Source organism: Cornus florida, unplaced genomic scaffold (assembly GCF_030987335.1).
Source record: "Cornus florida cultivar Cherokee Brave unplaced genomic scaffold, ASM3098733v1 CherokeeBrave_3.0.0_Hap2_Chr05, whole genome shotgun sequence".
Taxonomy (NCBI): Eukaryota; Viridiplantae; Streptophyta; class Magnoliopsida; order Cornales; family Cornaceae; genus Cornus; species Cornus florida.
The window spans coordinates 104,288,820-104,349,767 of NW_026775575.1; the positions used below are offsets into that span (position 1 = coordinate 104,288,820).

General features: G+C 35.4%; 4 protein-coding genes across 4 annotated transcripts; 3 read left to right on the top strand and 1 right to left on the bottom strand.

Moving 5' to 3' along the window:
• The first annotated feature begins 2,373 nt into the window (after positions 1-2,373).
• On the top strand, positions 2,374-8,699 carry LOC132308183 (protein KINESIN LIGHT CHAIN-RELATED 1). Its single transcript, XM_059806201.1, has 3 exons — positions 2,374-3,267; positions 6,762-7,670; positions 8,267-8,699. Exons 1-3 carry the CDS (start codon positions 2,594-2,596, stop codon positions 8,499-8,501), a joined length of 1,818 nt encoding a protein of 605 aa, XP_059662184.1. The 5' UTR covers positions 2,374-2,593; the 3' UTR covers positions 8,502-8,699.
• A 6,430-nt stretch (positions 8,700-15,129) lies between these two features.
• On the top strand, positions 15,130-16,769 carry LOC132310442 (bidirectional sugar transporter SWEET4). Its single transcript, XM_059808614.1, has 5 exons — positions 15,130-15,172; positions 15,302-15,338; positions 15,483-15,861; positions 16,263-16,382; positions 16,454-16,769. The coding sequence occupies exons 1-5, from the start codon at positions 15,130-15,132 to the stop codon at positions 16,631-16,633; spliced, it is 759 nt and encodes a 252-aa protein (XP_059664597.1). The 3' UTR covers positions 16,634-16,769.
• Positions 16,770-49,986: 33,217 nt separating this feature from the next.
• Positions 49,987-52,009, top strand: LOC132308185 (probable E3 ubiquitin-protein ligase RHA4A). The gene is made up of 3 exons (XM_059806204.1): positions 49,987-50,390; positions 50,653-50,735; positions 51,215-52,009. Exons 1-3 carry the CDS (start codon positions 50,166-50,168, stop codon positions 51,627-51,629), a joined length of 723 nt encoding a protein of 240 aa, XP_059662187.1. The 5' UTR covers positions 49,987-50,165; the 3' UTR covers positions 51,630-52,009.
• A 32-nt stretch (positions 52,010-52,041) lies between these two features.
• Positions 52,042-59,125, bottom strand: LOC132308184 (cellulose synthase-like protein G3). The gene is made up of 6 exons (XM_059806203.1): positions 58,545-59,125; positions 56,259-56,408; positions 54,073-54,198; positions 53,513-53,956; positions 53,049-53,396; positions 52,042-52,844 (listed from the first exon to the last, which is right to left on the bottom strand). The coding sequence occupies exons 1-6, from the start codon at positions 59,100-59,102 to the stop codon at positions 52,302-52,304; spliced, it is 2,169 nt and encodes a 722-aa protein (XP_059662186.1). The 5' UTR covers positions 59,103-59,125; the 3' UTR covers positions 52,042-52,301.
• Between the last annotated feature and the right edge of the window lie 1,823 nt (positions 59,126-60,948).

The window sequence follows — 60,948 nt, forward strand, 5'->3', positions numbered from 1 at the left end:
GAGTTTTTATCTATATTATTATTAAATGGGTGCAAAAAATTTCAGTGTTTATTTATTTATATATTTATTAATCGATATGAAAAAAGTTTATATATATATATATATATATATATATATATAACTTTATAAAACTCTAAAATTTACCTAATAAAATTCAAACTAATCTATTTATTTATTTATTTATTATTAAGAATTTTTTAAAGAAAATCTAATTAGATAAGAATTATTAATATAAAAATATTTATTAATCGATATAAAAAATTAAATAATTTTTCTAAAACTCTACTACAAATTACCTTTAATTATAACTTTTTTAATAAAAAAAAATCTAATTAGACAAGAATAATTAATATAAAAAATACTCTATAAAACTCTACCACAAATTAGCTATTTTATTTTATTTTAGTATTTAAGTATTTATTTATTAATATAAAAAATATTTTTTAATTGATATAAAATGAATTAAAGTAAAATGAGTTAAAATCATTATTAAAACAACTGAAAAATAGGAAAAATAAATAATTATTTAATAAAATAATTTATCAAATAATAAAATAAGTTACAAAACATTGATCACGTTCATCGTGTCTTTTCCTAATATATATATATATATATATATATATATATATATGTATTACTTAATGATAATGACTTTTAAAGTGTATGAGTTGATCATGATTTTAATATATGAATTAATATTGATAAATTGAATTATTATCTATATATATATTTTTTTCTGAGAATTATTATCTATTGAACCAAGGTTATCATTTGAGAATTTCAATTTGTAGATTCGATTTTCTTTCTCACGGGTTGGTAGTGAATTTAAATATTTTCAATTCGTTAGGATGGAATCGATCGATTTCATTATCTTAACTTTTTTGTTTTTGTTTGTTTTTTTTAAGCAACTGAATAAATTGAGAAAAATTACAAAAGGTGGGCCTTAGGCCAATCAGCCCAAAAGGGACACATAACAAGCCCAGAGGGCAGCAAGGGCTCAGCCCAAACACAACAAAGTAGGAATTAACTGAAATTAACGGATAAAATTCTGTTAATGGCTGTTAATCAGCAAGATCCATTCCGGTGAGAAGAGGAACTTTAGCCGGAACAATCCTGGCGAATATTAGTTTGGAGGTCTCGGCGGTGGACAACATGAAGAAGGAAACAGGTTCCAATCCTTCAGAATTCTCCTAGAAGTCGCACAATCACAAGAAGCCCTAATTTTATAATTGAGGTGATTGTGTTACAAATACGAGTAGGCACTGCCCTTTGGGGAAATTTCTTCCCTTTGAAGATTAGCTCATTTCTCTCTTCCCATGTACGATATACCATTAAAGATAGGCAAATATTGCGAAGCAGGTTGGTGGCAGAATTTACTTTCCATCTGTTGTTGGATCATAAGATTAAGTTCTCCCAATTTGAGATCGAGTTGCAAAAACTGCCTTTGTTTTTGATGAAGCTCCAAAATCACCTATGCCTTGGTGTGTTGCACAACACTCAAGTCTACCAACCACATCCTATGTGCCATTTTTGTCCCGCATTATATGCATAGTTCAACAATTTTACATTATGAATGCAATAACTTAGAATTGACAATACAAATAATTATATAAGTGTGTTAAAATTTTGATTTAATTGTGTTATTATGTTACATACAATGTAATATGTTACATGAATGATATAAATATAGTATATAAATTTTAATTTTTTAAAAAAGTATTATATTAATATCACATTTTGTGATATAATTATATCGTACCATTGCATAAGATTCTAATAAATTAGGTTCCAAGTCTTATTTACAATGCTAATGCACCTAAGTTTGTAAAAGTGTCCATTCAAGTTTTGACAAAAAAAGATGTCAAGTGTGGTATGATGATGGCATGAGAAAGGTAGAGGGTTTATAAATTTTCAATGTTATTAGTCAAGAAAATTTTTGATTAAGAAAGTTAAAATTCATTTGGGTTTCATCCTACCCCACTTTTGCTTAAATAGATTTGTGACTTGGTGTTCTTCTGGTCAGGAAAGTATAAAAATAAAAGCCAAAACCAGTCCACCATTGTTGGTCATTATCACTCAAACTTATTCCTTAATTAAGTAATTTGTAATTTAAAATCTAAACTCAGGCTCATTCTTAATAAATAAGTACAATTTCAATCTTAAATAAACCACAATACAATTGGACGGAGCACATAAAGTTTTGTATTATTATTATTATTATTTGGGGGATAAACTAGGATTTGGCGGAAAATATAAAAAAGCACAAATAAGTATAAATTATAAAAATAAACATTTTAATTTGTAGTTTTGCCAATTACTGCATAACACTTGTCCAATATCAAGAAGCTAACCTGCCATCAGATTGTCCCACCTCCCGTCAACCTGACGAACTGGAACAACTAGATATGCAATTATTAACAGTTGAAAATGGTGGCACGTTTTAATCCCTAATTAATCCCTTCTTGTATCTCTCATCTTCAATTGCGTCTTTCTTACTCTCTCTCATCTTATATACACATATAGCAATTTACAGTGACCCACATACATATCGATCAGTCACATCTGATCTTCTTCTCCACCTTCAACAGTCACAATGCCAGGTCTCGTCTCAGTCAAAACACCGCCGGAAACTCCGCCGCTCCGAATCACCGTTCCCGACGACAACACTCCCCAACAGATCCGACCCAGTTCCGCCCGATCCGAAGCGTTAAACCCCAAGACCACATCGCCGGTCCCGAGGCGACCTCCCTCGCCTTCCCCGTCGACATCACGGGCCAAGCCGTCTCCGGATCGGAGCTTCGTCAAGAAGAAGTCGCCGGAGAAGCCAGTCATCGACGAATCGTCTCTCGACAACCCCGATCTCGGCCCGTTCCTTCTCAAACTCGCGCGTGATACAATCGCCGCCGGTGATGGCCCCAGCAAGGCGTTGGACTACGCGCTCCGGGCGTCGAAGTCGTTTGAACGGTGCGCCGTCGACGGCGAGCCGAGCTTGGACTTGGCGATGAGCTTGCACGTAGTGGCAGCGATTTACTGTAGTTTGGGGAGGTTTGAGGAGGCGATTCCGGTGCTGGATAGGGCAATTAAGGTTCCGGATGTGCCGGGGGGAGCTGATCACGCTCTCGCTGCATTTTCGGGGTATATGCAACTCGGCGACACTCATTCGATGCTCGGACAGTTGGATCGGTCGATTGAGTGTTACAAGGAAGGGTTGAAGATACAGATGGAGGTGCTAGGTGAGACAGATCCAAGAGTTGCAGAGACTTGCAGGTGAACTTATTTAAGTCTTGAATTGTGTGGTTTTTGTTTACTGTAATGGGTTGATCTGTGCAACTATAACTATTCATGAAATTTGATACAAAGGTTGAATTTTTACAATTTTGAATGAGAATGGATTGGATCAAACTCATCAAATTAAAGCTTGGGTGAGGAATATCCTACTCTTACTTTACATGAATTTATTGGGTTGTTTCAAATTTGGTTTCTTATATTGATTAATTACTAGCTAACCCAAGTAATTGACGAAAAGTTTTGTAGAGTTGAGTTGAGTGTATTTGATTCATTATTGACGATATAACATTTGATGAGAAAAAGATTTGTGCTGGAACAATTAAGCATTTTCCAATGTACCTGACAATTTAATTGCTCCTTGTTGTTTTCTGAAGGCATTTGAATTTAGAAATTCATCATCTTGAATCAGTTTATCTATAAATTGGCAGCTCTCTCTTAAATGTTGGTAAAATCTTGAAATGTCATGTTTGAATAATGCCTAAAACTGACCCCCTTGGAACCAATTTCTTCAAATGTTGCAAAAGATGCAATAAAGACATAGGATGACAACTTTTGCCTCCACAAAATTCAGTGCAGTTGGACCAGCCCAACTAAGAGTTAGCAAATTTTGGCTCAGGTTCAGAACATCTTGATTCAAAATTAACTCAACCAGGCTGGGTCAAATTGGTACAATGTTTGCAAACTGAAAGATGAATACCATAGAGGTGATGGGGAATCGATTGAGACTATACAATAACAATTGATTCTTGTTGTGTACAGATATCGTCCTGATCACATTCATGTCAAACAGACCTAGAGGGGAGTGAATAGGCAATTTAAAAATCTAAAAATTGCTTGTTAAACAAATAAAGATATGCCAGCAGACATCAATAAAACAAATAAAAATATAAGCAATTTAAAGTACATTAAAAATATAAGCAATTTAATAAAGCAATTGCACACCAGATTTAATGTGGAAAAACGTCCTTTTGGTAAGTTAAAAAACCATGGGACATAGTCCGGCAAACTAATCCCCTATGAAGAGACGTACAACATAAGTCTGTTCAGTACCCTCGAACTCTTAGTTGATCCTTTGTCGTACCCTCGAATTCTTAGTTGATCCTTTGACATAGCAAGACACAAAATCTTCAGTCCTTCAAAGATCTTCAAGTTGTCCTTCTGATCAATCTACAATATTCAGTACGCTAGAACACTACCTCTTCACTGATTGATCTTTTGTCACTAGTCGTACAAACGAGAATCTGGTTGATTGCTCTATACGGTGTTGGTGTAGATGTTGACTTTGTACTATAACCGCAATAGTATCAATACTCAAAGATCATCACATCACCATATCTAACATATATGATGTATGATGGAAAATAAATAAAAACTGCACTCTTCTTTTTCTCCAAACTCACAAGAAAGCATTCATATGAATATGTATACGAAGAACATGATGTTTGATCTTGTGGAAAAAGAAATAAATCAATGAGCTTTAGGAAAAGTTGAAAACTATGATTTCATGAAAAACAAAAGCTATATATTGGTAATGTTTTTTTTTTTTTTTTTTTTTTTCTCTATTTATGTGTGTGTAATTGGAAAATACAGCTGTGCGTCTGTCAATCGAATTCTGGGCAAGGATCGACCGATCGATAATGCAGGGTGCTTCTATGCTTCAATAGAACTCCACTGGACCAATTCTTGATCCACGTTGAACAAAGTCTTGATTGATCGATACATTATAACACTTAGATTGACGGTTCACTTTGCAAGCTTCGATGGATCTACAAACATTCTCAATCGATCGATGAGTGCAATATCAGTTATTAATGTTGCAAACTGATTTTTGCCTTGGTTATAGATGAGCTCACCAGACACATCCAAGATGAGATTCCGTGGTGTATATGAGACTAGAGAAGGAGTTAATGTAAAATTGGAGGTTTAGAGAGAAGCTTTAGAACTAAAGGGTTAATAAATCAAAATAAAACTGAATGTATGGAGTCTAACTCTAACCTTAGTAAATATAGAAATCCAAATGAGGATGTAGTGAGGATTGAGAATCAAGAGCTACAAAAAAGTGAACATTTTTGTTATTTAGACTCAATTATTCATAATTAGGGATAAATTGGAGATGATGTTAATAGAATCAAGGCAGGATTGGTTAAATGGAGGGGTGCATTTAGTATATTGTGTATCCCCTTACGATTGTGTTCTATAGAACAACTATTAAGACCAGCCGTACTTTATGATACCGAATGTTGGGTAGTTAGGAGACAATCTTTGCATTAAGTGAGTGCGGCAGAAATGCGAATGTTGAGGTAGATGTGTGGTAAGACTAGAAAAGATGAATTAGAAATGATCACATTTGGGAGATGGGTTGGAGTAGCACCAATTGGAGATAAATGAGAGAAAATCAGTTAAGATGGCTTGGACATGTGCAAAGAAGACCTTTAAGCGTGCTGGTTAGGAAATGTGGTATAGTCCACATTGAGGGTAATAATAGTAGGGGAAGAGGAAGACCAAAGTTAATGTGGGTAGAGTTGGTCCACAATTTTTTTCCTAGATGAGTTAGTCCACATTGTTGTTGTTGTTGTTGTATACATATTTTGAAAAACGTGTATTAATGCTCAAGTAAGTTTATAGAACTTTGAAACTTGATCAAATAAACATGTATGCATGGTCATAATATGGTGAAGATGATTATTGGAGTGATTTTACCTTTTTATCCTTTGTTTTCATGAAGTTGACGAATTTGACCGTTATAGTTGCTTCACTTCATGCAACACTAGCTAATCATCTAACCATCATTCTAAACAGCTCACATGTGCGGAACATATTTTAAAATTACATTGCATGAGTTTTGTTCTACGAAATTTACCAACCTAGTTCTACAAACCTAACAGGCTGGAGATTGGAACAAGAAAAATTGAGCTACCAGTAGAATTGTATCTTTCATAAGTGCTTTCAAATGAAAGATGAGGGAAATTGCCTAACAGTAATGGTGCTCTAGAAAAGTTGAGTTACCTGTACAATACAGCTTTCATAAGTGCTTTCATATGAAAGATGAATGAAATTGGTACACAGTGATGAGCTCTAGATATAATTGTGATTCCCATAGTTCCACCACCTGCTGTATTGTAAAATATAAAGAAGTTATTGCAGGAATTAGGTACAGAAGTAAAGATATATTGATTTTTATTTTTCATCTTATATGTGTGTTTATTTGAAGGATTTTCTGTTGATTGTCCACTTGATATACCTTTTAGTCTTCAGCTTAACTTGTGACTTGCAATGTAAAGAGATGTTTGGAGTCATAAGTATGTTTCTATGTAACAATTAAAATTTCGATTCATTCAATTTCAAATTGTTTTGTTGTCTAAATAACTACTACTTCATCATATTTACATGGGGGATCATAATGTTTTTTAAAAATTGGCGCTCTATATTTTCTTGAACAAAATTAATTCTAGGCAACCGCATTGCAATGGCAGGTACTTAGCTGAGGCCCATGTTCAGGCAATGCAATTTGACGAGGCTGAAAATTTGTCCAAGAGAACCCTTGAAATCCACCGTGTGCACAGTTCACCGGCATCTCTTGAAGAAGCAGCTGACCGGCGGTTGATGGCCCTCATATGCGAGGCTAAAGGAGACTATGAATCAGCTCTTGAACACCTTGTGCTTGCCAGCATGGCAATGATTGCCAATGGACAAGACAATGAGGTTGCTGCTATTGATGTCAGCATTGGCAACATCTACTTGTCCCTATCTCGTTTTGATGAGGCCGTCTTCTCCTACCAGAAGGCACTCACTGTCTTCAAATCGTCAAAGGGTGACAACCACCCTTCAGTTGCTTCTGTGTTTGTACGCCTAGCTGATCTATACTACAAGACAGGAAAGTTGCGAGAGTCCAGATCATATTGTGAAAATGCCCTCAGAATATATGCAAAACCTGTGCCTGGAACGACTGCAGAAGAGATTGCAAGTGGGATGACAGAGATTTCAGCCATTTACGAATCTTTCAACGAACCTGAGGAGGCACTGAAGCTCTTGCAGAAGGCAATGAAATTGCTGGAGGATAAACCAGGGCAGCAAAGTACAATTGCAGGAATAGAGGCTCGAATGGGTGTTATGTTTTACATGGTTGGAAGGTATGAAGATGCCTACAGCTCTTTCAAGAGTTCTGTAGCAAAACTGAGAGCCAGCGGAGAGAGGAAATCAGCGTTCTTTGGGGTTGTCTTGAACCAGATGGGTTTGGCTTGTGTACAGTTGTTCAAAATAGATGAGGCTGCCGAGTTGTTTGAGGAAGCAAGAGAAATACTGGAACAGGAGTGCGGTCCATGTCATCAAGATACTCTTGGAGTGTATAGCAACCTTGCAGCGACTTATGATGCTATGGGAAGGTATTATCTCATTTCAAACTACTTTACTTGGATTTTTACTTGAGCTTTTACTGATTGGATATTGTATATTGTTTTTTTACATTTGAAGTTGTAGTTGATATTGCCCTAGTCTCTTAGGTTCCTCTCTTCGACCATTAGAAAATCTGCAACTGGGGCCACCGTTATAATGTGATTACTTCATGGTAAGGACTGTGCCACACAAAGTTTCATATTGCCAAAAGTGGCTGATATGAATTATCAAGTGCCGCTACATTTTGACATCGTGGCAGCAGCATGATCTGTAATGTGATGTTATCACCTCTGCATTTAAACATTGCAGACTTTCTGAATTCTGATTGCAATTAAGTAGAACTAAAGCATAAGACTGCAATTTCAACTTTCTTTGTGCTTCTTTTACTCTTCTGTTACCTAAAGCAAAGAACCAAAGGTGTCATTCGGGTAGTATTTTGGAAATGCTTATTTATTTATTTATTTTTATGCTTTTGAAGACAATGTTTTGGTATCTGCTCTCAGAAAATAGTAACCACAGTATGAAAGAAAATAGTCCTCTGGTTTTTAAACCAGCTTTGCTAAATGCTTTCTGTAAATGTTAACAGAGTGGAAGATGCAATTGAGATTTTGGAGTATGTACTAAAACTGAGAGAAGAAAAGCTTGGAACAGCCAATCCTGATTTTGATGATGAAAAGAAAAGGCTGGTTGAGCTCCTGAAAGAAGCGGGCAGGTCACGAAACAAAAAAGCAAAATCATTAGAGAACCTTATCGACCCCAACTCTAAGAGGACAAAGAAAGAGGCATCAAAGAAGTGGTCGCCCTTTGGTTTTAGAAATTGACGGCGCATTTCTGCATTTTCTCCTTGCTTTTCACACGTGCATATGCTGTAACATAGAAGATCGTGTATGGGGTTTGATTTATGACTTGGTGAGGCTTCCTGTTTCTTTCTCCACTGGTTTTTTCTCTGGTAAATTTTTTTTTTGATTGGATATCTATTTGTGATCTTGAAGATGTTAAATGAAAAGTAAATTGTATCTCGAGTCGTGTGATCAAATTTATATATATGCGGTTGTTCTTCAACGTGTATTGTGTCTTTCACTAAAATTTTCAACATATTTCTGATACCATCAAAGTCAAAGTCAAAGTCACTCTTAACCATCCCTCCAACCTTCTGTTAGATGCTTCCTTCTATTGTGATGTCATTTTTCTTTTCCTTTGCTTTCTCATCATAATTAAGGAAATATTTTGCTTTCTCGTCTTTCTTCTCAAAAGTAAGAAGAATGCCTACTTGAAAGATATAATGACAAATTTGTTTAGTTTTATTTTATTTTTTATTTTTTCTAAGGTTTTGTTTGTTTTGACATAGAATATTTATATTTTTCAGGCAAAATAAATTTTTTTATATATTTTTATTTATCTTCATGTGTTTTTGCAACCAAAACACCCCTACATAACAAGATTACATAAATCTTCCTTTGTTATTGCAAGGATATTAACATACAAATATTCAACAATTAGAGCATACATGAGGTCAATCCCTGAGGCTTTGATATTAGCCTGGCCAACAGAACTTGCTCGACAGCAAATAATTAGAAACAAAACAAGATGGAGCCAAGATATTACAGCAAGAGTGATGCTATCAGGAGCTCCAAATACATCCCCTTCTCCTCGAGCCAAGTTTTGCACTAGACCACCAATATCCACTTGACCATTCACCATACTCAGCCAAGGCGGTTGCTAAACTTGAGTCATTGCAAGCTGCGAAAATCTGCCAGCAATCTGAGCACATTAGAATTTAGCTTCGAGAGTAGTCCAATACCCCTTACATAAATTCAACTCCACTAGATGGTCCCCTAGTGTATCCTCACACATAAGGGTTCAATAAGGAACATAACCCACTCAATAAGGAACATAACCCACTAGAGAAGTGGGCTTAATAGAGTCAACCCAATTAGTCAGTGGGTTAACATTTGCACCTTGGTATACAATACGCCAGTCATGTAACGTATACAGTATCCCGAAGCATTTGTGTTCACGTGAACCGAATCCGGCGAGCATGCTCAGTCCGCTTGTCCGAGATACAAGGAGACTAAGAAAGGGTAGACTTTCGTATGGATAGCAAAATTGGAAAACAGACCGAGAATACAAACAGCACAACGGCATACGTAGAACATTAGATCTAAAAAAGAATCAAGAAAAACGGTAGAAATAACTGGACCAAACGGAAAACAAAAGACATCAACTGTGCCACCGTTCCAAATTGCCCATGGGATGAGCAAAATCACACAAAAACCCATCCATTTAGACAAATAATAGGAGCTTCTTCCGGGATTGTAGATGGCAACCATCCCCTAAAACACCCTTTTGAAAAGAATTCCAAACTCTGATGAATACAGAGATCCTCTACGTGGAGAGGAATAGACAACAACAGATCGATGATAGATTACTTGATCAAATTTTGAAGAAAGGTTGGAGGATCTGAGCGGAGTTTGAATTTCTCTCTTTAGATATTTCTCTCTCTAACCCGCTCTCTCCCGATATTTTTTCAGTCATTGAGAAAACTTTACAATGTTGAAAATTGTTGAGTAAATTATTTTTGTTAAGTTTTAATGTTTTATTTTTCTTCATAAATATTTTATGACAACTAAACATTAAAAAATAAAAAAATATTTTGCATCCAAACAAATGAAGGGTAATTGGCAAATATTTTGGTTTATGATGTACATTGAACTTGAAAAATGAAGTGTTTGTTGAGGATTTTTAGCTATTGACGCAATTTAGAGTACATCAACTCCTAATCTAAGCTCTGAATTAGAACTTCTTGATACGGAATTTCCCCTTGCAATTGGTTTTCTCCACTGCCTTTACAAATTTGCAAATAGGAAAACTGATCTGATTTATTTTTTCTTCTTTCTTTCGGATATTAAATTGATCTCACCGTTACAAATTTACAAGAAGCAAAGAACTCAAAAATCTTACTGCTTTGCCACCACCCTCATACGTAACATAACTGACCTAAAACACTTTCGTGGCATTGTATACTTGGCAAAGACATTGAACAAGCAAAGCAAAACTGCAAACGCTAATTGATGATTAATACCCAAAGTGCCCTATTGTATCATACGCTAACCTATTTATATTCATTTCATTTTTCATTCATATCTGATTTGAGATACCTTTAACATTCTCTTTTACCTGAATTTGCAATGTCTTCATTGCAGTCGAACTCTGCTAGTGCCGGATCCTTAGGCGACCCAGCCAATAGGAAGACCTCAATTTTTTTTTTTTTTTATTGTAACATTCGTAATTTTTTTTTTTATTTTTTATTATTAGATTATAGCCAATAAAAAGGCTCCAAATTTTGTTATTTCCTTATATTATACTAACTTTCAAATTTATTTATTTATTTATATTGTAACATTCCAAAAATTTTTATTTCCTTCCTATTATTAGACTGCACTCATTAAAAAGGCCCCAATTTTTTTTTATTTCTTTATATTATATAACCTCCCTAAATTTTTATTTCTATCTATTATTAGACCCTTCCCAATAGAAATTTAATAGTGGATCGAAAAGGATCCTCTCCATTTTTTTTTTTTTTTTTGTCTCTCCACCCATTCAACTTTTTTTTCTCTCCCGAATTTGTGAATCTTTCTATATTCTTCTTTTGACTTTTATCCTCCTATATATATATTTTTTCCCTACAATTTTTCCTTTTTCTATTTAACTCTAAGATCAATTATATCACAAAAAAAGATTAATTTGATTGACGATATAATAGATATTAAAAGACAATTTTTACATTCTCAAATTATATCGAGCAGTCCATTCACCCTACTTACCCAAGGTGACAACTCGGGCATCTTGTGCGAGACGTTTGTTGTGACACCGAATCAAGAATTAGATCTTGTTATTGTACCAACTATAATGAGTGGGCGTTAACCCGACAGTAAAAAAAATCTTAAACTATTATTATGCATAAGAGAAGTAAAATTACCCAAATTGCTAACTTGGCTCTGGTGAAAAAAATTGCACAAATCCTGCGTTTCCTAGATAATCCCTTCTAGCTATCAAACCATTCTCTCTCTTTCATTATCTTATCAAATTTAAAAGAGGGAAGTAACACATTTTTAGTACATGTACTGATATAATTCACAGAAGAGATCGAATAAGATGCATGCATCATAAATGAAAGCTCAAATTAAAGGAACTAGTGCAATGTATGATGTTCATGTACCTATCCATCATCTTTAGAGAGAAAAAGAGAGAGAGGATCAAAATGGTAGTCGTGATAGTGGTGGCCGGTGGTGGTCATGGTCTGAATTTTTGGATGGAAGTGCAATGATATGACTATTGACTAGCCATATGCATTGTTTGGATGGAACGTACTGCAATGATATGACAATTGACTAGCCATATGCATGTTGGTTTTGAGTCGTTTAACTTAGAATGTCTGTGAATGGAAGGTTGCCCAATATTTCGACTTTTTTGTTTGAGTTTGAACGATGAAACTTCTCTGTTGCACTCATGTCAATCCTAATCAGATTTGAGACCATGCCAAAAGCAACAAAGAAATTAAGAAGGTGAAACTCCTTTCATGCCATCTCTAGAAATATTCTAGTTCAGTAACCATTTTGTTCTACTCTAAAGTCCATTGCAATCGAGTTTAGATGAAGAGTACTGAGAGTGTGTGTCAGAATTGGATTCATCGTGGAACAACGCACCTATAAAGACATGAGTATATGCTTGTACTATGTGATTGCCTTTCGGCTAAGGCTCCCACACTATTTTACCATCTTCTTATCACTTTGCTCTCCAATTCAACTCACCCAATGGTCATGTTTTGTCTGTTCCCCGAGTTCTAATGCATGTTTTTTGTGCCTCAGTACCCAAATAAAATATATATTTTTTCTTCTCGAAGTTTAGATAAATGTGCACTCACCGTATATTTTGCTTATTTTACTACCATCCTAATACTCGAATAATCAATCTCCTTTTGTGGGGATGAGAGTTTATGCCGTCTAAGTTAAACCCTATTAATAAATACGTAAAAGTTTGGAGGATGAATTTCTACTAAATAAATTAATAATACTATATCGTGACAAAATGCAATAATTTTCAAGAGATGAAGTCATGAAAATCTTGAAAAAGAAGAGATATGCTTTTCAAAAATTTAAAAAACAGAAGAATTATAAAAGACTATTTTGTACCAATAGTTATATATATAAATTAATAATACTATATACATTTTTATAACTGAGTTTTCAAGAAATAATTTTTAAAAACTTGAATATTTTTGTACAATTTTTTATTTTGAGTTTTTCGAAAATTTTCATAATTACAAACCAAACAAGCCCCAATATTTTGAGTTAATTTTTAATTTTTCTAAAAGACCCTAGTTTATAAAAATGTGCAAAATCGCATTAAATATTTATTAAAAATTAACTTTCTGAAATTAGTTGAACACCACCAATTAATGCGTTCTGCATTTCATCTTTATCTATACCATTTTAAATTAAGATTAAAAGTGGTTTTCAAATGCCAATATTCCTATATATTCCACATTCTGAAAAATCATTTAAGGTAGGAGATAAAGCATACAAGTCAACAGATGAGGATCGTTTGACCTTGAAGGACCTGACCTGTCCTAAGTTGACCGTCACTTTAAATATTAACTCAAACATTATCTTCAACACCAGATTGTTGCTGGCTTCTGATCCTCTTAATTGGAATCAGTTACATCATCGTATCACATGTATTAAATACATGTAGATGAGCATTATCGTAAAGAGTGGGAGGTACTATATATCTATATATAACACCCTCTGATATAACGCACTAAAATAGATGCATTCCGTGATATCATGTCTTTACTGTATCTTCAACTTTAATTTTTTTTTTTCTTCTGCAAATGGCATTATTGTTTTCAATTTCACAAATAAGAGAATAGGTATTCCATTTTAGTCTATGAGAGACATTTTTGTCATTTATATAGTTTAAGAAATAAACAAATGATGTACATTTTTTCAAATACAAGAGTGGGAATCTGACTTCATTAAAGTAGAATATATTTTATGTATCTAGGCGAGCAAATTAATATACTTAGTCATGCATTGATGTATTGATTAATTTATTAATCTTAGCTCCTGATTTATTGGACGACGTGAGTTTATTGTGAGATTTGATAAAAACAGTCTAACTGTAGCTACATTAATAGTGTAATTAACAATAATGGAACACACACACACACACATATATATATATGCAGTTCATATACATTGTACTGAAACCATTTTACACACAGTTTCTATGCAATCTATGAATATTTTCTGTTTGGTGCATTTCAATTAATTCCCTATGTCAAAAGTCAAGTCACCAATCACCATGCAACACTAAATGCATGTGAACCTCACATCCTAATCATGATCAACCAACCACTCCAACAACCACTATGATCTTGATTGTGTGGAATGGACTGCTCAGATCAGTGGATAACCATTCAATACAAATACATAACAATATATAGAACACTGATAGGTGGCAAATTGGCAATAGTAAAATTTAGACTGTAATATTTGAATCACGAGCAACACAGCACATGTATGAAAATCGTAAACCCTCAAACACATTATATCGCAATTACCGTATTGCAAAGGATCATATCTGGTATTATCTGGTACAAACAATTAATGCACCATGTCATTTCAGACCTAATTAATTTTGTGGTTTTTATAACCTTTTTGGGGAAGACACAAAACTACTAATACTGCAAACTGGGGCAGCCCAACATGGCAAATCCCAAAGGCTGCCCTCTACAATAACCACTTTCAATGCATTTTTCTTTAGATTACTGACGCGCGCATATAGTGGTTTTTCTACTAAGGTACCCTAGTTATCAAATTAGGGTATCCTAATAATTACTACTTCAATTCTAAAAAGAATATCATACTTGAAAATCGTAACTTACAAATTGTAAGTCATGAATTCTCAAACAGAACATCTTTTAAGAAGTACTGTTCTGCTTGCATATATCCATTCCTTGTATGGGATAAGGTTGAAATTGCATGGGAATTAAATTCCGTGAAAATGAAGATGACTGTGAATTGGCTGTTTCCTCATAAAATACATATGCAGGGACAGGAGTCACCATCTGAGAATTGTGTCCTACCCTTGGGTTTAAGAACTTTGAAGAAAGTGCCATTTGGTCCAAAACCCTCTCTCTCTCTTCATTTACTCACTATTTTCCATGTGTTCTTCCATATGTAACCAACTAATACATATCACACACCCACTTAATTAAATAAAAATTGTGCTTGTGTGATAGGAGCAGGACAAACCCAACCTCTTCCCTCTTCCTCTATATATAAATACATTCTTATCCTCACTCTCTCTCCAATCTGCTTCAAACCTGCCTACTGATCGATCTTCTTCCTTTGACTCTCTTCCTTCTCTTTCAACTTTGCAACCATGGTTGATAAAGCCACTGCTCGAATGGTAGTTGGTATTCTAGGTATTTGATTATATATTTTCACAAAAAGAAAAAGAAAAAGAACTATTCTTCATTTGTATTTTTGATTGTTTATAATGTTATATATATATATATTCAAATCTTATATGGCTTTGCTTTGTTTATTTTCAGGGAACATCATTTCACTAATCTTGTTCACTTCACCAGTGTAAGCTTCAAATACATATATATAGGGGCAGTGAAATATTTCTTTATATATATGGAATGAGATGGTCCATATATGCATCTAAGATTATGAAATTGTTGTGTATAATAAATTAAGCTAATATTCAAGATATGTTTTCTATTTCAGGCCAACTTTTATCAGAATATGGAAGAAAGGGTCGGTGGAACAGTACTCACCAGCACCATACCTTGCGACTCTGGTGAACTGTGGGCTATGGACCTTGTACGGACTGCCATGGGTGCACCCACATAGCATCCTGGTGGTAACCATTAACGGTACGGGGTTCGTCATCGAGCTACTGTATCTGCTACTCTTTGTCATCTACTCTGACAAGAAGAAGAAGCTCAAAGTGCTGCTAATAATGCTTGCTGAGTTCATATTCCTAGGCGTTCTTGCACTTGTGGTTCTGACCATAGGTCACACCACCAAGCTCCGGTCGACCATCGTCGGAAGCCTTTGCATGTTGGGCAATGTTATGATGTATGCTTCACCGTTATCCGTCATGGTTAGTCTCTAACATGGAAGTTGCCTTTCCCTCATATTGTTGTTATACACATGATCTTCTCTTGTTTACAATTTGTTTCTTTTACAATATTTATGCACAAATTTTCTTTTGGAAAGAAAATTCAAAAGAAGAATTGCACAAGTTAATTAGTACTTTACACATGTATTATGTATAGAACATTGCTTGCTACTTCAGTGGTCTCATAAAAAAAAAAACATATCAAACATCAAATAACCCTTTTGGCTTATCTTTTAGGCATAAATTATGGGTTCAAATAACACAAATTAAATAATTAATATTATAGATATAAGTACACATATGTAAATTGTAAACAAGATAAGGTATAACAAATTGTACAGAAGTTTGTTGAATTAATGAAGAAAGATTTATTTTTGGTGCAGACGCTGGTGATTACGACAAAAAGTGTGGAGTACATGCCCTTTTTTCTCTCCTTGGCTTCCTTTGCTAACGGCATTTGCTGGACATCTTATGCCCTCATCCGTTTTGACCCCTTTATTGCTGTAATTCTCTCTCTCTCTCTATAATATATATATATTTTACAGCCCTTATAAACTGTAAATTTGTGTTTCAGGCACCTAATGGGTTGGGTACACTGTTTGGGATGGCCCAGCTGATACTATATGCCACGTACTATAAATCAACAAAGCAACAAATGGCAGCAAGGCAAAGCAAAGTGGAGATGGGCTTAGTAGACATGGGCGCAAATGGAGACTCCGAAAAGATGAACGGTCAGGTCCATAACCATAAATAAATGGTCGTAGGCTCAAAATAATTGAGAATCCATGTGCTTGGCCCATTCGGACAATGAGTTTGGACCCATTAGATGGCACCGAACTTTTTTGCTTTAATAAATGTTTCTTTTTACGTTCAATCAATGGAGTGAAAGGTTAAACAAGAAATTGCTCAGTGACATGCATGACTCATCATACCCATCCATCATTTTAGGTTCAATTTTATATGTTTTCCTATCAAGTCTTATGCAATTTCCAACCTTCTTGCACTTATTGGCAATTCGCAATATTTTTTATAATTATATTATTGTAATAAATGATAGGAGTTTGGTTTTTTAATTTAAAAAATCAATAAATCCTATAAAATTTCAATAGGACTATTAAATCTTACCTTTCAAGTATTTCCTACTTAGTTTTAATCTCTCCATGGCTATTTATACACTATCGCAAAGTTGAACTAAAATTTTGAAAAAATATATATTTATAAGACACAATTACTTATTATTTTTTAGCTGTATACACATGTTTGATATATTATATTTTACAATTGGAATTTATTTTTACATTTTATTCTTTTCTATAAATTTTTTAAAATTATCTTTTTCAATTAACAAAAATAAAACTATAGTGATTGTTTTCATGGTACTTTAATTTGTTGCGGCTAAATTTTACAAAGTCATTATTTCAATCAATTTAAAAAATGTATAAAAATAATAAATCTAAATTTTAATTCAAAACTAATAATAAACTAAAAAAAAAATTTATGAGGGGTAAAATTGAAAATTTGAGAGATTTAGGAATGATTGAAAACAATTATTAGTTAGTAGGAGTTAATATTCTTATTAAAAATAACCCGTAGGCCCTTGAACAGAAAAGGCCGGAGTGAATGATCAACAATTTTGAGTTAAAATGACTAAATATGCTTTAGTAGTGGGCCTTAAATACCCAACTCACATATGTGGGCCTAATCACAAGGCAATGCAGTTAAAATGACTGCAAAAATCACCCTAGTTACGACTGAGACCCCTATTCATATCTTAAAATTCGAATAAGATCAAATTAATGATAAAATATGTTATTAAAATAAGCATTGTTAAATTGTTTCCGGTGAATTTTGGATTATCACGTTTTGACTTGATCAATTTGTAATTCGAAAGATCTCAGGTGTTAAAAAGTGTATTTATTTACTTGTTTCACAAAATAACATGTTAGTTTGATCAAATTCATCAGCAGATGACCACAGGATACAAGTCTAGTACCTAATTACCTCATTAAATAAAAATAATAATTTAGTATTGAGGAAAAAGAGAGTGCTCAGATATATTGCAAAAAAGGATAAAAATTAAACATACAAATTGAAGAGAAAGTCGAGTACTTAAACATAGATGGATAATAAATTGGTCAGGTTGAAGGTGATATCCTGGTAATTGGTTCGATTAACATTTTGATTGCATTCTTGCCCGCACTCATACAATCCTGCAAGTGCTTGTCACAGGCTAGCCAAATCTGATCGCCCTCATCATCGGTATATTTGATCTTGTAAGCTTCATCATTTAACTCAAATATCTTGGACACTTCCTCCTTCAACTCCTCCATTCTTGATGAAAAAGGTAGTTCAAATTTTATTGTATCACCTCCATACTTTGCTTTTATGGTTTTGTTCCTTACTACTGGCGCGGGTGGAGCCATTTGAGAAGCAGCAGCATGCAATTCAGAACGTGGAGGGCCTCGTCTAGAGGGAGATCCATTGATCTTATTTCTCTTGCCCGATTTCCAGCGGGAGATTCATTTCTCTCTACATAAACGCTTAAACTTAGACCTGCCCACTGCAAAAATAAGAATTCAATAATAAAAACTCCTTTAGTATGTAAATGCAAAAGAATATAATCTACTAGTTCTACAGAACAAATAGATGTTGAAAATAATAAGAGCAAGATTACAAGCAACAATTTCAATAAGTTTGTAAGCTTACTATCATATTCCTCTGCAACATCTTCAAGTTTCCTTCCGAAACGACTTTCAAGTTCCTCACGAGTGATTGAATTTTCATCCTTTGAACAAGATACAGGAATGCTATTTTGCTTTGCGTTAACGACATTCGGTTCATTGTTTATATCATCAACTATTAGTTGCTGATTTGATGAATGTGGCTGCCTTGTCTCTTGTCCATTTTGTACTCTGGGACTAGACGGGGATGTAGTAGTTTGGCATTGAAAAGAACCAGGTTCCTGATTTATGTGAGGTTTAATAACTTCAACAGATAATTGCTTCCCTAGTTCTTCTCCCGAAACAAGCTTTAACTTAGGTCCGACCACTGCAAAAATAAGAATTCAATAATAAAAACTCATTTAGTATGTAAATGAAAAAGAATAATCTACTAGTTCTTCAAGAAGAAACAAATGTTCAAAATAACAAGAGCAAGATTACAAGCAACAATTTCAATAAGTGTGTAAGCTTACCATCATATTCCTCTGCAACATCTCCAAGTTCAATTGAATTTTCGTCATCTGAACTAGATACAAGAATGCAATTCTGCTCTGCATTAACAACATTCATTCCACTATTGTTTGTATCACCAACTATTAGTTGCTGATTTGATGAATGTGGCTGCATCGTCTCTTGTCCATTTTGTAGGACTCTGGGAGTAGACGGGTATGTGGTGGTTTGGCATTGAAAAGAACCAGCAGGTTCCTGATTCATGCGAGGTTTAATAACTTCAATGCATAATTGCTTCCCTTCTTCTCCCACAACATGCTCAAAGCTTGGGAAATGATGCTTCACTGTTTCTAACAGCGAGTACAAGAAGGGAAGTGGATCTGCACCATATTCATTTTCAGGAGGCAGAAAAAACTCTAGTATGTACTCACCTTCTATGGTGAAATGGTCACCCTCACTCTTCATGTAAATTGAGAAACAACCGGTTAACCCAAAAAAGCGTGCACCGGGTAGCAAGGGGTATTCAATTTGACTGAATTGAGTTATATCTCTGCAAAAGCATGGTTTACGCAACAAATACGCCTTCCCAGCAACCCCCTGCCCCTTTTGTAAGCCGAACTAGTAGTTTTGAAAGGTTTAAATTAACGAAAAGGAAAAAAAAAGCATATAATCTCTAATGAAGATGATTCGGATATGATGTATTCATATCACAGTTTTTCAGAATAGAAGAATATTAATACAAATATATGATTTAGGAGATCCAACAAACCTTGAGCAGTTGTGAAAAACCAAAGATATAGGTATCGGTTAAAGCAGTACTTGGGTGATTTAAGTCAGCTATTACGAACTCAATTACTCCAACACATTCCATGGAAGAGGCTTCCAATACCGGGACGGCAAAAGAACCCGAAATATCACAACTTAGAGCAAAATCGCGCTGCGGATACTCTGTGTTAGAGTAATATCGCACATTTGGAGTAGACTCGTGCCGTTTTCGCCGGAAGACACGGCCAGGAACTCCAAGGTGTTCTTCCTCATTCACATTAAATTTATATTGTAGACAGTGTTTTCTATATTTGAGAAGTGCTTCATTAAGATCAGTAAGAGCAAAAGGTTGGTTTGAAGTTACCAGGAAACACCCGACCCCTGTTTCTGTTTCTATTGTGATGGGTGCCCAAAACTGAATTAGAACAGGCCTCGCAATCAAAAAATGCAAGCGTAGAAGCACAATTTTGATCTTTTCACTAATCTCTAGATTGGTGGTATCGGCGTGAGTTACCGAATCTGTAATACCACCTGCATACACTTGTTGATAATTTCCATGTCAAATTAATACCAACAAAAATTTGGAACAACCTTATACAAAGTGGTCTTCCAGTTAGCTATACTTTGATATATATATATATATATATATTCTCCGGGATCAATTGTAAGCTGCTATTAAAACAAGCCAAATGCCAATTAAAAAAAAAAAAATCTAATAAAAAGTAAAAGATGTAAGATATATATAGTATATAATTAAGCATGGAGAACGAAATGATTTTTATTTTATTTTTATAAAAAAAATGGAGATGAGAGAGAGATGGAATCCGCAAATTACCGGGAGGGAGACAGAGAGTCGGCTCACTCCAAAATACCCACAACTGCCTTTCCGGCTTGGGGCGCCGGAAGGACACTTCACTCGGCATCTCTTACATGAAATTATCGAGCAGAGATTCTTCATGATCAAAATGATCATTAAGATCGCCAAAATTAAAATAGTTGGAAGGGTTTGCCATCTCAGAATTTGAAATGAGCATATCATCAGACAATGGTCTTTTGATTCCTTCCATATATACGAATATATATGTGGGTGTGTGTGATTGACTAAAAGAATAGAACTAATTTCACTAATGAACCATTTTCCAAAGGTCCCTTAAAAGGTTTTTTAGTCAACTAAAATAGTGGTTTATTGTAATGGGTGGGGTAACATTCTCCCGAACCCACACAACGCTCTCATTGCGGTCGGATCACCCTACTTATCCGGATGTAGACCCGGACGCCTTCCGGGTTGGGCACTTGGCGTGATACCGGATTAAGGATTGGGTCTGACTCTGATACCAACTATAACGGGTGGGCGCTTACCCATTTACCCAAAAGCTCGAATTATTGGGTAGTGCTGCATATCTACCCATTTATACACTCTTCAATCCCCATTCAAATTCGATGTGGGACAAGTTTCACTTGTAACATTTATCTATTAATTAATTATCCCTTACATACATTATCTCATATATCATAAAATATTGAAACTTTTACTAGGAATATTCAAAGATGCAATTTTTTATAGGCAGTAGTTTTTGCCACATAGCTACTTCCCCTCTTATTTTAGAAAATTTTCTATCAGCAAGTTATTAACAAAACAAAAAACACAATCATTGAATAATTTTAAGCTATTTGTTTCGGTACATTGTTTTCTTTTTTATACATAATTTATTTACCAAAAATAATAATAATAATAATAAGAAAACAAATAGGTGGTCACTAAAATCAAGTAAAAACCATATAAAACCACATTATCAAATTGAATTAATGTTTTATGTAAGTCTGACATATTTAGTTTACTACTCTTATTTATATATGATCATTACTGATTGTGTTAATGAACTCTTCATTAATCAAAAGTGATAGGAAGGACATACTGGAAACACGATATTATTATTATTTTTTTTTAAATGAAGAAAATTTTATAAATAAACAATAAAATACAAAAAAGAAAGTGAGATAAAAATCTCATTGAAATAGAGTAGAGAGAAGTGTAGACATACCCCAACAACCCTAAACCTCCTATCTATCCTAGCAAATCTTGAACGTTGACCCTTACAATATCACAATATTTAAAACATCCCAAACATTACATTTCAATAAAATAGAAGGGGATCTAGCAATATTCGTGTGTAATCTTCCATTCCTTTCACTTCATAAATAATAGAGTGTAGCTGTAAAAACAACTTTGATACACGACATTATTTATAGTAGTACAACGCTAGATGAACATAAGTACTGTTACTTTTACAGGATTGCGTGTAAAAGTAAGAAATGCATTAATGAACTCATGAAGATTGTATATTTTTGTGGGGAAAAAGAAACAAAATTACAATTTTTACATAGAATATGAATTTAGGCTTTGTTTGGTTCGTTTGGATGTAATCTATTTTTTATTTTTTCGTATTTGGTTGTCGTAAAATATTTATAAAGAAAAAAAATATTAAAACTAGGGTTGACAATTCATGTTCGTGGATCATAATCATATCGTGTCGATGTAAGAGTATTATACTAAATAGGTAAACCGAAACCCATCAATTTCGCATTATACAAGTCACGTTATGTCTGCTCTAAGCAACTTTACACACGTCAACTTGAGTTGTCTAAAAAAAACTCGATCCAATTACAATTCCCAAACAAAAAGTTACGAAAATTCCACAATTACTATTTATTAAAACACATCTTTCAACGCATACAAGATTACTCCGAGTTAGTGATAGTGCAAAAGCAAAGGTCTCAATTCAGATAAAGTGAATAATAAAGTTCATCCTAGTACCAACAAGAGAATAAGTTCCGCAATTTTATAATAAAATGGATCAAAAGTTAGGCCCTTATAATGTTACACCAATAAAGGGTTGACACATCAACATAAGAGGGACCATCAGAAAATATGAAGACTATTCAACTTTTAACTTGAGCCTTGACATGAAAATTGGGCCGGGTAAACCATACATGGTGGACTGGACTCATTAAGAAGGTCCTAATAGCGTGCTTTCAAGCCGGAACTATGAATATCATGCCAAAATTATGATTTGTCTTTATTTACACAAATTTAAAAAAAGTAAAGAAGTTTTTCGAACAATAAGATGGTACTTGCACATTTTGTATATTATGAAGGATTTTTTGCACCTACCCTATACAAAATTACTATTAATATGTAAATTTGTACTACTAATAGTAATTTTAGAAAATCTCCAAATAAGAATTTAGATATAAAATAAATAAATAAATAAATAGTTCTTAGGGGTATAACGGCGTTGACAGAGATCTGAAAGGTAACTTATTGAGGTCTTACTTTGGAACTGCACTCTTAATTTTAATGATGTGTGTGTTGTGAACCGATACACCTGTTCTAAAAAAATAAAAAATAAAAATATATAAAAATAAGATCATGAGATTGATGTACGCAAATTAGGGGGAGTGGACAGATCTCTCTACCGCACTACTGACTCGCATCATGATATAGTAATAAAGACTGAAATGTGGGAGCACTTTGAGGTGTCGACAAACTCAAGTATATTCCTGGGTGGAACCTGCAAACACAGGCAAAGCCAAAGAAGCGAAAATATTGCAGTTGACAGCAAAATCGCGCTGTGGATACACTTTGCTGGAGTAATATCGCACATCTGGCCCCTTTTTGCAAGAACACACGGCGGCTAGGGAGCCCAAGGTCTTCCTTGTTCACCCCATTACATAAAATTTATATTCCAAAGTGTGCTTCCTTCCTATATATGAGATTAGTAAGACCAAAAGGTTGGTCTAATGTTGCTAGGAAATACTGGCCCCTCATTCATTATGGGTGCCCAAAACTGAACTAGAATTTGTTCTTCCTCCCTTCCCATTTACCATCCAAGAGTTTGATAGCAAACCTCATCTTTTCTGTAACTGCTAGATCGGTGGTGTGAGCTACTCAAACCGAAATACCCATGTTTGTCGAAATTCCATGTCACAACATTAGAGTGGTGTTTCAGTGATTAAGCTATAAAATTTCCCTTACCATAAAAATAAGAATCTTTGCCCCCACAGATTTTTGGTAAACTGAGAAAAACAATCTCGTTCGTTCATGATCCCTCTAAATTAAATTTTGTTTTTGCACAAAACCAGATTTCAACTATTCCAAAAACTACTACTTTGTAAATACTACGTACCTTCCTTTTGATGAATTTTGTTGCTCACGAAGCCATACCAAGTACAATCTTTGGATATTGTGAGTCTCAGGGGCTAGCAATTTAATGCTTTTCTTCCGTGTCAAATTTGAAGAGTTTTTTTTTTTTTTTTTTTTTTTTTTTTTTTTTTCATAAGGCTCAGAGCAACTCTAATAGTTTGTAAAATATACTTGTACGTATGATGTGCAAATTTTTTATTTTATCTTCGGTAGTCATTAAAATATACTGTCACATCATTAATGTGTAAAATTATTGTGTATTTTACACAACTATATCAACATATTTTGGTACGTATGATGTGCAAATTTTTATTTTATATTTTATCTCCGGTAGTCATTAAAATATACGCCACGTCACCAATATATAAAATTGTTGTATATTTTACATAACTACATCAACATATTTTTTACACAACTACACCAATATATTTTCTTTCTCCTTCTTCTTTCACATTCCATTAACAAATCAACTTATGTTAAGTAGGTTTGTAAAAATTATATGAGTTTAGATATAACACTGGTTGATTGTTATTAAGGAATATATTTTTACACAAAAAATATAAAAAAAATCGCTAAAATTAAAAATAAATAATTTAAAATTTTTGTATGAAATTATTATAACACATTTGATTTACAAATAAATAAATATATACACACACACACAACGGTTGGAGATTTACAATTAGGAATGGGTTCAAAAGGTTCCTCTCGCTCTCCATAGACTAACAAAAGACTAAAGCTACCAACAAATGCAGAAAGTCAACTATTCAACCTACTATTGAAAAATGATTTTTGCAGCGCAATAAATAAGAGTGTGAGATCATTCATTTACTTATATTTAACATAAATAATTAATAAAAAATTATTCAATTAGACAATTAACTTAAGTCATCAATGTTAGTATCACTGCTTCTTTAATATAATGCAATATTTAAAATATAATTGTAGGGTAAACATTGCAAATTTGCAACTGAGATCTACTAAATATATTTTCGCTGAAAAAATAACATAAAATACGATATTTGAAGATTATTGTAGGACCTCTTATAGAGAATATGAATTTAACGCATTCCAGCTTGTTAAAATTCCTTTATATTAGGTTGGTGTAAGTTGTGTAACAATAGTGTTCGTTGTAAGTAATGCCTAGGTCTAGTGAACTAATCAAAGATCAGCCCATAATGAAACAATCATGGCAATCAGTTGAAATGATAAATGCAACTTAAGCCGGAAGACATTACAGAACAAAATTTAGCAATTTTAACTTTAGAAGAAATTAGTACTATTTGGTGCTGTGAAAATTAATAAAACAAAAAATAAGAGGTTGTTCAATCCGCATAATCCATTTATACATGTTTAATTATAGATGTCATAAACAAATTTATATTTAAGTTCTAAAAATAACTATCTAAATTTGTCTTATAACTAAAGACTATTTAATAATTTTGTTAGATTCAAACTCATATTTTTTTAATATTTATTGTTTGATTGAGTATTATTAATAATTTAAATAATATAATTTCCTATTTTAGTAAATCAGTCATAAAACGGGTTACACGTAGGACCCATTTAATAAACAGGTCGAATTAATATTAACCATTCAGGACACAAATATTAAACGGGTAGTATTTGAGTTGACTTATTTAATATTGTTAAAATATATTATATACTAGGATTACCATATATCTTAATCCTTAAACGGGTAGTATTTGAGTTGACTTATTTAATATTGTTAGAATATATTGTATACTAGGATTACCATATATCCTAATCCTAGTGTACAATATATTCTTAATCCTAGTATACAATATATTCTAACAAGTATAATACCACAGGTCAATACGATTATGAATAGCTCCCATTCACCGAAACCCTAACACTAACTGACGGTGGTGGAAGTGATTGGAGCATAAAGAGGCTCACGAGTGCGGCTAAGTGAGAGCTACACTTGAATATGGTCTTCAACATTTATACTTCAAATTCATTTGTTGAATTTGAAAAAATAGAAATACCTGAAATGAGTACAGGCTGTGTTCGACTGTATGAAATTAGAGTTTTAAAATTAAAATTGGTGAAATTGAAAAAAAATTTTGATTCAATTTTGTGAGTGGCTTTTCATCAATTTCACAAATTGCAATTCCTTCATCTCTGTCACTGAATTGCCGGAATCGCAGGAGCTAGAGGCACGAGTGGTGCAATAGAAATCCGAGAGATGGGTTAAATTTACGTAGGCAAAATTGTGATTTCAGTTGGCGGTTCAGGCTGGGCCTTTCAATCGATTGTGTTGTTTTTGTTTGTGCCGTCGTTTTTGAGTTGAATTGGATGAATTTCACGGATTGACGGATGAAACAAACTCCAGCTCCCCTATGCATTGAGATCCGACAAAGTAGAAAATTTTGCTTGTAAAACTAAGCCATAACGGCCGCCCCATAACACACACCAATCCCTCAAAAGGTACACAAACATTAAAAGTGTTCTTTATATTTATAATCTCCAACCCAGTACGAATAATCAACATTGACAACAAGGATTAATGGACAACAATCTTTCCTGCAAAGCACTAATCATTAACTAATTATATCTTCATCCAGTTATTAAATCATGAGGAGTTTCCGGTGTCAGCCTCACCCAATGACATATTTTTAATATTTACTCTAAATCATGTACAGGTGTATCGAATCTTAGTCGTCATCAAATGGTGGTTAGACTTCCATATTTCTTTATTCGTACAAATTCTGCGGCTGCCCGCCTTGGAGGATTATTAGAAACAAAAGTGGTAGCACTTTGTGCAACTAAAATACTAAATTTCTAAGATGGAACTGAAGTAGTTCTCATATTTTTAGAATCTGATTCGGTGTGCATATTCAAATCTTACCTCCGCACTCACTGTAACTTTCACACACAATACAATATATATATATATAGAGAGAGAGAGAGGAATAAGAACTTTTATACTACAAGTTACAGGAATCGCTAGAATGGAAAATGCATGCACTTCTCTACACTATATATATATTCTCTACACTATATATATATATATAGAAGTGCCTGTGGGTCTCAAATTGATAGACTAAGATCCTAATCCTGATTATAATATATTACTATGCAAAGTGACTGAGTTACTAGACTAATTGTATATTCAAACAATGAAAGAAGCCCATCTGGTCTCAATAATAGAATTTTCTGTTAATGAATAAAACCATATTGCAATGTACATGTGGACGAAATTTATGTCAATCGGGAATATGTTCATGGATGAGGAGGAGATCAAATTCATCCAATTTTTCAATGAGTTGAGGTTACGAGATAATAACACTTCATGAGATATAACTTTTGTAATTGGTAAATTTTGGTATCAAAACGTATCCGATTAAGTTGTAATTTTTGTTATACTTTGAGTCTCGATTTCGGAAGCGGAACTACAAGTGTTGCAATGTGTGAGCATAATTCAGTTCGATGAGAACATCAATTAGAAAATGTATGTGAGTGATGACACTTTATATTTCAAGTTTGGTTGGTAGGGCTTGGAAAATATGGGTTTTTATTTATTACTGATGAAAGCTTGTTTACCGCCGGTGATGAACAGAGTTCAACCGGTTGCACTTTCTGCGCATAAATAGGTCTCGGGAAAAGTAGAACCAATTGTATTTTGAAGTCAAACTGGTTGCACTTGTCTGAATGTGCGAAAATTCAATTTTTGGCAACTTTTTAGTTTCTGTTTTTACCCAAACTTATAGAGTAGTCCTTGCACGATTTTGAAAGCACTTTTTACCTATTGTTAGGATTCTTTAAGTCTTTATAAACTCTATTTCTCTCATGGTTAATCAGGGGTTTCAAAAAGAAAAATTACGCTATTGAGAGCTTTTTGATATTATTTTTTTACAGAAAATCACCTTGATTATTATACGAAAGTGATCTGATCGAAGACTTAATCAATTATGTTCAAAAAAGCAGGATTTCTACTTTTGCTTTTAACAAATTTTGATTTAAATAGATGAAGCGATCACACTTTAAAGGGGTTAAAGCATTCGTAGAATGTTATTTGATCTACCAACAATCCTTTTATAAAGATTAAGAGTAAGCTTGAGGTCGAGAGCTGTTGGACGGGAGAGTCGCAAAGCCAATGATTGTTAGCGATCGATTTTTGGTAGAACGATAGTGCAACGACCTGAACCTGTAATGTTTCTGAATTTTTGCCATTTTCCATTTTCTGGAAATTTCTTTTTAAGGGTATTTTAGTCTTTTCTCGTTTTGCGTGTCGTGTGGGTCCCGGTGTTATTTTTCCATTACCATGCCATTATCTATTTGTGAGTTTATGTATTATATGTGTGTGTGTGTGTATATATATATATGTATGTGTCATGTGGGTGGAGATGGATATTTTGTGGCAATAGTGTAGTTTTAGTGAGCTTTGAGTTTAGGTGGACTTTTGACCCATTTTAGGCCATTCATTTTGAGAAGAAATTGGCCAACCTTAGACCACATTTTCATTTCCTCTCCTTCACTTTCGAGCACACTTTTTCCCTCATCTATTTCACTTTCTCTCTCTAAAATCTCAAGCTTCTCTCTAAGATTTGAGCTAGCTAAAGGAAAATCTAGGTGGGGAGCAAGGAAGAAAGGTTGTTCTACTCTTCAAGGTCTACATTTCTCTACCGGTTTTGCAAGTATTTACGGATTTTCGAGCTTGGGAGCTAGGGGCTTTGGGTTGTATCTTTGAGGTAGGGATGTTTAAAGTATCATGCTTTATCTCTTGTTTGAGTGTCTTTTCTTAATTCCATGTTTTAGTTGCTCAAAATGTTAAATTTTAAGTTGAAATGGTGTTATATATTGAATAGAAAAAATATATCTAAATGTGATGTTAATTATATGTGTAATTCGGTTGTTATGATATTAAAAGTATGAAAATATTGATCTCTATAATGCTTGATATCATTTATGGCATGAGTATGGTTGGGGAATTGTGGTTGAAATGTTTTAAAAAAGAAAATGATTGGGGAATGGTTGGGAAAGTGATTTTATGAAAGGAACCGGGTTTCGCGTGCTGTAATACCCCTAATTTCAAAAGGATAGTCCTGGTATTTAATTTATTCTTTTAATTGAATTTAAATTATTTATTTGACATACTTGTTACTTGTTTAAATTGTGTTTAAAGTTTCGTGGCGTGTTTAACATGTCTTATTACTTGAATTACTTGCATTATTTGTAATTAGTAAATTTATTATGACTTGTTTTATTTAATTGTTGTATTTAATTCTTTATTTTTGGTTAAGTGATTTACTTTAGTTGTTTTATTTGAATTAATTTAATTGAAGATAATAGTTTAATTTAATTGTTAATTGTCTTGATTTAATTATATTTAATTAGGGTTTTGTTTTTAGAAGTCACGTTTGTAGCCGACGTAGGTTTTAATTAAGTATCTTTGGGTCGATTAGGATTCAGTTTAGGGTTTGGAATTTATTTAGGGTTTGGTACAACTCTATAAATATATAGGTTACCTCTGTTTAGGGTTTTAGGAAAAGAAAAATAAACCTATACATGTCTGTAGAGGCAGAGGAGGAACAGTGGAATTTTCAGTAGGAATTGCCGGGAAACTTCGAAGACGGCGTAGAGATTTTGAATAAAAGTCTCAAAGGGAAGTTCTATCCTTACTCTCTCCCTTAGGCTTCGTGTTCTTTGCATTCTTAAACAGTTTTAGGATTAATGGAATCAATTAAAAACGTTTTCTGTTCGTGCTTAAACTGAAACTTGTCAGTATGTTTTTATGCTTTGTAAAACTGTTAAAAACATAATGTTTGCTTGCAAAAATCCCTGTTTAAAGCTATGTATGTGATGTTAACTGGACTTAAGCATGGATTGGAAGTGTACTGGGATTAGGTTGCAGCCTCTGGAAGTCATGGCGTGAGGTAGCAGAGGTGTAAAACGAAGACAGAAGGCGAAGAGATGAGGCATAGAAGGGGAAAACTGGCTCTCCCTTGGAGAGAGCCGGCTCCCAAGGGTGTGGGAGCCGGTTCCAAGGGCAAAAGAGCTGGCTCCACACTTGTTTGGAGCAGGCTCTTGCTCCAGGTTGTTTTTTTTTTTTTTTTTTTTTTTTTTTTTTTTTTTTTTTTTTTTCTAGTTTTTGCATGCAGTGATGTTTTCTGGAGTTTTCAGATATGTTTAGGACTGGATGTGGAAGGTCTAATTGAAGCATATGGTTGAATTAAGGCTCCAGATGTAGTGTTAATTAATCTAATTACCTGGAATTGCTTAGACAGTAGAGGAATTAATCAGATAATTACACTGTGTTTAGATTTGGAAAACTAGTAAAGTTTAACTCTCTGCACTAGTAATCTTTTGAGACTGATAATATAATTGTAACATGTAATACCCCTAATTTTAAAAGGATAGTCTTGGCATTTTTAATATTTATTGTATTGCATTTTTTTTAATTTATTTTATTGTCTTTATCGCATTTTTATTTATTTTATTGTTTTTCATTTGTTTAATTGGTTATTTGAAATTTGAATTAAATTGGTTTTATGTGCATTATTTGGTTTATTTAAATTCTTAATTCTTGTGTTTATTTTCGTAAATTATTAATTGTATTATTTGTAATTCACTGTTTTAAACTTAGGAAATTAACTTACTATAATTCTTGTAATGTTAAAATTAAGTTACGTGAGTTTTAATTCATTAATTGACTCACAGTTTCTTTTGGGCATCAACATAGAATTTAATCATAGGTTTTGTTTATGGGCCGACTAGGATTAAGTTTAGGGCTCTGTCTCTAAAATTACAAGGATTAGGGTTTTAGAGTTAAACCTATAAATACAACCATTATGCTTTAGTCTAGGGTTTACAATCATAATTCAGATTACATAAACGTGAAGTAAGTTCTTAGCACAGAGGGTTGTGAACGGAGGCACTGTAAGAATTGTCAAGGAGAAGAACAGTGAGTACCAAGGGAGGATTTTGGTGGATTAGACCAGAACCAGAGGAGGTTAGAAGGTAGTCAGTGGTTGCCGGAAGTTAGGAAAACGGCGACAAAGTTTTGAGTCCAAAACTGCAGGCAAGTTCTTATCTTCTTCTTTTCCTTTGGCTCGTGTTCTGTGCACCTAGATAGTCTCTAGGGATTAACTAATTAGTAATTGAAACTTATGTGTTTAATGTATGCTTGTTGATGATCTGTTTGCATTGAATTCAAATCTGTTTACAGTTTGTGTATTGTTGCTCCCAGTTCTGTTCATTAAAACATATTAAAATCTGTTGAGATTTTAGTTACGATTCTTGCTTTTATCTTCTGTAAACAAACCCTGGGAATGTTAATGGGATGATATAAGACTCCTAAGATCAGTTTGTGAAGAGGAACAGAGAGGTTGGAATAGAATTATAGTTTCAGTTTTGTTCCTAACGCGGGTTAGTTCGGTAACAAATTTAATCTTTGTAATTGATTTTAATTGTTGTTATCAAGCCATTGGGATGCTATTGGGTATTAATACGACACCTAAGATTAGTTTTAAAAACTAACAAAGTGATAGGAATAAGCCGGAGAAGGAGCACAAAAGCTGAAACGAAGCACCGGGGACTGAAGGCTCTCAAAGAAGGTGAGAGCCGGCTCCATAGAAGTGGGAGCCGGCTCCCACAACAAGTAGAGCCGGCTCTAAGGAATCCTAGAGCTGGCTCTAGGCTGAAAGAGCCTGCTCCCAAAATTTGGAGCAGGCTCCCTTTTCATTTTACGTTTTGTTTTAATTTTTTTTTAGTTTTCTACGTACTGTGTTTTACTATTGGAGTATGGGATTTAATCTGTTGGTTCTGGGTTCCACAGAGAGATTAGAAGGTTGAATTTGGGTGTTATTAGGACCTTAAATTGATTAAGGTTTAATTCTAAATTGTCGGGACAAACAGTGTAAAAATTAAGGCACTTCCTATGTTGTTAACAAATGGAAGATAAATTAATTGTTGAATTAAATTTCAGTAATTTGATGGAATATAATGTGTTTATAAAACTTGTTTTAGAATGCATTTAAATGCATGATAAGGTCATTTAATTATTAATTTTGATCTATGCATGCTTAGGAGGCTAGTTGCTGAATTATTAAATCGTTTCCTGCAACTATATGGTTAATGCTTGGATTTAAATTGCTGAAACATTAAACAATCTTCTGAAATTGTTTTAGCAATTTATTGAATAATAATAGGATTATTTAACCTATTCACATGCATGATGGAGTCCCTGACAAATTAAATTTGGTCTATGCATGCTCTGGATATTAGTTGTTGATTTATTAAATCGTCTCCTGCAACTATATGGTTAAATGCTTGGATTTAAATTGCTGAAACTTTAAATATTTTTCTGCAATTATTTGGATGGTGGTTTTTGGTCTGTAAATTATTGAACTGTTATATATGTTGTAATTTATATGGATATGGAGGATTGTATGTACCGGTATGGGACGGTGACATATTAGGGACGGTTTAGCTCAAAACGCATAAACCTAACCTAATGGATTAATGAAATGGATTGAAAGATATCGAATCCTAATTGTGACTAAGTCAGATCAGCTGTAACTAAGTTGGATGACTTCCTGGATTAACAGATGGTAGTTAAGTCATATCAACTGAATAAGTTGAGTGACTAACTAGTTGGTTTATTGTATGTCAGTTTAATAAATAGTTGAATTACAAACCCTGGATTTGGACGGACTTTATATATATGTTTATGGTACCACGAGTTGAGCTTGAGTCTCAGACTCGTTGGTTAGGGTGCGTATATGCAGTGGATGCGTAGCTGGTTATAATAGGTTGAGGTGTACCCTGTTAGGTTTAGGTACTCATGCCCACCTTTGGGTGCGTATTCGCATGTTGCCTTCTATTCAGGTTGAGACCTCTATTATAGACTAGTGAATGTCCCTTAGTATGGATATATTTATACGTATGGACTAGATAGATATTGTGAGATGTCTACGGTGTATCTGCGTATCGGGTCACTGTATGAATTGCGGTTAGATTAGAATTTGCTCGTGGGTCTGACCTACTCCTTCATTATTCTTTTCAGGTACAGGACGGTTCCAGCCTTAGAGCTTGATCGTGCTTATCGAGGACAGTCTCACCTTCATCTGATTACGTAGGACTTCTCTCGATGTTTCTAGCATTATGTATTTTCAGTTTTCAGTTTCAGTTGAATTTTTGGTTAGGGGTCCACCAATAGATTCCCAAGTTGTAACCTTGGAGTTTTGGAGGATTGGAGTTTTATTTTTCAATTATGCATGGAAGGTTTTATAATTAAATGTTCTTTCAGTTTTATTTCCATCTTTATTATTTCATTTTGTCATCTGTGTTCGCTTTAAAATACTTTAATTGTTTGATATTCCCTCGGGTTTGGGCTTGGGCCTTGTAATACCCCTAATTTTCAAAAGGATAGTCTCGGTATTTTGTTTAATTGTTTTCTGTTCATTAATTGGTTTTTATTCATTAATTGTTTTGAATTATGTTTTCATATGTTTTAATTGGTTTTTATTTGTTTGGTTTCCTTGCCTTATTTGTAATTGGTTGGTTTATTTGTTTTCTTTGGGTTTAATTACTTTATTTGATTTATTTACATTAATTATGTGTTTAATTGAAATGGTGTTATATTTAATTCTTTATTGTAAATTTAATTTGGTAAGTGTCTTGATTTAATAAGTAGGGTTTTACAATCAGTTTGTAAGCCCTCGTAGGTTTCTCAGTATGTTGGATGGACCGGTTAGGTTTTCAGTTGGGGCTTAGGGTTTAGTAAAATCCTATAAATATATGTTAGATGTTTGGTTAGGGTTTGAGAAACATAACAAAACCTATACAACTGTGGAGACAAAGGAAGAACAGAGAGGGTTCACGTTGGTTTTCATCGGAACTTCAGAAACGGCGTAGAGATTTTTGGACAAAGATCTCAAAGGCAAGTTCTAACCTTACTTTCTCCCTTATACTCGTGTTCTTTGCATACTCAATAGTTCCAGGATGAATTACATGTTTAAAAAAAAACTAAAAACGTTAGCTGTTTCATGTTCAGAGTTTCACTGAAACTGAATTTGCTTTAAAATTGTAAACTGTTTAAACTTTGAACTTTCTTGTTTAATTCTTGGTTTAATCCATATTAGTAACATAATAAGGACTGAATTAAGGGTTGGAATCTTCTGGGATTAAGTTAAACTCTTTGAAAACCTATACTGTGAAGTATCGGAGGCGTAAACGGCGACCGGAGAGGAGAACACGAAGAAGAGGAGGGAGAGAGCCGGCTCCTATTGGATTGGAGCCGGCTCTCCTTGGACTGGAGGCGGCTCCAATGGTCTAGGAGCCGGCTCCAGGGCCATTGGAGGCGGCTCCAATATTCTGGAGCCGGCTCCAGGTTGTTTATTCGTGGGTTTTTGGTTCTGTTGGTTGTTTTTCCAATTTTTCAGTGATTAGGCTTCCTAGTGATTGTTTTAATATGTTTTAGTGGAGAATGAATACTGTAATGGATGGTTTAGGAGTGGTCTAGGGTAAACGTAAATATGCAAAGACCAGATTAACATAGAATTGGACACAGAGCATTAATCATTAGGATTACATGGAGTTAATTACGAATGTCTTGTAGACTGTGTGGATTTGGAGTTTCTAATTTCTTAATTATATTAGAAATTTTCTGTGAGAGCTTGTCCACTCGAATTATATGTTCATGGAAGTAGAAAGTATGCTAAAAATTTATATTTCACTGAAAATTAGTTGATGATTAAATTTAACGGTTAGTGCGGCAAGTTGTTGGACAGGAAACTATAAGTATAATAGATTACTTATATTTATTTTGCATGCTATAGATTTGAGTGGAAAAATATCTATTTAGGTTCTGTTAATTCTATGGAAACTGGGAATAGGTCATAATTACAAATAAAGCCCTGTATGATCAAATTATGGATTCTGAATTGGCTTACTTAAGCATGTTTGTTAATCTGTTCTAACATGTTTAGTTTGGAACTGTTGGTATTGACATTTATATGGTCATTATTTTATCAACTGTGAATGTAAATAAGCACGTTGATTATCTATTTCAATATGCATAGTAAGGAGTAGTTGACATTGATATTTATATTTTCAATGTGAATCAATTATTGGTATTTTTAAGAATGGTTGCTAATGCATTCTATTATGTTTAGTATGGAATTGTTGATATTGTTGTTATTATTATCGATACTTTATCAACTATTGGACGGATTGGATTGTATGTACCGGTATGGGACGGTGACATACTAGGTTTGGATTAGCTCAAATTGCTAAGTCCTACCTATTTTGGAGTAAGGACACGGGTTATAAAATATAATCCTCCTTATATATATAAGTCGGTACGGTTGAATACGCCGAGTGACTTACTGGATTTCTTGTGGATGGATAGAAACGGAGTTTAGATATATTTTTATGTTACCGTGTGAGTCTCAGTGTCGACGGTTAGGGTGCGTATATGCAGTTGGATGTGTAGCTGACTGTGAAGGTTGAGGTATACCCTGTTTAGGTTTAGGTACTTATACCCACTCAGGTGCGTATTGTGTGATGCCTTCTCTCCAGGTTGAGACCCCCTTCATGGCCTAGCGAGAGTCCAGTAGTGTGGATATATTTATGTACGGATTATTAGTTATTGTTGAACTATTTAGTATGTACATGCGTATCGAGTCTCTGCTTGGATTATAGTAGGATAGAACTTGTTCGTGGGCCTGACCCACTCCTATTTTTCAGGTGTACGTCAATTCCAGGCTTGAGCTTGTTCGTGCTGTACAGAGACGATCTTCCATTCTACCGACAATGTAGGATTTCTTTCCAGATCTTGGATTTGGATTTTATCTTTCATTTTACTTGCATTCAGTGTGAGATTTTTATTAGGGGTCCACTGGAGATGGATTCCCGAGTTGTTCAAATTATGGATATTTGGTTTATCAAATTTAAGTATTTAATTATTTAAGGATTATCTTTTAGTTTCTTTTCAGCTTTAAACTTTCATTTCTTAATTCATTTTGTATTCCGTGTTCGTTATAAAATATTAATTGTTTGATATTCCCTCGGGTTTGGGCCTGGGCCTGATCAACCCGTGTCTCGGATCTGAGGGGTATCACAGTTGGTATCAGAGCACTCCAGGTTCAAGTGTCTCTAGGATGTTTTCATATTAAGTCTTCCGCGTAGCGTTCTCTTGAATAGAGCTTAAGTTAGGATTCATTGTATTCCTTATGGTTCGTATAGAAATGGTACTGATGTCTGTTTTTTCGTGTTAACAGATGGTTAACGCTAGAAATGGACAAAACATGCAAGGAACTAGGAAGGAAAGGAGAGCGGCATGTAGGCAACAATATCTCCTACAGCGTCAGCAAATGGAGGAAGAGCAACAAAAGCTTGGGTTTCGAGATGACATGGATCAGTTTCGGGAGGAACAGGAGAATGTCCAACAGACTCTGGACCAGGTCAGAGATCCAGAGATTCCTCCTCACCTCAATGACCTCGTTGCTCGGGCTATAGAGGCTGGGGTAACAGCTACACTCCGGAACCAACCACAGGTTCAGCAGGCAACTGTACCAGCACCAGTGGTTCAGACGGATTCTTAGGGAAAGGCTAGGAGCGCTTTCACAAAGGGGAGTCCACCTGTGTTCTCAGGCTCAACCGATGCGAGAGCAGCTCACCAGTGGAAACAGGACATTGAGCGTCATCTTCGTTTGGTTCCGTGCACGGAGGTTCAGAAGCAGATGCTTGCTACTTTCAAGTTAGTTGGGGATGCACTACAGTGGTGGGAGTCAGTTACCACCTCAGAGGAGAGGATGACATTGTCTTATGCTGAGTTCAGTGCTCGCTTTGATGAGAAATATTTTCCCTATGCAGTCGGGGCAGCTATGAAGACCGAGTTTCTAAGTCTGCAGTAGGGAAACATGACAGTGGCGGAGTATGAGCAGCAGTTCACACGCTTGTCTCTCTTTGCACCGGAGGAGGTGGATACAGAGGAGAAGAAGCGCAACAGTTTTGTCAAGGGACTGATGTGGTCTATCAAGAGAGCTATTACAGGCAGTCCAGCCTATACTACCTATGCTCAGGTGGTAGACGTCGCTCTACAACAGTATCAGCTGATTGTGGACATCAGACAGGCTCGTGGTGAGAAGCGGGGAGATAAAGACTCTACTAATCAGTCAGCTGAAAAGGGGAATGGCAATGGTCACCGGCAGAATGACAAAGGCAAGTTCCAAGGGCAACAGCCTTGGAAGAAGCACAAAGGTGGTTCAGATGCTCATCGGAATGGGGCACCTATTCAAAGGCAACAGAATGGGGGACCACAGGCAGGACAGGGTTAGCCACAGGCTAACCGACAGAGGAGGCCATTTGGTACTTTCCAGGGTAGTTGTTACACTTGTGGAGAGTATGGTCATACCACCAGGCAGTGTCCTAAAGCAGGACAGGGACAGGGACAGAGACAGTATGTGCAGCAGGGACAGAGGGCGCCAGTGCCTCTACCAGCTCCACAGGTTCCACGGATTCAGGGACAGACACATCTGGCTTTACCGGCACCGCCACAAACTCAGGGACAGGCACCACAGCAGTTGCATTATGGCAGGGTGTATAACCCCAAGCCACAGGATGTTCAGGCACCTCAGACTATTGAGGGTAAGTTTCCTATTCATAGTTTACATAGACATGTTTTATTTGATACGGGTGCTACACACTCATTTGTAGCTAGGACTTTTGTTGCTTTATCTGGGATGAGGACGAGGGTATGCACTAGACCTCAGGGTATTTCTACACCATTGGGTGATACAGCTATTATACATGAGAGTGATGGGCCTGCGACACTAGATATTGGAAGACTCAGATTTCTAGCCAATCTATTGGTCCTGGACATGCACACTTATGACGTGATACTTGGGATGGATTGGTTGTCTCACAACCATGCCCAAGTTGATTGTTTTGATAGATCTATTATTTTTACTATACCTGGTCAGGATATGTACGTAGTAGCTATGCCACGTTCTAAAGGAGGCGGTAGCACCTATTTGTTCCATGTAGAGGAGGAAAAGGTGAGGGGATTACTGTGTCATTGGATAACATACCAATTGTACAGGATTTCCCGGATGTATTTCAGGAGATTCTAGGGTTGCCACCTAGTCGCGAGATCGATTTTGTGATAAACTTAGCTCCAGGCACTATGCCTGTTGCTAGGGCACCCTATAGGATGGCACCGGTAGAGATGAGAGAGTTGAGGGATCAGATTCAGCAGTTACTCAGCCAGGGTTTTATTCGTAGGAGTACATCACCTTGGGGAGCACCGGTTCTGTTTGTGAAGAAGAAGGATGGTTCGCTTCGTCTGTGTATAGATTACAGGGAGTTGAACAAGGTTACGATTCGTAACAAATATCCTTTGCCCAGGATTGATGACTTGTTTGATCAGTTAAGGGGAGCCACATACTTCTCCAAGATTGATCTGCGTTCTGGGTATCATCAGCTGAGGGTTAGGGAGCAGGATGTTCCTAAGACAGCGTTTCTCACGAGATATGGTTCTTATGAGTTTCGTGTTATGCCGTTTGGGACGACTAATGCACCTGCAGTGTTCATGACTTAATGAATAGAGTCTTCCGGGCTTATTTGGATCAATTTGTTATTGTCTTTATTGATGACATCTTGATCTATTCTCGGTCGGAGGACGATCATGCTAGACATCTTCGCATAGTCTTACAGACGCTTCGTGAACACCAGTTATATGCCAAGTTCGAGAAGTGTGAATTTTGGCAGCGGGAGGTGAAATTTCTGGGTCACGTGGTGTCAGAAAAGGGGATAGCAGTGGATTCGGCGAAGGTTTCAGCGGTGGTTGAGTGGGGACAGCCTACATCACCTACAGAGATTCGGAGTTTTCTCGGTCTGGCGGGATATTACAGGAGATTCATCCAGGGGTTCTCCAAGATAGCAGGACCACTCACTCATCTGACCAAGAAGGGTGTACAGTTCGTGTGGGATGAACACTGTTAGCGAGCTTTTGATGAGCTGAAAAGGAAGCTGACTTCTGCACCGGTTCTGGCTACTCCGCAGAGCGGGATAGAGTATCTTGTTTACACGGATGCATCGTTGCAGGGTCTTGGATGTGTATTGATGCAGGAGGAGCGACCGATTTCTTATGGATCTCGGAAACTTAAGCCTCATGAGCTTAATTATCCAACACATGATTTGGAATTGGCAGCAGTGGTCTTTGCCTTGCGTATTTGGAGGCATTATCTGTTGGGTGAGTCTTTCAGATTATTCAGTGATCACAAGAGTTTGCAGTACTTGTTCACTCAGCGGGAGCTGAATATGAAACAGCGCAGATGGTTGGAGTTTGTAAAAGACTATCATTTTTCTATACAGTACCATCCAGGGAAAGCAAATGTGGTGGTGGATGCATTCAGTCGCCGACCTGTTGGTAGTCTTTCTGCTCTATTTACTACTGAGTGGAATGCTTTGAAGAATGTAGGTGAGTTGTCAGATGCTTTTATGGCTTGCATGGTGGTTACACCTTCCATCATTCGCAAGGTTTTACAAGCACAACTCACTGATCAGCAATGTGTCGACAAGGTCACAGAGATAGCTTCCGGAGAGGTTCCATTCTACTATGTTGGGGCTGATGGAGGTTTAAGGTACAAGGGACGGCTAGTGGTACCTTCTACTGATAATTTGAGGAAGGATGTGATGACTGAGACTCATCACTCTGAGTTCTCTGTTCATCCAGGAGGCGATAAGATGTATCAAGATATGAAGCGGCAGTTTTGGTGGGTAGGTATGAAGAGGGACATTGTTCTTTTTGTTTCTCAGTGTAGTACTTGTCAGATGGTTAAGATTGATCATCAGAGGCCGCCAGGAGCTCTACAGTCACTACCAATTCCAGAGTGGAAATGGGAGAGCATATCTATGGATTTTGTGGAAGGGTTGCCAAATTCTTTCAAGGGGCATAATTCCATATGGGTCATTGTGGATAGGTTGACCAAGTTAGCTCATTTCTTGCCTATTTGCACTGACTACACTTCGGAGCAGTTGGCGAGGCTTTACATTTCAGAGATTGTGAAGCTACATGGCATTCCATTGTCTATTATATCGGATAGGGATTCGAGCTTTGTATCCGGATTTTGGAAGAGTTTTCAGCAGGCTTTAGGTACGGAGTTACACCTTAGTACTGTTTATCATCTTCAGACTGACGGACAGACTGAGAGGGTGAATCAGATTATGGAAGATATGCTTCGGTCGTGTGTTCTGGATTTCAAGGGCCACTGGGAGGAATATTTGCCACTTGTGGAGTTTCTTATAACAATAGTTTCCAGAAGACTATTGGGATGGCACCTTTTGAGGCGTTATACGGTCGACCGTGTCGATCACCTGTTTGTTGGATGGAGGTTGGAGAGAATCGATTCTTAGGTCCTGAGTTCATCAAGGATACCTCTGAAAAGATTGCTCTGAAAAGATTCTTCGTAATAAGGTTATTCCTTTGGTTTGTGTTCAGTGGAGTCATCATAATGAGGCTGAGTCTACTTGGGAACGGGAAGATGTCATTCGCTCGCAGTTTCCGGGAATTTTGGAAGAAGGTAAGAGCGAATTCCGAGGACGGAATTCCTTTTGTTAAGGGGGAAGAATGTAATACCCCTAATTTTCAAAAGGATAGTCTCGGTATTTTGTTTAATTGTTTTCTGTTCATTAATTGGTTTTTATTCATTAATTGTTTTGAATTATGTTTTCATATGTTTTAATTGGTTTTTATTTGTTTGGTTTCCTTGCCTTATTTGTGTTCTTTGAAGTAATTGGTTGGTTTATTTGTTTTCTTTGGGTTTAATTACTTTATTTGATTTATTTACATTAATTATGTGTTTAATTGAAATGGTGTTATATTTAATTCTTTATTGTAAATTTAATTTGGTAAGTGTCTTGATTTAATAAGTAGGGTTTTACAATCAGTTTGTAAGCCCTCGTAGGTTTCTCAGTATGTTGGATGGGCCGGTTAGGTTTTCAGTTGGGGCTTAGGGTTTAGTAAAATCCTATAAATATATGTTAGATGTTTGGTTAGGGTTTGAGAAACATAACAAAACCTATACGACTGTGGAGACAAAGGAAGAACAGAGAGGGTTCACGTTGGTTTTCATCGGAACTTTAGAGACGGCGTAGAGATTTTTGGACAAAGATCTCAAAGGTAAGTTCTAACCTTACTTTCTCCCTTATACTCGTGTTCTTTGCATACTCAATAGTTCCAGGATGAATTACATGTTTAAAAAAAACTAAAAACGTTAGCTGTTTCATGTTCAGAGTTTCACTGAAACTGAATTTGCTTTAAAATTGTAAACTGTTTAAACTTTGAACTTTCTTGTTTAATTCTTGGTTTAATCCATATTAGTAGCATAATAAGGACTGAATTAAGGGTTGGAATCTTCTGGGATTAAGTTAAACTCTTTGAAAACCTATACTGTGAAGTATCGGAGGCGTAAACGGCGACCGGAGAGGAGAACACGAAGAAGAGGAGGGAGAGAGCCGGCTCCTATTGGATTGGAGCCGGCTCTCCTTGGACTGGAGGCGGCTCCAATGGTCTAGGAGCCGGCTCCAGGGCCATTGGAGGCGGCTCCAATATTCTGGAGCCGGCTCCAGGTTGTTTATTCGTGGGTTTTTGGTTCTGTTGGTTGTTTTTCCAATTTTTCAGTGATTAGGCTTCCTAGTGATTGTTTTAATATGTTTTAGTGGAGAATGAATACTGTAATGGATGGTTTAGGAGTGGTCTAGGGTAAACGTAAATATGCAAAGACCAGATTAACATAGAATTGGACACAGAGCATTAATCATTAGGATTACATGGAGTTAATTACGAATGTCTTGTAGACTGTGTGGATTTGGAGTTTCTAATTTCTTAATTATATTAGAAATTTTCTGTGAGAGCTTGTCCACTCGAATTATATGTTCATGGAAGTAGAAAGTATGTTACAAATTTATATTTCACTGAAAATTAGTTGATGATTAAATTTAACGGTTAGTGCGGCAAGTTGTTGGACATGAAACTATAAGTATAATAGATTACTTATATTTAATTTGCATGCTATAGATTTGAGTGGGAAAATATCTATTTAGGTTCTGTTAATTCTATGAAAACTGGGAATAGGTCATAATTACAAATAAAGCCCTGTATGATCAAATTATGGATTCTGAATTGGCTTACATAAGCATGTTTGTTAATCTGTTCTAACATGTTTAGTTTAGAACTGTTGGTATTGACATTTATATGGTCATTATTTTATCAACTGTGAATGTAAATAAGCACGTTGATTATCTATTTCAATATGCATAGTAAGGAGTAGTTGACATTGATATTTATATTTTCAATGTGAATCAATTATTGGTATTTTTAAGAATGGTTGCTAATGCATTCTATTATGTTTAGTATGGAATTGTTGATATTGTTGTTATTATTATCGATGCTTTATCAACTATTGGACGGATTGGATTGTATGTACCGGTATGGGACGGTGACATACTAGGTTTGGATTAGCTCAAATTGCTAAGTCCTACCTATTTTGGAGTAAGGGCACGGGTTATAAAATACAATCCTCCTTATATATTTAAGTCGGTACGGTTGAATACGCCGAGTGACTTACTGGATTTCTTGTGGATGGATAGAAACGGAGTTTAGATATATTTTTATGTTACCGTGTGAGTCTCAGTGTCGACGGTTAGGGTGCGTATATGCAGTTGGATGTGTAGCTGACTGTGAAGGTTGAGGTATACCCTGTTTAGGTTTAGGTACTCATACCCACTCAGGTGCGTATTGTGTGATGCCTTCTCTCCAGGTTGAGACCCCCTTCATGGCCTAGCGAGAGTCCAGTAGTGTGGATATATTTATGTACGGATTATTAGTTATTGTTGAACTATTTAGTATGTACATACGTATCGAGTCTCTGCTTGGATTGTAGTAGGATAGAACTTGTTCGTGGGCCTGACCCACTCATATTTTTCAGGTGTACGTTAGTTCCAGGCTTGAGCTTGTTCGTGCTGTGCAGAGACGATCTTCCATTCTACCGACAATGTAGGATTTCTTTCCAGATCTTGGATTTGGATTTTATCTTTCATTTTACTTGCATTCAGTGTGAGATTTTTATTAGGGGTCCACTGGAGATGGATTCCCGAGTTGTTCAAATTATGGATATTTGGTTTATCAAATTTAAGTATTTAATTATTTAAGAATTATCTTTTAGTTTCTTTTCAGCTTTAAACTTTCATTTCTTAATTCATTTTGTATTCCGTGTTCGTTATAAAATATTAATTGTTTGATATTCCCTCGGGTTTGGGCCTGGGCCTGATCAACCCGTGTCTCGGATCTGAGGGGTATCACAGGCCTGATCAACCCGTGTCTCGGATCCGAAGGGTATCACATAACATGTTTAACTGTGTACCATGATTATGTATTTGAATTACAAATGGGTGGGATGTGCTAGTGTTGAATGGAATTAAGTTTTTAAATTTAACGTTAATGGGATTTTGTAAAACAATCTAACCTAAGCATGTATATATACATATTGTTATTCTATCTTGATGCTTGCATTAATACTGTTAGTATCAACTATTGAGGAAATGGACTTTGTTGATGTTTACTCTAAATGTCTGTAATATCAACTGTTAAGTGTAGAATGATAATTTGAAATAATTCTATCATTATATCATATTTAATGAAACAACCTAAACTGTGTAGGTTTGTATATATATGGTGACTACATTTCTTGATGCTTACATTATGACTGTTAGTATCAGTGTTGGATATACAACTGAACATGTTTATGTATATAGCTGATTTTGTTTATTGATGCTTACACTATGCTTGTTAGTATCAGTGATGGAGATATGGATTTGGTTGATGTTTACTGTAATTGTTGATATTATCAACTGCTGGATAATTGGATAGTGTACATCGGTATGGGACGGTGGTATACTAGGGACGGTTTGGTTTCAAAATACCAAAACCTACCTACTCTGGATTAAGAATTGGATTAACTAAAAGTTAAGTCCTATTGGTTGTAGTGTCATGGCAACGGCTAGTTGAGTGGCACTACTAGAATTAAGGATGGATTTTAAATATATTGTTATGGTACCTCGATATGAGCTTGAAACTCAGGATCGACGGTTAGGGAGCTTATATGCATTGGGATGCATAGCTGGATACGATGGTTAGAGGTGTACCCTATTTAGGTTTAGGTACACATGCCCACTTTGTGTGCGTTTTAGCATGTTACCTCTATTCAGGTTGAGACCGGCCTGTAGTCCAGTGAGAGTCCTTTAGTGTGACTATATATATATTTACGGACTATTAGCTATTGTTGAATTATTTAGAGTGTACATGCGTATCGGGCTTCTGTTTGGATTGTAGTAGTATAGAACATGCGCGTGGGCCTGAACCACTTCTATTTTTCATGTACACGACAGTTCTAGACTCAGACGTGTTTGTACTGAGCAGAGGTTTCTACTCACTCTACCGACGATGTTGGATTTCTCTCCATAGCTTATCAGGATGTTCTTTCTGTTGTTCTATTTCAGTTTGGATTTTTATTAGGGGTCCATTAGAGTTGGATTCCTGAGTTGTTAAACTTATGGAGTTTTGGATTGTCAGATTTTCAGTATTAAGTTTTTAAAGGATTTATATTTAGTTTCTTTCAGCTTAAATTTTATTTCTTAATTCAAAATTGTATTCTGTGTTCATTATGACATATTAATTGTTTGATATTCCCTCGGATTTGGGCCCGGGCCTGATCAACCCCTTGTCTCGGATCTGAGGGGTATCACACGAGCCTGGGGCTAATTCGACCTAGAGGGAGCACGTGCCGGATTTGGACGTGTAACATTGATTGCTAGGCGCCAAATAGTTGCCGGATTTGGAACTAGGAATGACTAATCAATCTTGCCTCGGTAAAGTCAATTAGCGGTTTTCGGTGTGCGTTGAGTTGGGCCGGGAATGGTGGTCGGGAAAGCATGACATTTCATAGCATGATGGTATGTTTGTGTTGATTGTGGTTTATTGGTATTCCCGCGCATGACCCCGATTCTTTTAACTATTCTTTGTTTGTTTACTCAAGAGAGTCCAAAGCTAATGCTTTAGGCACCCTCTACTGAGCCGTCGTGCTCACTCCATATTTATCATTTTCAGGACATGGCAAGAATATTGTAGACGACGCACCCTCACAAGCTTAGGAGTGTAGAATGGACAATGATTTTGTAATGTAATTATATTCTTTTGTGAGTTTCAAGCGAAGCCTTTGTAATTATGGCCATGGAGGCCTCATCATCTTGTAATCACATTCTTTTGCACTTGTATAAATGTTTCAAAGATGTAAGAATAATGATATTTGTAAATTTTATGAAACGTCTAAGTTGATGATGTTCATGGAGTTTTAATTTCATGTTTAGGTGTTTGGGAATTGCATTTGATTAGGTTTGGGAAGCAGGAATTTCGTTCGATTCATCTGTGGGCATCATCTAATCGGTTAAATAGGAACACCTAACCAGGTAGATGAATGGGCAGTGTTTTTTTTTTTTTTTTTTTTTTTTTTTTTTTTTTTTTTTCATCTAACCAGTTGGAAGGGTTTTCCTCACCGGTTAGATAGGAATTTGGGTGTTCTACTACCCGGGTAGGAGATTTCTTGTACCCAGTTAGATGTATGGGGCAAAGAAAGGGTTGGATAATTTTCATTATCGGTTAGATAGAGTTTCATAATCGGTTAGATATGAATATATATATATATATATATATATATATATATATATATATATATATATTTAACAATTTTTCCACGGGTCATTCATGTAACCGGTTAGAAGAAATCTCCTATCTGGTTAGATGTGATCTGAAAACTTATAAGCCTATTGGACCATTCATCTACCCGGTCAGGAGAAATCTTCTAACCGGTCAGATGAACTAACATTTTCACAAGGATTTCATATTTTAATATAATTACCCAATGACCCCCAGACCCAAGCTAAAGTGCAGAATAACCCTAGAAAATGACATAATTACCCCTGAAGGGTATGAATGTTGTATTTTGACCAGAAAATGACTATTTTGCCCCCAAGGCCTTTTATATCACCATTTGAATATGGTCAAAGTCTATTTTACCCTTTTGGCTTAATATTATTATTTGACCATGCAAAAAGACCATTATACCCCTATGAACCTAGGAGTGTTAGAATGATGTGGCATGGCTACAAGGCCTCCGGACCTCATTTAATTCATAGAATGACTCTAGTGAATGACGGTTTTACCCTTAGTGGATCTTAAATCATCAAGATTAATATGGAATGACCATAATACCCCTGTGTTACCTCGGGTCTGGTTAAGGACTCGAGGTCACATAAGTCATTCCATATCATATCTAATATTCATGCATTATCCTTGCATCCTATACAATTTTCAAGAATGCTCCAAATAACTTTCCAAAGCTCGGGTTTACTTATACTCAAGAAAGAAACAAAGTGCACAATGCAGTACCATTTCGGTCGACCGAAATAGTGCTTTGGTTGGCCGAAATGGCCCTGGAAGTGACCCCTGAACTGGTCGACCGAAATGGCCATTTTGGTCGGCCGGTTGTGACCCAAATAGTAGCTGAGGCTACTGGAAATGTCAAAAATTGCAACCGGTAGACCGAATTGGCCCTGCGAGCAACAAAATATGCAGAAAACTACTGTGAATAAAAAATGAACAAAATGGCTCCAATGGAACCTTGCAATAGTTGAATCCTACCTGAACGCATGCAAAAATATGGAATACACTTCACAACTCCCAACAACATCAAATTACATGATTCTTCATAATCGTATACAACAAAACAAGGTTCTTACAAATTACAGTCCATGAGATACATTTGTTACTACAATATTACACTTGGTCATACTTTTATGCAAAAAAAAAAACTACAAAATGATGGTTCCAAATCTAGCCTAGAGTTGTGGAGGATTGTCGTTAGCTAAATATTTTTTTTTTTTTTTTTTTTTTTTTTTTTTTTTTTTTTTTTTTCTTAACTCGAAACATGTTCAATAATGGGGTGAGCTAAAAGCTCAGTAGGTGGTACTTAAGACACACCTCTTATGACCCCGTGAATCTATACAAAGCATAGGAAAAAGAATAACGGGATCATGCTAAGCCGGGGTGCACATCCATAACCACAATGTTAAATATATATGTAAACAATTGTTATCAAATCACAAATACACCATATATGCAAATGAAGTGCAAGGTCATGTCGATGTTGCTCCCCATTCCTGAAACATTTCCGTTTCAACTTCCAAACTGTTAGTGTAATCCGATCCAAGACACCTCCAAGGAGTCACGAAAGGAAGATTGACTAACTATCCATGACCACAAGGCACCTCCAAGGCGTCGTATCCGGCCTAGTTAGCTCAACTCCGCTAGGGTCTCTTCCTAATCCCCTCTAGACTACACTAACACCACGGATAGCTAGGCGTCTCCTAGACATACGGTTTTTGCAAAACACTTTTCAAAAAAGAAACCTCTTTCCCAAAACAATTTCATTTCTTTCAAAATACTTTTCCCTTTTTCTTTCCCAATGAATGAATGGATGATTCATGTTTCCAAATGCCAATCACAACAATAAGATCCATACATTTCCATTTGCATTATAATCACATTGTTAAAAGAAATCCTAATATTTATTCTCACAATTTCAACAGTACTTTACATAGCTATTGAAAATCATAGGGCATCTAAAATGTCAATACTAAGCATGCATCTCCACCACCAAGTATATAATCATAATCATGGCTCAATTAACACATATAATATATCCATCACCTTAATTAAATACAACCACAACAAAATAGACAAAACAACTAAAATTAAGCATGCTTAGAATTAAATTAGAGGGGAAAATTCACAAAAAATCTAAGAAGTCATGGATTAGAGCACCCCTACCTCAAATGTGAAAAAACCCCCCAATTTCCAAGTCCTAATTCGAAAATCCAAGGGGTGATGAAATGGTGCTCGACTCCTATCAAATTAAAGGTCTCGTCAAGCTCTCCGATTTTGCCTAAGAGAGTACTATCAAATTCTCACTAGTGCTAGGCTTAATTAAGCCTTAAACTTGAAGAAGAAGAAGAAAAAAATAAAAATAAAAAAAATAAAGGAGGAGAGAGGCTGCAAGAGAGAGAGAGAGGAATAGAGAGAGAAAATGAACCCAAAAATGGCCTCTTAGTCACTGATGAAAGTGAGTGGAGAGTGGGCCCCACCACTAACTCAAACTATCTCACTTTTTCCTTTATATATATATATATAAATCAAATTAATCCCAAACACACATTTAATTCACAACAATAAATATGTATGATATGCAATGGACCCATGACATAACCCTGGTGTACTACAATTCCGATAACGGGTCCCACCCGGGAACTTCCGGTTCGAAAAACGGAAAAATGCCGAAATGGCAACCATTGCATTTCCAAGAGTCCTAAACTCAAGGAAATGCCCCCAAACAACTCTTAGACATAATTGGCACACCCCACGGTGTCCGGCACGTGAAACGAGAAAAGACGAAAATGTCCTCGCAAAAACAGAAAATTTCAGAAAATGAAAAATGACGAAAATCGAAAACATTGCAGATAGGGTGTGAGCTTAAGTCAAAGTCGATTTTACTTTGCTTCATACATAGTGGATCGTTTCACTTTAGACGGTATAGTCCACAGGGTTTCTCCTACAACGATTGGTCTCTTCTGTCAATCGGGGTTTCCTAGTTAAAAATCCTAGTGTCATCTCTCAAACTTTACTTACTTGCACTTTATTTTTGCTTAGTGGATTTGATTTTAGTTATATTTTAATAAAATTAAAATAAGTAAAAATCCAATAAAGAAGCAAGTAAAACTCATTCACCTCACCCTTCTACGTCATTTCTAATACAAACTTTTCCATCCATTTCGCATTGTACAACTCACATTATGTCCACTCTAAGTAACTTTACACACATCAACCTAAGTTGGCTAAAAAAACTCCAATTACAATTCCTAAACAAAAAGTTACGAAAATTCCACAATTACTATTTATACACATCTCTGAGCACGTATTACTCCGACTCAGTGATAGTGCAAAAGCAGAGGTCTCAATTCAGATAAAGTGAATAATAAAGTTCATCCTATCAGTACCAACAAGAATAAGTTCTGCAATTTTATAATTAAATGGATCAAAAGTTAGGCCCTTATAATCACTAGTTGTGCAGGGGTACCTATATTTAGCCCAGCTCTTTTCCTCTCACAAAAAAAGCAAATGCCCGGAAAAGATTTGAAGGTAGTTCGGCCACATTTTAGATGTGCCATAAACATTGAGGTTAGGTTCAACATCCATTAAACCAACAAACCTCATGTCCATTGGATGTCACACAAGCCTAATATATAAGCAAATAATACCAGTGGGCTCAACTCTCAACTACTGCTCTGGAAGATCGAATTATGATACCCCCATAAGGTAGAAATGTGTCCATTAATTGAAGTTGAGTAAAATCTGTCTCACAACCCTATAAAAAGAAAGATTTTTAGGCCATTGACCTGCCAACCATAAATCTATTTACCGACTCTGTACCTGATATTTATACTCAAGCAAGACAGACCTACCATGGAGTTTCCTCAAAAATAAACTTCTTCAAAAAGAAAAGACACAAACCAAAAGAGTTAGTTGGTCTCGTCCTAACTATCTGTTTAACAGACCAACCATTTCTACTTTCTTAGTAACAACTGAGAGGTTAAAGTTTATTAGTATTCTTGGCATTAAAAGAATGTATATATTAATATACATTCTTTTAATGCCTCAGTGCTTAATTGAAAGAATAAAGAGAAATACGCCTCAGTGCTTAATGCTGGGGGTCCATCTCTTAGTGGCAAGTCTTGTCCCATCACACACACACACACACACAGATGTTGATCACTTGATATCAAAAGCTCTTTGCAGTGCTCCTCATCTGTTAACAAAGATATAAAATTATTGATATGTCCTTTTCCTATCTAACAGAAGTTCTTAACAATCATCTCTCTCTTTGGGCAACAAATTCCCCCACTAATTTGTTTATATAAACTCAACAAGATCTTTATACTTGTCTCTTATCTCTTCAAATCTCATTACAACTCAAACTTCATGAAATTTAGAAGTCAGGACACCAATAATGGCACATCCTCAAGCTCAAAGCCCTTCTCACTTGTATTCTCAAGAACTTCAACTCAAACTTTACCAGGCCTTCATTTTCTCAATCCCAATACTTTTCTCCATAATTCTGTTTCTCTTGTTTTATTTGTTCTACCTCAAGCGGAGGGCTTCCTCTGTCTCAATATCCTCTCCATCAATAATTCCAAGGAGCTTGATTAATCAAGCAACACCAATCGCCCCATCGGTAAGACACCCCCCTCCATCTGTCTCTCTCACACACGCGCACGCTAGTATCTATGAAAAAGTAAATTAGAGGTAGAATATATTGATCAGGTGTTGTGCTGGAATATCAAGTTGATCAATTGCAAACCATGAGTATCAAGTTCTGTTGCTTGTGGTGTACAAATTAGTCTACGGAATGAAGTCGTGTGTACATTGCAGAGTTGAATATTAGCTTATTTGATCAATCCATCTAATTTTACTCTCTTTCTGTGTCATTTCTATAGAGTGAGATAGGTTGGAAGGGAAATTTCAAAGACAAGCTTCCAGTAATCTTGTTTGATGAAGATTTAAGGACAAGGGATTCACAGTAAGTTCTTACATTTTCCTACTATATTTCCACAAGCTATAGTGTTATATATGTCTCCTCCGTCAAGTCATACACTGTATAATCTAGGTTTATGCAGGGTTGTTCTTTTCACCATTATCCTTGCCTGGCCTGTGAAATTAAACCTATTTAATTAGGAAATATTTAATTTTTGTTTCTTATACATTTTAATTATATTCTCTAACATTTAATGTCCAATATTTTCTTAATTGAAGTGTTTCCGAGGACTATGACCATAAGACTCTAATAGCAATAAACCCTTGTAATGAAATCCCCTGAAATCTTAGGATGACAGAGCTATGCTAAGTGCTAACCATTGAAATGGTAATTTCATATTTTATTTCATATTGAAAATTTTAATTATATGATATTTTCAATTGAAAGGTGAAACAAGAATAGTTTAAATATTGCTTGTTCAAAGCATTGAATTGGATCTAATGAAATTTATTAAAATCTAACAGGTGTTGTGTTTGCTTGGGAGAATTTGAGATTAAAGAGGAGCTGCATCAGGTTCCGTCATGCAAACACGTGTTTCATGTTGATTGCATACGCCATTGGCTCAGATCAAACTCCACTTGTCCACTATGTAGATGCTCAGTAAACACCACCACCATAAATAGTCACCCAAAGCCACCTAATGGACCGAGCCTAATCAGGCAAGACAATGAGAACTTGAATCAGGATCCACAAATCGTCTCTCCAGAGCAGCAAGAACAACTAGCTAGTGTTAGTGTGAATATGGCAAATTATTCAAGAGAACATGTGGTATTAATGGAAGGATCATCCAGTGGAACTACATCCATTTGCATGGAGAATGAGACGGGTTGTCAAAATGGAGAATCAGTTGTTCTCACTATCCAAACACATAATACTTGATTTTTAAGTCCATGCCTTCTATATGAAGTTGAAAAATGAAAATGACCCACCATGCACTAAAAGGGCTAGAGTGCATCCATGGTCACTGGAATGAACAAATGGGGCCAGAGTCAATGTTCCCGGGGGCAAGAAAGCAGTGTCATGCAATGACAATTTTGAAGTACTTTTTGTACTAAACTCTCTCGTGTGCCAATTTTGAATATCTTTTTTCTTTTTCCTTTTCAGATTTTTGCCTTTTTAACTGTACACTGGTGAGGAGATCTACTTAGATCAACAGTGACAAGGCATTTATGACCTTATTTGAGTTTCCTGTGGTGAGCAATAATCAATTTTTACTGAAGGATTTGGTCCCAGTAATCAAGATGAATATGTTTTCCTAAGACTTGGAATTCATCTAATTCCTGTATGGCGATAAGCAACTTATTAGATTAATATTGCCAGGACCCGCCTCAGACTGTGAGGATATTGTTCGTTTTGCACCATCTTGGCACTCACGGTTTTAAAACGCGTTCACACATATAGGAGACATCCTGCCTTACACTAAGGTCAATGAAAAAACTTGTTTCCAGGATCCATACATGTCCAAGGGAAGTGTCATGTAATGTAAGCAAGACCTTCAATCCTGCTGAATTATTTGTACAAGAACTTGGAAGTCCCCACAACCCTCATATTCTAGAATGCCAAAGAAGATGCAAAATACAGAACCCATGCCAGAACTATTGATGTCAATGTTATCTTCATAGGCATCTTTCCTTTATCAGTCCTCAAAACCATAGCTTCATATACAGGCCAGCCATTTACCACCGCAAAACCTGCTATGAAAATCTGCACAAATAGATCTTCCAAGCTTCTGCCCCTCAAGATCTCTATGATTCCCCAAACAAATGAGGCTAAATTTATGAGTACTGCGGTCGTTATTGGCAAGAACGACGGTGATGCTACACCAAATTCAAATACCCCCTGCTCATATCGCCTGTTTTTTTCATCGTCAAACACCTTGCTTGTCACATTGAATCCAGATGTACATATGCCCAAGGACTTGAGTAAATATTCCACCATTCCAAATGAAAAACTCGAGAGTACCCTAATCAACCACATTCTCTGACTATTCCACCACCTCTGGATCGTCCCTCCGGCTAATGTGAAGTCAAGAAAATCTTGTGCATAAGCTCCAAGGAAAAGAAATACATATAAGAAAAACCAAGGATCTGTCACCTGCATGTGTATCAATAAATTTCCTTACTAGCAAAATATCTTTTTGTATGGATGTTACATATTCAATAGTACAAAATAGCATTACTAGACCAGAGTTCAATTGACCATTCATTTTATTTTTATTTTTTTTTAACCACTAAAACAAGAAAATTTGATGATCATCATCAATTAGCATGGACTAGATGAGCGTATGCATGTACATACCTTTGGGAAGATTGAGAAAGAGTTGAGAAGAGCTAGCTGGGGGAGGAAGGCATAAATAGTAATTGGGATAGAGGAAATTGGCCAGAAAGCATAGTGCATATAACATAGTGCCCAGAGAGGGTTCAGTTTTCGGATTCCGAAGGTTACCGGGCTGTCCTTGGAAAAGCAGACATCAAGGAGGCCCATAGCCCACCTCTTAGTTTGATTCAACAAGTCATCAAGGGTCTTTGGTGCATTCCCTAAAAATGCTGCTCTTGTGGGATGACAGAAAATGGACTTCCATCCTTGGCAGTGCAGTCTATATCCAGTGTAGAAGTCCTCAACCAAGGATCCGTACCTAAAACCCATCTGCACAAAACGAGCACTTCACTAAATCAGACTCATCAAATGATCAATTACGATCCTTTATATAAATACATTCAAATTTACACACACTTCGAAATCTGAAAAAGAAGCTAGTTTACCTCTGATCCCCAATTGGTTTTGATCTCGTAATTGCAGGCAGCTACTTGGTGTGCCAGAGCTAAAACTTCTTTGGATTGAATAGGCTCATTCAGAAGATGAGCAGGTCTTGGGTTTGGGGTCTTAGGGAACACAAATGATGATGGGCTTCCAAAGAAAGCTCGTCGCCTGAAAAAACCTCCGGTGCCAACATGTATAGGGCCACCCAATCCATCCATCCCGGCAGTTTCAATTTGGAACACAAATTTAAATTCAGCACCATATGTATCATTTTTGTTGATCCCATGGAATAGTTGAGGAAACTGAACGAATGCGAGTGTTGAATCCAAAGAAGGGTCCAATAGAAAACATAGAGCACGGAGAGGCGTTTGTGGATCATTTGAGAACATGTCGCAATCTAGGGTCAGGATAACCGGTGCATTTGTCATGGTGGCCGATACACGGAGCTTCAAAAGATGTAGAACAATTCAGTTCCATGACTTTGACAGTTGAAATTACTATGAAGATAGGTATCCCAAAAAAAATCATAAAATCATTTGGAGCACAAGTAGGAGTTTCTTACCAGAACGTTGAGGGCACCGGCCTTAAAATTGTGAGCCATGGCCCCACTTTTCTCTCTAGAAACATAGACAAGGTTCGGCATTGTGAGATCTGTAATGTCCTTATCATTTCCACTATCTAACAGAATCTGCTATCAACAAAATAAATATATTAGCGAGAAGAAGTCCTATTCCAGAGTCCTATACATGGAATACTGTGATTAATGGACAACACACACAACACCCTCATATATATTACTGGTCGTTCATTTGATGACTGACCTGATATATGTAATGAAACTTTAATGCTCTTGAAGCTAAATCTACTTGAGTTGGTAAAATTATAAAATAATTAGAGAAAATTTAAAATTTGTTAGAAGACACCATTTATGTCAATCATAGTCATTTCTTCACCAAAATAATCTTGTTTGAGTCGATTATATATATATAAATGGACCTTATAATTAGTATAGCTAAAAGTACTGTTTCAGGAAAAGAACTTTTTAATATTTAAAATTTTAACAATGGTTGTAAGGTTAGAAATTGCAAAAATGTGTAAATACTTGGAACATTAGCAACTGATCAGTCTTGTTTGAATTTTGGTTAATCTATTTGGACCGTTGTCTTAACGGCCGTGGTGATTATTGGGCCATGGGCCTCCGCAGCCTTGTTTTGCGGAACTTGCTAACTCCTTGGGCCTTTTAATCTGTTTTGTGAGAAAAACTTAATTACTCAGTGTTCCAGTAATGCTTAGGTATCACCCGCTAGTTATACACATAAGTAAGAAAACATCTATGTTAGGTGAAGGCATTAAGTGTGTTTGATACATCGCATTGGAGATGTCCGAGCACAACACGCACGGGAATGGACGGCTCTGATCGCCTAAGGCATGTTGCACTGGGCACATTCAAGCCGTCCGTGCACAAAACGTGCAGAAATTCTGATGGCCCAGTGCAAAGTGCACCGGGCACACCAAATATATTTTTCTATTTTAGTGGGTACTATCACTTTTTATAATTAGTGCGTAAGACCATATTATCATTAGAGTCGGAATAATTAATTTTTTTCTCCTATTTTGCATATGGATAGTCAGAACACAAAGATGAGAATAACGTAGGGTGTGTTTGTGAAAAAAAAAAAAAAACTCTTTATTGATAAAAAAAATAAAAAAAAATTTATTGATAAAAAATAAACAATCTAATATATAGGCTTCTTTTTGTATGGCTACTGGCACTCCTCAGGCCTTGTTGTTTGGCCACATGGCTTTTGCACTGAGCACGTCATGAGCACAATTAATTCTCGATAGGAATGTCAATTTTTACAGCCCCGCCGGGACCCCGCCCCGTTCCGTCCCGTTAATAACGGATATGGGAACACGTATTATACCGTTGGGGCGGATATGAATACAAATTTTGTACCCGTCGAGGGTCACGGGGCGGGTAAGGGTTCAATATACATATCCTAGGGGTCCCGCCCCGCCCCGCCCCGCCCCGCATATAACTATATTTAATATATATATATATTAATAAGTTATTTTAGCGGCTTACCCAACTCATCTCTTACAATCCTAATTTGGGATGTAAACTTGGTATTAAATTTGCTTTTGTTTTGGTTATGGTGGAAGTTGGAGCTTAGAACTTCTTATGATTTGGTTGTATTAAACTTTTATTTTTGTTTATTATGTTCTTTGAATTATGTTATGTGCATGTTATTTTTTTTATTTTTGTTAGAATACATAATTTTATTTATGTTGTGTCATTCCTAGGCTTTGCACATTTAAATAGCAGGAGTTTAAGCTCCAAAAAGTAGGAGAAAAAAATTTGTTAGTGGGGCGGGCACGGGGGCACAGTATTTCCTAACTGGGCGGGGTTAGATATCAAAATTTAACCCGTTGCGGGTCTCGGGGCGGCCATGGACTTAACAAAAATTAAAAGGGGCGGGACGGGATTTAGGAAAACCCGCTCCAAACCCGCCCTTTTGCCATCCCTAATTCTCGAACTCTATTTGATGCTTCCATTAATTATTTTGCACTGAGCACGTCATGAGCACAATTATTTCTCGAGCTATATTTGCTGTTTACATTAATTATTTGATATGTTTAATTTTCTTATTGGCTGTTTGCCTACAAAATATTGGATGTTACACTATAGAAAGTCAAATTTTCAACAGTAAAAACAAAAAAAAAAAACAAAAAAGCAAAAACAGGCACCTCAATCACAGAAGGATGGTGTCGGTGGGTAAATCCATCCGTCCATTTGGTAAAAGCTTGTAGTTCCCTGTCTTTAGTAATATAATCAACACAAACGGAGGCCCTTTTGACAACATTCTCGACCCTTGCTTTCATGCTGTCGTACCTCAGCTGCAACATCAATCATTTAATAAATATAAATTTTTTTGAACCATCTCAATTATTTTGATGGTCACGTTTCTATTAATTTAATTATTATTAAATGTTGCATGGTTGAGGAGGAAAGAAATCTATATTAGTTTTGTGTAATAAAGTGCTTTTCAGCTTCATAGAATTGCGTGTAGTTGTTTTATTTTAACATATCACATTTCAAGACACCATCAAATATATTTTTCCACGTCAAATAATAAGACACGCCACTTATATAAACACACACATATAATATTAAATTAAAAACATAATATATATATATGTGTGTGTGTGTGTTAGCACAATATATATATATGTGTGTGTGTTTATATAAGTGGCGTGTCTTATTATTTGACGTGAAAAAATATATTTGATGGTGTCTTGAAATGTGATATATTAAAGAAAAACAACTACACGCAATATATATATATATATATATCAGACAGGTCCACGTTCCATCCGCCCCAAGGACTTGAGTCATGTCATGACTTGCTGTTACATTTTTTATTTCATATTGAATTACATATGACCCATGGTCACTATTAATTCGAATCTGACCACAGTTTTTATATTTAGATGCATCCTTCTAAAATACTCTGTACAATTTTTTTAATATATCACCAATCCGATCGATGGACCAGTTGTCAGATCGTGTAAATAAAGTTAACTTGCATGAATTATTAGTTATTTTGAATAAGATTATGATCTATAAATTAAAAGCGTTTTATAACTTATGGAGCTAGAGGACATATGTCAAACAATTTTTAATGCTTTCATATATAACCACTATTTATGGTTTTATAGTATTTTGGAGGGGTCACACATTAATTACCTCCTTTTTTTTTTTTCCTTTTTTTTTTCCTTATGTTACAAGCTAGCTATTTATTGGCAAATCATAGTTTATAGTTTTTTAAAAATTTGGGGGTCGATCTACACCCATTACAATATGTGTGCCCTTGAGATAACATTATAGTTGCACATAATACAACATCATTTGTCGCTAAAAATGAATCTCATAAACGCATTCGCAGTGTCTCCTTTCATCACCTCATCTATATAAGTGGTACATGTTAAAACAAGCCCAAAAATTCCACAATTTATATATATATATAAAGTGCATTTATTTGTACAATTAATGAATTATTATAATATTTTCATTTTCATTTTTCTTTTCTATTTTATATTGTTTTAGAAATAACGATTTCAAAAATTAAAGCTATGATCCATCAATATTTCTCTTAAAATAAATATCCTGGATTCTATTTTGTATTCCATTGATAATCCTAAATCTAGAAATATCAAGTGTATGATTTCAAGAGACAAGACAAGCTGAAAATAGAACGTAATGGCCTGATTATTAAAGGTGGGATTATTAAGGGCTGTTGTTTTCTCGTTGGATTTGAATGAGGATGGCTTTGGGTTTATAAAGGGAGATATGAATTATCATCTAATCGTTTAAGTTTTTGGAGGATTGGCATATGTCTAATCGGTTGTAAGTAGTGCATGTTAAAACAAACCCAATATACACAATGGGTTGACGCTATGTCCCAATGTTTACCTGGTCCTTTTGCCATTAGGGTGAACGGATAGACAATTTAAGGAGTATGCAGCACCACCTATGGCATCATGTTTTCTCTAAATATATGAATTTGATTTACGTGAATGGAGTATGCACATGATCGAGACTAGCTAATTTTTGTAATGGTATTAAAAGTATTCTTACATTTATTTATTTATTTATTTATTTATTTGTTTTGTAAAAATCTTAAAAATGACCCACTCAATTTATAATGATACCCCATTATATGGTTCAAGATCACCTATTTTTTTTTTTTTTTTTTTGGGTAAATGGTAAGCTTGTATAAAGATTGAAGAGTGTACATGGTGCCCCAATTAGTGGAAACAACAAACAAACAACAAACAAACATTCCAAAACAGTAACCCCAACTATGAGATACAAAAAGGACAAACACACTTATGATCAATAGGATAACTTTCCATCAAATTAGTAGTATGATTAGTCCAAATTCAGCATATATATATATATGCATGATATTTAGCAAAGAGTGTAAAGTAATTGTAAATGATGATAATTAATAAAATATATATTACGAGTACCTTAATATCACTAGTCTCCGGTAACCAGGCAGGTTCCGATCCAAAGTACAGCTCAGGACTCCTCTCTAGTATCTTGTACTTCCTACAATAGGGTAGCCAGTATCTGGCAAACTTAGCAGCCTCCATGAAAGCAAAGAGTGTGAGCTGAGAGCCTCCATCATCGGAGACATACACCGATAACTTCTCGGTCGGATAATCATAGGCCATCACTGATAGAGCAGTGTTCACCACACTCATTGGAGGCTCCTTGTATGGATCAGCAGTGCATATAAACACGTCCAATGCTGGATAATCACTCTCTTTAACAACTTGTGCTAGGGTTTCCGGGAAAACTCGGCCACGAATGGGGCACATGCGAAAAGCTTGATAAGTAGCCCACATGAAAGCAAGCACTACATCAGAGAGCAACATGGAAATGGAGATTATGGTGTTTAGATTATGGAAATGATGGTTTAGCAGAGCTAAAATGACACATGCATATACGAGTGCGTATGTGCGGTTTGCCCACGTGCGACACATGGCCACACGTGTGTGAAGAGGAGGGGTTTTCATGGTCATGCTCTTCTTCTCTGTTGAACCTCCTATTTCCTCCTTTGGATATGCTCACATAAGTTTGTATCCATTTATAGGAGTTGTCGGCACAAAGCTTACTTCCAATAGTATCCCTACTTTAAAAATCATTCTTTATCTTTCAAATAAAATAATGAACACGTTAGTCTAAATTTTATTTTATTTTATTATTATTATTATAAATAAATACTTATAAAGAAGTACAGAACATATACTGGGCTTGAACCTTTTACTTCTCTTTTAAATAAAAATTTATAGTGACTCTACTAATAATTTAGTATTTTCTTATCTAAAATTTTTATGAGATTCACATCCTTTGAACTTCTTAATCCTCCATAACAATTATCCTACTCATGGTCTATACGTTAATTTGATTGTTACTCTAATTAGTATAATTTGTATTCACAAAAGTATATATATAGTTCAAATAAGATGGGGAAATCTTATGTTAACTTTTAGAGTACTGTCCGTTGAATTTTGACTTCCTTAACATTTGTGATTTGTGAGTGATTATAAGTATTTGAAAGGATTCAGAGCAAAGAACACTCTCGATCAAAAAAATAATAATAAAATAAAATATACATAGCCTCTGCAACAAAAATTCAAACTGCCACAATTATTGAATCTCTGATTTGTTTTCATGAATTTCTGGCCCTGGCGAATGCCACTAGTTTGGTCCTACTCTGACATTTATGTTCCAAAAATTTCACACCTACTTTAAAATAATCTGTGTGTCGATTCATGCTGTTAGCTAGGGTAGCAGGTGTTGTGTCAGTGGTTTTAATTAAATGTTTTCAAGGCTGAAATAGTGAAATAGAGCTTAGCTTTGGGGTAGGATCGATTCGAACCACATAATGTTTCGTATTTTTATCGTTTTCATTCATCATTCATTGCGTTATCCTCCTCCATCACGTTCCATTATTATTAATAATACTATATAAGGTTTTTTGGCCCCACACAGTCTTGCTTTTGGTGAAAAAAAAAAAAAAAAATTCTTGCTTTTCCTTTTGTATACAAGACAAAAATCTAAGTAATTAATATATTAACTACACATCCACAGACATTTATATTTGCGAATCATGTATATATACCGCATACATATACATATACACACGCGCATATATATATATATATATATAATTGGTACTCACACATTCATATATGTCTCTATTAAAATTTGAACTTTTAAACTTTTTTTAAAAAATAAAATCTTAATACCGATGGACTATATATCTACCATATTTTATTTTCAGTTATTTTTGTTATATAATAAGGGCACCATTTTAAGTATGCATTCTTTGAACTTGTAACGATAATGTAATATTTGAATTCTGACAAAGAGCAGTCATGTATATTTTAGCTTCTTAAAAAATAAAGTGAAAGTGATTGATGATAATGTCAATTAGTTATTTATTTATTCAAGGTAATAGTGATGGATGAGGGTGCTCTTTGCCCCAACCTTTTGCGAGTTTAGCCTTGCCTAAGGCACAACCAATAGAATGGCCTAAAATATTTTATTTTGATATATTATAGTCTTGCTAAATTTTTTTTTTTTTTTTTTTTCAATTGAGAAATTTAGTTGTTGGCTCAATAGATTACACTAACCCTAGTTATTGAATATATAATTGAGGAATTGCTAAAAACTTTCCATATCTCTCTATCTTTTGTCTTCTTTTTTTTTCCACTTATTCCTCATGTACTTTTCCTTCTCTCTCATTACAACTTTTCTCTCCTCTTCTCCCCTCATCGCAATCTCATAGTCTCACTTTTTCATAAGATTTATTGGAAGAATTTTTTTAAAGCATTGGACCGAATTTTTCTAAAATCAAATTTT

Coding starts and splice junctions, on each gene's coding strand:
- LOC132308183 (XM_059806201.1), top strand. CDS start 2,594: ATGCCAGGTCTCGTCTCAGTCAAAACACCGCCGGAAACTCCGCCGCTC. Junction 3,268..6,761: donor AGAGTTGCAGAGACTTGCAG/GTGAACTTATTT, acceptor TTGCAATGGCAG/GTACTTAGCTGAGGCCCATG. Junction 7,671..8,266: donor ACTTATGATGCTATGGGAAG/GTATTATCTCAT, acceptor AAATGTTAACAG/AGTGGAAGATGCAATTGAGA.
- LOC132310442 (XM_059808614.1), top strand. CDS start 15,130: ATGGTTGATAAAGCCACTGCTCGAATGGTAGTTGGTATTCTAG. Junction 15,173..15,301: donor AATGGTAGTTGGTATTCTAG/GTATTTGATTAT, acceptor GTTTATTTTCAG/GGAACATCATTTCACTAATC. Junction 15,339..15,482: donor ATCTTGTTCACTTCACCAGT/GTAAGCTTCAAA, acceptor TTTCTATTTCAG/GCCAACTTTTATCAGAATAT.
- LOC132308185 (XM_059806204.1), top strand. CDS start 50,166: ATGGCACATCCTCAAGCTCAAAGCCCTTCTCACTTGTATTCTCAAGAA. Junction 50,391..50,652: donor CAACACCAATCGCCCCATCG/GTAAGACACCCC, acceptor TCATTTCTATAG/AGTGAGATAGGTTGGAAGGG. Junction 50,736..51,214: donor TTAAGGACAAGGGATTCACA/GTAAGTTCTTAC, acceptor AAAATCTAACAG/GTGTTGTGTTTGCTTGGGAG.
- LOC132308184 (XM_059806203.1), bottom strand. CDS start 59,102: ATGACCATGAAAACCCCTCCTCTTCACACACGTGTGGCCATGTGTCGC. Junction 54,199..56,258: donor ACCATCCTTCTGTGATTGAG/GTGCCTGTTTTT, acceptor TGTTGATAGCAG/ATTCTGTTAGATAGTGGAAA. Junction 52,845..53,048: donor CTTTCTCAATCTTCCCAAAG/GTATGTACATGC, acceptor ATACACATGCAG/GTGACAGATCCTTGGTTTTT.